Here is a 72,089-nt window from a genome sequence, read left to right on the forward strand (position 1 = left end):
GGAGTCTGATTGTCTTGCGTACCCCCAAGTTCACCTGACTTTAAAACTAGTTGCTTACAAAATCAGACATAAAAATACACAAGTGTCACAGCACACTATTATTGAAAAATTGCTTACTTTCTCATTTTTACTGTATAATTATAAAATAAATCAATTGGAATATAAATATTGTACTTACATTTCAGCGTGTAGTATATAGAGCAGTATAAACAAGTCATTGTCTGCATGAAATTGTAGTTTGTACTGACTTTGCTAGTGCTTTTTCTGTAGCCTGTTGTAAAACTAAGCAAATATCTAGATGAGTTGTACCCCCGGAAGACCTCTGAGTACCCCCAGGGGTACACATACCCCTGATTGAGAACTGCTGCTTTAGTCTAACTGGAGTTATTGGGCTTTATATAGAGGTATCTGGGTGAAATGTAATAGTCTGTGATAAAGAAGAGGTCAGATGAGATGATCCTAATGGCACTATGGCCCTAAACTCTATAAAACTAGTTCAATAATTATTGTGAGCTCTCATATATGTTTCCTTTTGATGTACAAACATAGTAAAGAGTGAGGTGAGTGGCTTGACAGCAGAAACCTCCAAATTCTGTAAACTGGTAATAACGCTTACCTACTTGACCACTGGTGTTGGGAAACTTAAGTCCAATTATCTGATGTTTGTAATTTGCTTTATTGTCCTCAGACGAAAGGTGCTGCAGAAGAGCAAAGTGTTATTATTTAAGCAATATGATGTGAAGATGCAGATGGAGCAGATATGTTGGTGTCATTATCTTGAATTCTATTATCCCCCTAATGTCAAATATATCCTGATTATTCCAATCTATCCTGATTACTCAGAGGGTGCCTTTAATTCTCTATTCACCACCTTGATAATTTATCACAAAGCTATGTTACAATAAAGTGACATTTTCTGTAGGCTCTTTATAAATAGGATTCACACCCTTTACTTCTGCTTTCATTTCAGATGCTAAATTGTCTTCGTTTAATTAGTGTGACCATCGTAAATATCAGAGAGGGTTAATGTGTGGGAATTAATTTGTTGCTGCCTTTAACGAGCGGTGATGGTGACAAAGTGTTCTTCCAACGGAAAACATTAATATTAGTCAATCTGAAGACCTGAGCAACGCTGAGTCAGGAAGAACCTAGGCACAATTAATTCCTGATTTAGCTGCTTCTGCTGGAAACAGCTCAGAATAGACTCTAAAATAATCAATATCATTAGTCACAAAACTTTAAGGCTTTCAGGAGTACACAACTATTATCCTAATTCTTTGGGCTAAATGGTGCCTTTTCTCCTTTCTTGACCACTGGGAAGGGAGGGATGCTGCAAATGCCATGAAGAGATACAGTACTGTAAGGCCATCTGTCTATATATGCCAGTTGCATGAAGACTGCCTCAGGGAGTGCTAAGGAGATGGAACCGGTTAATACTCCTTTCATCTGCTGGTGAAATATGTAATATGTGCTCCCCTCACACCAACTATTGCCCAGAGAGAGGGCCACTCCTTTATCCCAACTGGAGACACCTCCTTGGGAATTATAGAGTGCTACTGAGCACGGTAGCTGGATGCCTCCCCTCTGCCCAGAGAGCACTAGTGTGCACATTCTCCATGAGTCTTACACAGGTGTGCTAAGCTGGCAGTTCTGTGCTCTTCTCCTGGGTACACCTGATTAAATGGTCACAATGCCAGGCACTGCAAGGCAGAATTTAGTCCTAAATACTACCAAGGAGCTCTGTGTTTGGCTCCTGCATTTGGTCTCTCACTTCAAAGCCAGTGTGGGCTGGGCACCTGCAGGCACCTGCAGCTCCTGCACTAGGCTTATGTCATTCTACAACGACTCCTGTTGGGCCTTTTGAAGTGTCATAAGCAGAGCTCCAAAAGCAATACAATACCTCACTAGAGATGGTGCTAGGTTAGAGCCTAGACACCCTCCTGTTTAGGCCATAGTCTGTGTGGCCAGCCCTTTCCTACCAGGATGAGGCAGAGGAGTGATGTTGAATCACAAGGTGAAACCGATGGCAGTTGTGTTAGGCTGGGGAAAACCTGTAAATGGGAATGGTGGGAAATTGAGGTAGAGTAAACATTTACTCAATTCCTATATCAACATTGTCTAAAATACAGATCTAAACGCTTTATAAAACCATGAAAGAGCGACAAGTATGATTTAAAAAAAATAATCTGTCCAGCAGTACGAGTGAGGGCAGCAACCATACAGTCATGCAAAACCCAGCATTGTTAATCATTAGCAGAGATCAAAAGGTTAGAAGGGGGAGAGGGAAGAGCAGAGCTCAACCCAGAAATAGCACCTGCTTCCAAGAAAAACCTAATGACCGTATCTTAGAAACCAGTCACCAGCTGTCCAAATCCATTAAGGCACTTACTATATGTAGGCATAGGAGGCCTGTCATTTTGTGTTAGTGAGAAAAGAGGCGAACAAGAGTCCCAATGCACAGGAAAAACACATACAATTACCGAAGTTTCAGTCATACCATCATAGCTCATGATCTATCAGCACTTCTATGTTAACTCCTGTTTCCAAGTCATTATCAGCCAACCCAAAACTGCTCTGGATTAAATCTTATCATCCAGTCCTGGCCAAGAGCAAGTAATCTTTTCTTTTCTTTCCAAACATTCAAAAACGATTATCACGAGCATTTTAAAGTTTCAGTAGTGCAAGTCCCACAGGAGTTAGGAAGTGCTACCAACTTCACATGGATGTTTTGAGGATTAACAAAATTAAAGTGTGTTCTGCAATTTGAAGATGTAAAGATCTATAGAATCGCTAAGGATAATTATTTTGTGGCAACCCAATTAAAAATAAACAAAAGAGTTAATTTTAACAGCCAAGGTACTCTGTTTAGTCAATGCATTCCCCCATTTGAACAGGGTAATAGTGGAAATAGCAGAAAGGTGGGCAAAGGTAAACTAAAAAGCTTGCAAACAAAAACAACAAGGATGTTGGACTTGATGGTTTTCTCCTGTTCCTAAAAGGACATAGATCAAATCCATCTCTGATATAACTCTACAGAAATCTCTGGAATTTCACCAAGAAAGAGTTTGCCATTGTGCTGTTAGTTTGGTCAGATAAACTGTTGCATTTGCAGGCACCTCATGGGAATTTTGGAAGTACTGGCACTTGAAAAGAGGTCCGTGACGTCTGTTACGTAACTTTGAAACTACTTAGAAGTACAATTTTCAGTTTCATGCACTGGGAATCAATTTTTAAATCAAGATGGGATATTCTTCTAAAAGATGTGTTCTAGGAATTATTTTGGGGAAGTTCTATGGCCAGTGTTATACAGGAGGTCAGACTAGGTGATCACAATGGTCCCTTCTGCCCTTGAAATCTATCAGTAAAACACAACTCCTTTAACATTATCAGAAATGAGTGGTAATTCCTCTCAGTGTTCTACTGATAATGTGACCCTTACAGAGGGACAGGATGGCTCAGGGGATCGCCAGTGAGCCATTTTTCTCAATGTTAAAATCTGGCCCAGGTTGGTAGTGATGGAAAGTTGTTAACACCTGCTCACTGTTTGGCAGCCAAGATGAAAGAAGTTGGTGATCTCAGTCCAGTTCCCAGTGGGCATATGTCCAGATCACAGTCAGCACTGGCTGTCAATCTCAAGAAACAGACCAAGGACTTTTGAATTGGCATGGGAAATGAATTGTCCAGGGAGGTCTGCCTCTGCATATTCCGACCTTTGAGATGTGGATGCCCACAATGAGCTCAATAGAAAATCAACACCATTGAGTTATGAGAGCACCTCCTGGTATCCTCGTATTCATGCCCAAAGCTGTAAAAGGTGTGTACCCCAAGTACACGGTATAAAGAACCAAGGATTGCCAGTGCTGAGTAGCCTTTGGGTCTGAACATTCAGATACACAAAAGGATATTTGCATGTCTCTAATGGAGGGCGCTGCTCCTCTGGGTGTTTCCAAGCTCAGCATAAATGCACAGGCATCCCACAAGAGAGGATATACAGAGGCAGTGTACCTCAAAGAACAACAATGATTGGTAAGTAACCCTTCCTTCCTTATCAGTGATCCTTCCAAAACTGAAGTGAGAAACACTGAGGGGAAGCTTCATTATCACTGCCCAGGCTGTATCAAAAGAAAAGAAAAAGAATTGCAACTTGTATTGTATGATGATGCAAGAAAGGCTCTTAGCTTGACAAATGTTCTGTATAAAATAGGGTTTCAAGAGCATTTTCACTGGAAAACATTTGACAGGAAAGCCATTGATTTGGCATTCTCTATATCTGAAAGTCTAAATTTGTATTTGTAATCTTAATACTTACAACTTCTAACAGAAAAGCATGATTCCCCCCCACACACACATAGCCCTCCTTTCAGTTCCCTTTGTTATTTTTCTTCTCATATTGCTTTTGTTGTCTAAAAAAGTAAACTGTTCCCCATGTCCATGCTCCCAAGTCCCTAGTCAATTTATGTTTTTGAAACTCTCCACACTGTCTCTCACTGAGTCCCCTCTCCTCATCTGCCATGGTTCTTGCCTGCTGCCTTTTCTATACCTCCTTTCCTTTTTGCTAACAAATTACTGCTAGCTCCCAAAAGATACCTAAAGATACAAAAGATACCCGCAACATAATAATATCCTTGAGTCAACTGATCCTTTCCTGTCAGGATGCTGCTGCTCACTCAGAAAACAGTCTTATGTAGGTTCAGACTGATACTGTGTGCCTGACCTGTCTTCCATTGAAATCAGTGGAATTTTGCCTTTGACTTCACTGGGTGCACGACAGGGCTCTATCTGACGTACTGCAGCCTTTTCCCAGTGGCGACACATCACAGAATGCTCTACTACTCAGCTGCAGGAGGATCCAAAGTAGCAGACCCAAGAGGTGGCATTGTAGGGGCATAGTTTACAAATCTGAAGCAATGCCATTAAAGTTCAGGTGCTTGGAAGAATGACAAAAGGGAGGCAGAGCATGTAATTTATTTACCTCTGGCAAAGAGGCTCGCTGACAAGCTTGAGGAATCAGAAATACAGCTAAAGTTGCACTTCATCTTTAACCTGTGATTTGAGGAGCTTTGAACCAATAAAAAGGAAACACAGGCTACAATAACAACAGGAAGGAGTCACACGAAGTGACCCTGACTACAAGTGATCGGGACATTTTTGACTAAATTTCATTAAGTATGGTGTTTCATCACTGCTGAAATGTTTGACAGAGACTTATTAGTTTTGTGAGAGAGAGAGCTAGAATCTGCAATACTCCACAGCCTGCTGGTCACAGCACTGGCCTGGGAGGTGAAAGGCACGTTCAAGACCCTACTGTGCCTGAGCTGGGAGGCAACCAGCAGAATAGGGACTTAAACCTGGGTCACCTATTTTCCATCCTACTGCTGTTACCACCAGGCTACATACACACCACATTGCTTCCAACTTCAAAAATCTCAGGTTTTGATCCAAAATCAGACATTTCAACACTATTCCCTCTTGGCGAACACGTCTGAAAGGTTTTACTTTCATTCCAATGTGAAACAAAACCAAATTTCAAAACCTCAAAAATCGCCATGAAACAGAATTGTTGCCCTCCAGTCAACTCTAACACTGGCACTTCAATCACACAGGCCTCAGAATTGAGACTGCTCACAAAAAGACGTAAGAAAAGAGGCCAGCTATGATTTTTGAGTCTGCTTTGCTCCTTCACAGGTAAAATGGCCTTTCCAAAAGTGCAGCACTGGCCTTTGGTTTGTTCTACAGTTAATCCCAGTGGTGAGATACACATAGTGTATAAACTGCGGGCTTGTCTACACGTACAGCACTGCACTGGTGCAGCTGTGCCGCTGTAGCGCTTAGTGAAGACATTACCATGCCAATGGGAGAGCTTCTCCTGTTGGCATAGTTAATCCACCTCCCCGAGAGGCAGTAGCTGTGTCAACGGGAGTACCCTTCCCATTGACATAGCGCTGTCTACACTGGGGGGTAGGTCGGTGTAACTATGTCACTCCGGGATGTGGATCTTCTCTGTAACTACTCTATAACGTAGTTATACTGACATCAGTTGGTAGTGTAGACCAAACCTTAGATGTATCTCATAAGAATCTTAGCAATACTGCGCCAAATTCATCCCTGGCCTAATGTTTCTGAGAGCTTCAAAACAGTCACTGCTGAATAAAATGTTGAGTTATACTAAGGATGAATTTAAATTACTGTATTAGTGTCTGACCTTGAGATGCTAAGTGGAAGCAGTCTCTGTATCATCTATTGACCGTCTTCATATGTGGCTTTTAACACCATAGTTTCTGAGCTCCTCCCCTGTAAAAGGTAACAATGAAAGTTACAAAAATCATCTCTCTCTCTCTTCTTGTAAAACGGGGATGGGCGGTCGATTTTTTTTAACCAGCTGTGTTTAAACATGGACGAGTTGACTCTGTGTCTTTCCATGAAGCGCTATTGTTGAAAAGTTGAAAGAATCAATGGGTTTTGCGTTTAGTTCTGAACACTGAAGTCCAGGGTCATTCTCAGCTGTTCTAGTTGTCTAACCAGCTCTCCCCAGTGACTTTATATAGACATTTATTAGGGATGGGGACAGGACAGGGTTTGTGGGACGCCCTAGGTGAAGACGCTGGCAGTAGCGGAACAACTGCTCATCAGGACATCTGAAAGGAAGGACCTGAACCATTCAGGGTCCTTCTATTCACTCCTGGGCCTTCTTGGAGGAAGTGTTTGGTGATAAACAGTGTTGAATGCCATAGAGAGGTCCAGCAGGATGAAGGTAGTTGTAGTTCCCTTTCCCATGGACAGAAGGAGTTCATACACCAGATCAACAAGTGCTATTTCTATGCTGTGCTCTAGCCTGAACCTGGTGGAGAGGGATCCAAGATACAGGTAGTTGACAGATGGCACTGGAGATTGTTTTTGGTTTTCTCTAGCTTTTTGATTAGCTTGCTTAGGATCAAATCTCTCTTTTCTAAACAGTAGTTGGTAAGTTCACCAGCATCAAATGATAGTTTCTTTAGTGTGGGTCAGATTACTGTGTGCTTTAGAATGGGAGGCAGGCTTCCCTCATGAAAGGAGGTGATGACAGGCTCTGTTAGTAAGGGTCTGAGTGTTCTCTACTCAATTTTCCTAGCCAGAAAGTGCCATGGTCAGTCACAAATGGTGGTTGTTTGCTGCTAGTGCTTCTGTGACCACACTCATATGATCATGCTGATTTTTTGCATGGAGGGGGTTACATCTTTGGCCTTGAATTTCTCTTGTTCTTCTTGTGCCCTGTGAGGCCCTCCCAGATGTGAGAGGTCTTCTCTATGAAGTAAAATGATAATTCCCTGCAGCAAGAAATGCTAGGTCCTGGGGTTGAGAAATGTCCAGACTTGAGACAGGTGTGAGACAGCTCAGAAATGTTCTGCCAGTTTGATTTTGCTGCCACCATTGGCAGAGGAGAGGTAGGTTCTTTTAGCTTCCTCCATCGCTATGGCTTAGATCTGGAAGAATCCCTTGTGTTGGAGTTTCTCTGAATAAAAGACCGTGGTATAGAGATATAGATAGTGATATAGAGATATAGATAGTGATGCTCAAGTCTTCTTCCTTCCTTTTTGGTCTGTGATGGGCCATCCAAGAACCAGGCTGTGTAGATGGTGAGGGGGCACCAGTACTGTTCTGGGCTTCACCAGTTCTTTCATTCCTAGGCTTCTTGGTTGGGTGTGGTTTGCTACAAGTAACTGTTGTAATTCGTTGGGGTCCATAGTTTCCAAGGGCAGATCATGCGGATAGCTTCTTCCTGCCCGGGAAGAGGGAGAGCTCTGATTTCTGCTTGGGTTTAGCTGTGCTATGCTGCTCAGCTTCTTTGCACTGAAATATTTACAGCAGGTAACAATTACAGGATAAAAGCCCATCATGCAATGGCATATTACTACAGATTGTGACCCCACTTACAGGGAATCAATTTTTTTAACTCCATAAAATCACAACAAGTGTTCCTATAACTGCCATCCTGTGTAAAATTACAGAGCATCATTTTCCTTCCTTTAGTTCCGATTGGTTCCCAGAAAGCGCTGTTATTGATGGTCTCTGCAGGGGAGCTCAGTATATAATTTAACAATTTCACATTTGTGAAGAAGAAAAGGATTGAATCCCCTTTGCACTGAAAAATTTAAATGATTTGTGATATATGCTTACTCAGATTAGAGTAAAAGAAGTTACTTACCTTATAGTAACTGGAAGTTCTTCAAGATGAGTGGTCCCTATATGTATTCCACTGTGGGTATGCATGTGTACCATGCACCTGGAGCCAGAGCATTTTGAAAACAGTGTCCATTGGTCCGCACGTTTGCCTTGACTGACTTCATGCCTCCAACCAAGGAGATAAAGGGCAGGGTGGTCTGACAGTCTCTCCAGTTACTTCTCCACTGCAGCTCAGGGAAGATCTGAAGCAGAGGGGAAGGAGGGAAGGTAGTGGAATACAGATAGGGACCACACTTCTAGAAGAACTTCCAGTTATTATAAGGTAAGTAACTTTCTCGTCTTCTTTGAGTGCTGGTCCCTAGGTGTATTCCACTGTGAGTGATTGACAAGCAGTACTCAAACAGGTGAAGGGTGCGAGGTTATAGGCTGCAGAGATAAACAAAGGACGGCTATTCCCAAAGATGCATCAGCAGAGGAGTCCTGTACCAAGGCATAGTGTCTGGCAAATATGTAGACTGAGCTCCACATAGCTGCCTTACAAATATTAAGTAGAGGCACCTTTTGAAGTGACGCCATAGATGTTGCTTGCACTCTTGCAGAATGAGCAATTACTCCATAAGGATGGAGAAGATTAGACTGGAAATAGCAGAGCAAAATACAGTCTGAGATCCATTTTGAGATTTATTTTTTTTTGAGGGGATATTCCTTGCCCCTGACCCTTTCTGCTGTGGCAACAAATAGCTCATTGTTGTTGTTCTCTGCAGGTAAAAGGCTAAGACTCACCAAATGCCGAAGGAATGGAGCTTCCTTTCTTCGGAGGATGTGTGAGGTTTTGGGAACAACCCAGGTAAGGGATCAGACAGACTGGTTCAAATGAAACTCTGAGACAAAAAATTTGGGGGTGAATTAGGGTGTAAACTTAAAGAAGCCTTGTCCTTACGGAATATAGTGTAAAGAGGATCCTCATCAGCACTCAAGCCCACCAACCCTCCTGGCTGAGGTGATGGTTACCGGGAATGTGACCTTCATAGATACAAGATACATGGAGTAAGAAGCTAATGGTTCAAAATGAGGCTTAGTGAGTACTGAGAGAACAATGATTGCTCTATGGATGATGCCTAAGGCTCTGTGTTTGTCACGGAGGTCATGCAAAGTCATGGATTCCATGACTTTCTGTGACCTCCTTGACTTCTGCAAGGGCCCATGTGGCTGGCCCGGGAGTCACCTGAGCAGCTCAGGCAGCCGCTGGGCCACTCACACCAGCTGCTGCTGGGGCAGTCTTGCCCCCTCCCCCCGCCCACCAGCAGCAGGAGTTTGGGTGTGGCGGGGGCTCAGGGCTGGGGATTGGGATGTGGGGTGGTGCTTACCTGGGGGGGGGTCCCCAGAAGGGCGACAAGAACTCCTCTCCCTCAGCTCCTAGCTCCACGTGCTGCCTCTGCCCGCAGTCACTGCCCCCCCAGCTACCATTGGCCGCGGTTCCCAGTCAATGGGAGCTGCAGAACCGGGTCTTGGGGCAGAGCAAAGGCAGCATGTGGAGCTAGGAGCTGGAGGTCACTGCTTCCCAAGAGCCACATAGGGAATCTGCCCCAGCCCTGCCAACTCCCCCCACCGAGCACCCGCAGTGCCCCCCCGGTCACACCCCCGAGTGCCCACTGTGCCTCCCCAGCATGAGCGGCGCCCTCCCGGGCCACACCCCCAACACCCGCAGTGCCCCCCAGGGCCGTTTCCCTGAGCTGCCCCGCCAAGTCTTAGTTAGGGGTATATAGTAGAAGTCATGGACAGGACACGGGCCATTAATTTTTGTTTACTGCCCGTGACCTGTCCATGACTTTTACTAAAAATACCCATGACTAAAATGTAGCCTTAACGATGCCCATCCCAAATCCAGGTTCGGAGATGAAGCAGCCATGGGTTTGGATGTCTGATATTGCTGTTTCCCTTGAGTCAGGAGATCGGGAAACGTAGGAATGATGATCGGTGCCTGAGATTACCTGCATAGGAGGTTCAGGAACCAAAATGGTCTGGGCCAATTGTGGAGCAATGACCTGTCCTGCCAAATCTTGCGTAAAACTTGAGGCATGAGTGGTGGTGAAGGGAAGGCACTGTTCAGATGATCTGACCATGGAAGGAGTAGAGGCTTGCCTTTCAAGTGGCAACCCAGGGCTCCTGTGGAACAGCAGATGTTGCACTTTCTGTTTGTTTGGCAGGCAAACAGGTCCCCGGTAGGGGTCCCCCAAAGAGCAAAAATATTGTTTACCACAAAATCATGTAGCTCCCATTCATGATCAACCATAAAGTATCTACTGCGAGAGTCCACTCGCACATTCTGGTTTCCTGGGAGGTAGCCTGCCAACAGGGTAGTCTGACTACTGATGCACCAGTTCCACAAACTGACCGCTTCTGCACACAGGGGAGAGGATCTCACTCCTCCCTGTTAGTTGATGTAAAAGACAGTTGTGATAGTGTCTGACATTATCAGGCATGGTAACCTTGAATGAACAGGAGAAAAGTTTTGCAAGCCCTTCAAACAACACACAGCTTGAGAACATTGATGTGTATCCTGGACTCTCGAGATATCCAGGTGCCTTGAGCTGTATGGTTGTCCATATGAGCTCCCCCAGCCCAGCAGAGATGCATCAGTAATGATGTCCTGTCTGATGCAGAGGTGAGTAACGAAATGCTGATGCTTACCTGATGGGGATTCTTTCACCATGACAGGGACGATATCATTTTGGTGGGAACAGACATTATGGTGCTCATGGACTGTCAGTTTGCAAGTAGAATTTGAAACCATGCTTGTATGCAACGAAAGTGGAGTCTTGCAAAAAGTGTGATAGAAGTGCATGAGGACATAAGGCTTAGTATAGAGATAGAGGTCTTGGCACTCTGGGGTTGGTTATGATCTGGTCTATGATAACATTTATATCCTGAAACCTTTCTCTCAACAAATAAGCTCTGGCCATGATGGAATTTAAGGATACTTGGATGAAGTCCAAAGTCTATGTACAGGTGAGAGTGAATTTTTCAGCATTTACTCTGATCTCCAGATAGGGGAGGAGTTGTAGCATTATTGAAGTTGTCGCCAGGGCTTCTTGGTGTGACCTAGCAACAAGGAGCCAATCATCGAGGGTAGGGGAAGACGGTGAAACCATGGCATCAGATGTAGGCTGCTATGACAGAGAAAAGTTTGGTAAAGACCCTAGGGACAGCAGTAATGCCAAAAGGCAGTATTCTGTACTGAAAGGGCTCAGAGCAGACTATGAATCTGAGAAGGCATCAGTAAGCAGGGTGGATGTCCAAGTGAAAGTAGGCATCCTTCATGTCAAGAATTGTAAACCACAGTCCTTTTCCAAGGATGAAATTGTAGAACCCAACGTGACCATGCAAAACTTGAGTTTGAACAGACGTGGGTCTCCAACTGCCTTTCTTTTTGGGGACTAGGAAATATGTCAAGTAAAACCCCCTCCCTTGGTATTGTAGAGGAACCCGCTTTTTAGCTCTTCACTGTAAGAGAGATTCCACTTCTTGTTTGAGAACGTTCTCGTGAAAGTGGCACCCGAGAAGGGGTGGGGATGCAAACTCTATAGTATAGCTGGAATGGATGATTCTGAACACTCATTTGTCCATTGTTATTGCATTCCAGGTGTTGAAATAGAGTGCTAGATGACCCCCAAAGAGTGAGGGAGAGTATTGGGAGGTACTGGACGCAGCTCTCCAGCAGTAGTCATTGCCCCGGAAGATGTATCAGCCTCATCTACTGCTGATTGAAGAGCTGATGTCCATTATGCCTTCTTCTGTGAGAGCTGGGATATGAGTTCTGTCCTGCTGTGTGAGACTGTCAGTAAAGTCTGTGAATTTCAAATAGTTCAGAAAGCTGTACTTAGCTATTAGTGCTCAGTAATTGGCTATCCTGAACTGGAGACTAGAAGAAAAATAGATCTTCCTTCCCAAAAAGTTGAGACACTTTCCCTCCTTATCAGTCAGGGTGGATCAGGGATGTTGCTGTCTAGATCTCTCTGCGGCGACTTGGACCACTAAAGAATTAGGAGCAGGATAAGAGAACAGAAATTCCACCCCTTTGGCTGGGACATAGTACCCTTTCTCTGAAGCTGGGAATGGGCGACAGGGGATGGATCACTTGATGATTACCTGTTCTGTTCATTCCCTCTGGGGCACCTGGCATTGGCCACTGTCAGAAGACAGCATACTGGGCAAGGTGGCCCTATGGTCTGACACAGTATGGCCGTTCTTATGCCATCTTTGGGGTAGGGGCACAGATAGCTGGGATATGCCAAACCACTCTAGCTGGCTCCAGGGTGGCTTCGGTACGCATTCTACTGGAGTCAGGGGACTGAAGGATGTCCAGGAGCTTGTGTTGAAGATCCTGAACTTCCTCAAGAGGAATCTGCAGCTCCTCTGAAATTCTGCAAAGGAGTTCCTATGTCATTTCCTCTTGAATCAGGAGGAACTTGCCACTGTGGGCTCTGTTCTTCTGGTTAGATTACTGCAACTTGCTGACCTATGGCTAAATGTGAACACTACATATTGAAACTCCAAATTGTATAATATGTATCAGCCTGTTTGTTAAGCAGACAAGGACACATCACACCAATACTCCACTGACTTTCCATCTAAATTCAGATTCTGTTCAAGCTCCAGGTGATAATCTTTAAGACCCTTTGTAAGTTGGGGTATCCACTGAATGGAAATGTTGTTGCTGACTAAACCCAGGGTGAAAATCTTATGAGCAAGGGACATCTCAATAGAGGTCTATTGACTGTGAAAGGCCTTAATGGAAGAGATGAGACATAGCCTGACATATTCAGAGCACAACAAAAAACAGCCTTTTGGCAACAACCCAGTCAATTTCTCTTGGATGGATTATGATGGAAGAAGGGAGGGGGTGTGTGTGTAGGGGGAAATCTCTGAAGAAATAGTAACTGAGTCATCCATAGAGTGGGGGAGTGTAGAGTTCTTTACAGGCAAATCTAATGTAAATAAATCCATCTTATATGGGGGTTTGCATTACCATTGCTCATGTAGTCTCTAGAACTGTAAACCCAGCACCTTTCATGAGCAATAAATTCACTTTAAGAAGTAGCCTCATGGACTGTGTGCCCTGACTCATCTAGTGGATCTGAGTCCAATCTAGTGTATTTCCAGTATGGGGAAATCTGAATTTAACCTACTCTATAAACCTTCCTCATTCACTGTAGAGGAAAAAGCACCTAAGGTAGTGCCAAGGACGTGAGCTTTTCCAGTTGAGATTTGAGGTAAATTGTGGAAGGTTGTTTTTCATGTATCACCTTGTTGCAGAGCGGATTTAGGTAATATAAAAAATGACAAAAGAAAAGAGAGCCCTAACAAGACAGCTGAAGTAACAGTAAATTATTTAGAAAAAAATTGCTTTTGTGCACTAGAAACAGTTTCCCATAGCAACCTATTTCCACAGCAAGCAGTGTGTTCCTGGCAGAAGGATGCCATTTTATCTCATTTCCGTGCTATACCATAAATGTTCCCATTCTGCATAATTATATAAAACCAGCAACAAATTGTGAGTGAAGTAACACAAAACATTCTTTTCATGAATTCGTATAGACAGCATACAGGATGGCCATTGTCAATACATATTATGACATAATATGAGTTTTTCTTTAATTTTTTCTGTAATTTTAATATTTTTATTCTGACAAACTAAACAGATTGAATTTCCTTTGAGGCTGGTAATGGAAAGGTCAGTTATTTTCATTAACTTCCCCAGAGAAGAATTTCACATGAGCGGAGAGAAGTGCCTCTAACAGTACTTTAGAGAGCACCATGTTCTCAAGCTGCAAACCAAGAGTGAAAAACTCCCTTAACAATTTGTCACTGCCATGAAATTGGGCTGAATGAAATTTCACGACATGTTATATTAGTAATACTCCATGACTCAATCTTGTTTAAAGGTACATCCTCTTGGACCATCTTTCGAAGACATTGTGCCTGGAAGAGAATCTTCGCATTCAAGGTAGAGCCATCCAGACAGAAGTGCATTTGAAAGGTAGACTTGGCTCATGGTGAAAGCCTTGTCTCGTTTCAAGACAAGACAAGGGCATCATACTGGGGGACTGCACCAAAGTGCAGCTTTGGAGGGTCCCTTAGAGCTTGAAGCTGCATCATGTGGACAAATGTTGAATGGACATATTACCATGGTATCTGGGAGAGAATCCAATGACACCTACTGGATGGATTTGTTTGTACATATAGAGTTTAATGTTGTACTCTTTAATATTCAAATTGTGATTCCAGCTTGCCTAAAACTGAGAACTTCCATGCTCAGTTCATGTCTTATACCATTCTGGGGCACATGCAGATCTGGACAGTATCAGTTACCATCAGATGGTATCAGTTACCATCTTGACTGAATTTATTTCCTGAAACTAATTTGATTCCCACCCCCTAAAACATTAATGGTTTAAGTTATGGTTGACTAAGTGCAACACCAAATCTACACAATCCTGAAAAACAAGGAAACATCCAGTTAAGGAATCCATATTCAACCTATACATTAACCAGTTGTGCTACTTGCAGGGGCTCTGGTTAAAATTTTCAAAAGTGCCTAAGTCCAATGCTTAGGCTCCTAAAGGTTTAGGAGTTTTTGAAAATGGGATTTAGGTTCCTAAGTCCCGTACATATTTTTTGAAAATTTTACCGTCTGTGTCTTCATCGCAAAATCCCTTTCACTTCCAGCTCTGCCTGGGGGAGGCTCAGGACATGCCCAAGAGGAAGGAGGCAGATATGGAGGTGCAAAGGGACATTTCAAGGAGTGGACAATAATGGAAGAGTACGATTGGGGGCATGGATAATGTACATAATTGATGCCATTGCCTCCCCATATCCATTTTCTTCCTTGTTCCCGCTATCTGTAACCCCTCACAGACACACACACTTGGTTGGTCACCCCAATGGCCTTCTTACACCTGGCTGCCCACCCCCCTGCTCACTCCTCAACTGAAGTCCCTTCCTGAAGCTCCTGCCGTCACCTCTTGGTCACCTCTTGTTTGTCACATTGCTGTAGCTGCTATGCAGGTGGGCAAACACAGCAGCACTGAAGCCAGTTTCTTGCCTTGGCACCGAAATAGACCTTCTTCCCTGCTGGCCAGCCTGCTTCTCTGACTCTAGCATGTTCTCTGTATTGAGCACAGCTGTAGTTAGGAAGGTGGGCAGCCAGCGTCAGAGAAGTAGTCAATGGAGCTGAGGGCTTCCAGTGGCAAATTGTGGTGGAACTTATCTATGCGTTTAGTGAAAAATCTTAGAAATTCTCTGAATGGCAGCATAATTTTTTTAAGGGATTTGTAGTACCCAAAATGGGGCTAGGCTACTTTCTTGGCAAGTATAAGATTTATGTCTGTGGTAGTTTTCTCTAGATAGTATGCCATACAAAGATGACAGTCCTTGCAAAATTTCTGAAAAGCATGATTATCTGAAAACTGTTATACATTTTTCTAAGTACTCATCTCCATGGTCAAAATACTCTTGTATCTTCACAGATCCTTTATAGAGCAGTTTCCACAGTTGTAGCTACCCCCTGCCTTTAAGGTCATCCAAGGCAAAAGCCTGGCCCAATCGTAGTTGGTGCCCCTGATTTGCCTATGTGAAAAGTGCTAGAAATCCTGGAGACCAATTGTCTCCATGTGCTGGGGGAAAAAAAGAAAGAGCAGAGTTATCCACACAATGTTCACAAAAACAGGGTTGCAAACCACACTATCCTCTTCCTCTTTCCCCAGAAAACACTCAAAACTAGAGCTGGTCATTATTCCTTTGAAAATTTTCTGTAAACTGTTTTGATCAAAAAGCAACTCATTTTGGCTGAAATTTTCTTGTTTTTCTATTTGAAAAAACAGGGTTTTGTTTGTTTTCTGATTTCAATAAAACTTTTTTGACTTTCAGTATTACATTTTTTTTTTCAGAAACCAAACATTTTCACTGAAAATGGTTTTTGAAAACTGAAAAGTTTTCTCTTTCAGGTTTAAAAAAAAATCACAGGAAATTTAGAGAAAAATTGAGATTTTCTTTTTCTCGACCAGCTGGATTTGGAAATGAGCTTGCACAGTCAGGGCAGAGCAGACTCTCTATGAGTAACATTACAGAAGAAAATTGTGTTCTTTCCTCACCAGGGTAGTACCCAGCATGCTTTATGTCCCAAAAGAACATGAGAACCAACTCTTATTTTAGATACAAACTTATATCTGGTCCACATCAAGACTGACTGGTACATTGTTGACAATAGAAATGCTGAATATTGAAGCTGAGGTAATAGAAAACCCTAATGCATATAAAGAAATTAAACCCCATCTACTGCTAGATTTGTAGCCCGCATTTTGAGATTCTGTCACACATTTAACTTGCCTATGTTTCACATTTGAGATTGAGCAGCCTAAGAATTATATTCACCAATTTTACATCTGTTTTATGGAGTAGAATGAAAAAGAATCAGTTAGTTTCCACCAGTAAATTTGTCAATTTATCAGTTCACGTTTATCAGCATTAATTCATAATATTCTACTTTCTTTGTGCAGAAGAAATGAATAAAGGAATCCATCCACCCACAGTGTAGAGTGGGTTGTGATTTTTAAATAATCCCTGGGACCTGGCTTGGCATTGATTCATGAATCCATTTATCACATTTCATCCTTTGGAGAAAAATCTCCTGCAGTTGGCAGGCAATAATACAAAGATCATATTTTAGTTTATTCCAGTCAAGTTAGTACTTTTCTTAAAATGCAACCCAGTCCATCACGCTACTGCCCATACATCCTTAACAGCTGCCTGGCTGGTACATACAGTTCAAGGGACTAGATTATAACTTGGGTTACATGCCTAGAGAGGGGAGTTAGAACCCCACTTAAAGCCCTGCATGGTCTACCTGGATGCTGGGCCTGGGCTGGTACCCAGATCCAAATGGAGACTGCACATCCACTACTTTTCCTCCACTCCCCACCTACTTGCTTCTGGGGAAGAGGAGATCTTGGCTCCACCTCTCCAATAAGCCAGCCAGTACAGCTGAGCAGGCACAGGGCCCATCTTATTTTGATTGATATAGGCCAACAGCTAATTACTACCCCACTGGAGCATGGGAAAAGCAGAAAGGAATTTTGCCTCAAAGAGGAGGAAGGGAATTGTGCCTCAGAGTGACAGTGCTTCCTGGAGCAATGCTGACAACCTGCTGCTCCTTGCTCAAAGAAATTGGCTATACTATAACAGTATGTGCATGGTTTCAGCTGCATAGGTTATGGTTTTTTTAGCCATCCTGTATAGTTGTATTCATAAAATGGTTACCAAGCACTGTTCAGTTTTCAACATGATTATAGCTAGCGAAGGTCAAGCCATTGTGGAGATTAGATAGGCTATTACTGACAATGCTCACAAAACCAGACAGGTGGATTCATCTGTATGTACAGCAGGGATACATGTCATTTTAGAGGTTACTCTTTCCTTCCTTCCATGGCAGAGGAGGGCTCTACTTGTCCTGGTACCAGTGAAATTCTGCTGCACAAAGCGGATGGCAGAATTTGTATGCACCTGCTGCTCCACTCCTTAAGGGCTTCCTACATGCTGTTGCCCAGCACATTTGGCTGCTAGTGGACCTACTGCTGTATGGATCCACTGTCTATTGCTCCTCCACTTATGAGGTGTTGAGAGTTTAGGAGCTGTGGGAGCTACAAGAGCCCCAGGATAGCAGTAGTGGCAGCAGAGATCTGCTGTTGTTCCTCAGCCTCGGTGGGGAGGATGCATCCCAGCACACCCAGCCCAACCACTCAATTCTGTGAGCAGAATGCAGACCTTAGTATATAAATGTACACAAAAAAAGAGCTATTCTGAATATATGTTAGTGATTCTTTGTCTTCTGAAGTTCAGTGATACTTCTAGGTCCAGAGCTCTAGCTGCTAATTTTCATTGCTACCTGTGTATTATCCATTCGCTGACAAACTGCCGGCCTTATGGGCCAATGAAAAGGTGACTTCCGAAGTGAATTATCCTCAAAGTAAGCTGTCAATTAATTGCAGTTAATTCATGTGATTAACTCAAAAAAATTAATCACGATTAAAAAAATTGCAATTAGTCGCAGTTTTAATCTCACTGTTAAACAATAGAATACCAATTGAAATTTATTTAATATTTTAGATGTTTTTCTACATTTTCATATATATTGTATTCTGTGTTGTCATTTAAATTGTGTATATTCTTTTTGATTATAAATATTTGCAAAATGTAAAAATGATAAAAGAAATATTTTTCAATTCACCTCATACAAGTACTGCTGTGCAATCTCTTTGTCGTGAAAGTACAACTTACAAATGTAGATTTTTTGTTACATAACTGCACTCAAAAACAAAACAATGTAAAACTTCAGAGCCTGCAAGTTCACTCAGTCCTACTTCTTGTTCAGCCAATCGCTAAGATGAACAAGTTTGTTTACATTTACAGGAGATAATGCTGCCCTCCTCTTATTTACAATGTCACCAGAAAGTGAGAACAGGCATTTGCATGGCACTTTTGTAGCCAGCATTGCAAGGTATTTACGTGCCAGATACGCTAAACATTCATATGCCCCTTCACGCTTCAGCCACCATTCCAGAGGACATGCTTTCATGCGGATGACGCTCATTAAAAAAAAAAGCGGTAATTAAATTTGTGACTGAACTCTTTGGGGGAGAATTGTACGTCCCCTGCTCTGTTTTACCTGCATTCTACCATATATTTCATGTTATAATTGTCTCGGATGATGACCCAGCACCTGTTGTTCATTTTAAAAACACTTTCACTGCAGATTTGACAAAACACAAAGAAGGTACCAATGTGAGATTTCTAAAGATAGTTACAGCACTCGACCTAAGGTTTAAGAATCTGAAGTGCCTTCCAAAATCTGAGAGGGATGAGGTGTGGAGCATGCTTTCAGAAATCTTAAAAGAGCAACACTCCAATGCAGAAAGTACAGAACCCGAACTACCAAAAAAGAAAATCAACTTTCTACTGGTGGCATCTGACTCAGATAATGAAAATGAACATGCGTTGGTCCGCACTGCTTTGGATTGTTATCGAGCAGAACCTGTCATCAGCCTGGCTGCATGTCCTCTGGAATGGTGGTTGAAGCATGAAGGGACATATGACTCTTTAACGCATCTGGCATGTAAATATCTTGCAACGCCAGCTACAACAGTGCCATGGGAATGCCTTTTCTCACTTTCAGGTGACATTGTAAACAAGAAGCGGGCAGCATTATATCTTGCAAATGTAAACAAACTTGTTTGTCTGAGCAATTGACTGAACAAGAAGTAGGACTGAGTGGATGTGTAAGGCTCTCAAATTTTACATTGTTTTATTTTTGAATGCAGTTTTTTATACATAATTCTACATTTTAAGTTCAACTTTCATGATAAAGAGATTGCACTACAGTACTTGTATTAGGTGAATTGAAAAATACTATTTATTTTTATTTTTTTACAGTGCTAATACTTGTAATCAAAAATAAATATAAAGTGAGCACTGTGCACTTTGTATTCTGTGTTGTAATTGAAATCAATACATTTGAAAATGTAGAAAACATCCAAAAATATTTAAATAAATGGCATTCTATTATTAACAGCGCGATTAATCGCAATTAATTTTTTGAATCACTTGACAGCCCTACCCCAAAGCTTTACAGAAGCCAGTGTAGATCCTGTACTTTGAATGGTGAGTGTCTGAAAACAAAGTGCTAGTTAGTGAGATGAGTGTTTTCAGAGCTGTTAATCTGTTGAACAGCAGGATTGTTTTTGGAAGCACAGTGCCCGCCTCAGCCAGCCACTCTACATTCCACTCCCATAGACCCCCAAATCCTCAGGCTAGAGGGGGGTAGAGAGAGACCCCCCCCACACACACACACACACCTTTATCCACAGACCAAATGGGACCAGGGCCAGCTCTAGGCACCAGCAAAACAAGCAGGTGCTTGGGGTGGCACATTTCTAAGGGCGGCATTCTGGTGCCAGCCATGCCGCCCCTAAAAATGTGCCCCAGGTCGCCTCCACTCCGCCGCCGCTGCTCTGCTTCTCCCCCCTCCCTCCCAGGGTTGCTGCGCACAAAACAGCTGTTTGGCACGGCAAGCCTGGGAGGGAGGGAGGAGAAGCAGAGCAGTGGAGCGGAGGTGAGCTGAGGCAGGGAGCGGTTCCTCTACCCCCCTGTTACTTCCTGCGCTCCTGCCCCCGCACCCTTGCTCACCTCCACTCCACCTGCTCCCCTGAACGCACTGCCTCTCCCTCGCCTGAGAGGGAGGGGGGAGAAGTGGAGCAGCGGCCTGTTCAGGGGAGCAGGCGGAGCGGCGGTGAGCTAGGGTGGGGCGTTGAGGGAGATGGGAGCTGTAGGAAGCAATGTCAGGTGGAATGTGGCACGCCCGGGGGAGGAGGCGGGGCCAGGGGATTTGGGGAAGGGGAGGGCATGAAAAACAGCGGGGGATGGCCAAAAATTTTTTTCTTGGGGCGGCAAAAATCCTAGAGCTGGCCCTGAATGGGACAACGGAGATTATTTTCTGATTCTTCTCTCTTGGTATTATTGGACCTTCCAAACTTTTTGTGTTATTTTGACAAGAGAGCCTCCCCCAGAGATATGTCTAAGATGACCAATGGGTTTGTCTGCAGCAATGTCATCTTTACCACCAGCCTCATTACTTTGTTAAATTTTTACCATTTAATTTTTTTACATAGTGTCTCATTATGATTGATGCACAGATATTGAATGAGAGGGTGAGAAATATATTCCTTATCACATAAATCTTTAACAATTCCTCTTTCTTAGACCACCCTGGCTACTGCTCCACCAGTTATGCTATCACAAAAGGCCAAATTGTGAAGTCCTTACTTGCTTTTTCACTCAGTTCTTACTCAGACAAAACTCCCAGTAACAGTAATAGGAGATTTGTCTGAGTAAAAATTGAAATGAGGACTTAAGGAATTGGTCCAAGGTTTGTCCATGGAATATTATATTTGAAAAAGTTCCAGATGTTAGCCTAGATATCTTCTATCCCCACTCTCCTCTTTTTATAGCCATGAAAAACAGACAGACATGTTGGGAGAGGGTTTCAAAAAAGAAACCAATCCATATAAACTGTTACCATGGTTGCATACAGAGAATGTGTATTTCCCCATGATCATTTAGGAGGAGAGTTTCAAAAGCTGCTAAGGGATATAGGAACAAACGTACCAATGAAAGTCAATGAGAATGGTGCTCCTAATACCTTTAAGCACTTCTTAAGATCTCCCCCTGAGACTGCTATCCTGCAAATACTTGTGCATCTATTTAACTTTGAATATATGAATAGCCCATGGGACTACTCAGGTAAGTACATGTGTAAGTGTGTGCCAGATATTTATACCCGTAATCATGTTGTTAACTATGCACCTCTCCATACACACACACACGCACGCCTTACACTCATACATTGTCATAGAATATTAGGGTTGGAAGAGACATCAGAAGGTCATCTAGTCCAATCCCCTGCCCAACGCAGGACCAACACCAACTAAATCATCCCAGCCAGGGCTTTGTCAAGCCTAGCCTTAAAAACCTCTAGGGAGGTGGTAGAATCTCCATTCTTAGGTAACCCATTTCAGTGATTCACCACCTTCCTAGTGAAATAATGTTTCCTAATATCCAAACTAGACTTCCTCCACTGCAACTTGAGACCATTGCTTCTTGTTCTGTCATTCTTGTCAATCCTTCTTAGATTAAAATTGCAAAATGGTGAACATAATAAAATGCTTAAACTGTTCGCAAAAATGGTTAACTTAATCCATGAAAAATTCTGAAAATTATTCCCAGCTCTGATTATGCTTTTTTGTTTGAAGTGGCACAGATATCCGCGTGTCTGTTCAGCATATGTTTATGAATACTCAATTTGCACAGCGAATTATTTTTGACAACCAAGTGTCAAAGCAAACTCACTAATGTGATGTTGGATGAACTTTTGAAGCTTGCAGTATCAAATATTCTCCCAGAATGTGTAAAGAGATGACACACAAGTTCCTGTTAGATTTATCAAAAGTTCTGTGTGACTTTCTTTGGGGAATTCCTGGCAAAACTAGTACTTATTTGTGGATATGAGTGCTTAGTCATGTATGCATGTGTAATTATAACAACATGTGGTTATGACTTCGTAAAATGGCATTTGCATTGATATTACCAGTTAAGAAAATCAAGCCCTCAATTAGGATAAAAATAGTTTTTAATTACAAATGAAGGTTATATAAGTGTAAGTGCAGATGGAATAATTAGAACCTTTTTAGTAAAATCTTGAATGCTTATTCATGAAGCCATAAAGAGTTATAGCAACATCTGGTTTGAGACAATAAAATATTCTTTTCATTTATTAAGTACCCTGCTAATATAAACAAAGGACTCATGATTTTGAAGTGAATCAACCATGGATGAATTTCAGTTTCCATGGCTGAAAGTTATACTAAACTCTTGCTTACTCATGTATTAATGTTTAAGTACCATATATACTTGTTCATTAGCCCATTCGTTTATAAGTCGACCCCCACAAAATGGATAGGTAAAAATAGCAAAAACTGTATGACCCTTTCATAAGCCGACCCTATATTTCAGGGGTTGGCAAACTTTGGCTCCTGGCCCATTAGGGTAAGCCACTAGCGGGCCTGGATGTTTTGTTTACCTGGAGCGTTCACAGGCAGGGAGCCCCTCAGCATCCAGTGGCCATGGGAGATGCGGGAAGTGGCACCACTTTTGTTTTCGTTTTGGTGGCTGAAGAAAAATTCAATTGGTTTAAAACCAAAATTGATCCCCCCCCCAAATGAAAAACAAACATTTCTGAAAGTTTTCCTTTTTTCCCCCCCAGGTAAAACTATTCTCTGAATTATACCAGACTTTGTGAATATAGTTTGGATGCACTGAAAAATGCATTTGTCTGGCAAATGTACTATTTACACAAAGCTTGGTAGAGAGGCAGACCCGAAGGTGATCTGATGCATTGGGGATTTGGTTTTTTTCTAGATGTTAGCTTAGGGTTCTAAAAAGAACCCCATGCACACAAACCTCATTGGTGGAGGTTGGCACAAGTTATCCTCTCCAACACAACCAACCACTACATTAAATATCCACAACTGTTTCAGCACGGTACACTCAGGTTTACATTTTCAACCTTTTCTGCACAATTATGAGAACTAGAAACTTAATACTTTAAAAAAAATTAAAGCCAAGTTTCTCACATAATCACTGACCTCAGCAGCTGAGCTTTAAATAAATACCATATATAGCAATACTTGTGATAAAGTCACGAACGTTGGCAACACTGATCACTTTTTTCCAAAGTATTTTTAATTTGACCACTGTTGGTATATTATTATTTCACCCTTTCTCCCCACCTTCTTTTTTCACCTCCTCCTTGATTTTTATTTTTGAGGTTGATCTTTATAAAATATTTTAAACATAACAGTTTTATTCTGATCGATGCCACAGCAGTTTCAGTGGGAGGAGACAATGCTTTATAAATACAGTTATTAGTTTAAAACCAGCTCATGCTCACTGTTTAAACATAGCTTAGGTGGGCAGCATGGATGAGGACACGTGAGGTTAGAACCATTTTCTAACTTATGTTCCTACACAATTTCTAGCATAGTACACAATTTGTAAACTGGTTTTAAACGTAGCAGAGCCCCCTCTGTACTGACTGGTTACACTATTTTTAAATAGCCAGAACCAGTTTTAAATTCAGTGCAGATAAAATGGCTTTAGCCCCAGTGTAGAGAAGGCCATGGAGAAGTGGAGTATGAGAGCTTTCTTAGGATGCTCTAGAGAACGCTATAGTCAGACAGGTCAATGTTTTGTTTGTTTTAGAGTTTGAAAGGGACAAGTGTCATTTCTTTATGTGCAGAGGATTGTTACCCAGTTTGGGCTGCCATTTGAAAAGCTCAAACTAGAACAAAGACTCCAAAAGTTTTTTTCACTCTAGAACTCTGACTGAAAAGGACTCCTGGACTGCCAAGTTTAGAATGAAGGGCTCAATCCCAGGGAAGCCATAAAAGTAGCAGAAGAATGCAGACAGACAGTGAAAGGCTGGAATTTGATGCTTCAAAGCTTTGTCTCTGAGATGAAACAGAGTTTCCTTGAGTTTGAACTTGGGTGCCTTTATGTTCAGCAATTCTCATAGACTAAGGTCAGAAGGGATCATTGTGATGATCTAGTCTGACCTCCTGCACATTGCAGGCCACAGAACCTCACCCACCCACTCCTGTAACCTCTGGCTGAGTTACTGAAATCCTCAAAACATGGTTTAAAAACTTCTAGTTACAGAGAATTCACCATTTACCCTTGTTTAAACCTGCAAGTGACCTGTGCCTAGGGTTGCCAATTTTGGTTGGATGTATTCCTGGAAATTTCATCACATGCCCTAATCTTTAATTCCTGGAGACTCCAGGATAATCCTGGAAGCTTGGCAACCCTACACCATGCCCATGCTGCAGAGGAAGGTGGCATAAACCCTGGTTGTTTTTTTTCCAACCTGACCCAGGGGAAATTCCTTCCTGACATCAAATATGGCGATCAGTTAGACCCTGAGTATGTGGGCAAGACCTACCAGGCAGATACCTGGGAAAGAATTCTCTGTAGTATCTCAGAGCCCTCCCCGTATAGTGTCCCATCTCCAGCCATTGGGGATTTTTGCTACTGGCAATCGCTGATGGGCCACATGCCATCACAGGCAGTCCCATCCTACCATCCCCTCCACAAACTTATCAAGCTCAGTCTTGAAGTCAGCTAGGTTTTTTGCCCCCCCTTTGTATTGACCTAGCTCCCCTTTTTGTATTGACCTAGTTTGACTGAACAAAATCTGAAAAATTTTACGGGAGGAACAAGAAAATTCTGTGATGGCAACTGAAGTGACCACACATTCTGATGTACCTATTCTGAACAATTTAGATTAATGCCTAGTGCCACTTTTTGCATTACCTAAAAACTGACAGTGGAAGGTACCCTTTTTCAGAGTAAAACAGCACTTTAAATGTATATTGTTTTGTAAGATTTGTCTTGCCCCAAATAACAGTAATATATTTTAAAATAAGTATCCATTTTATCTGAGTTTAAAATTTTATTGTGCAAATTACCTAGTCTCCTTACTCAGATGCCCCCATTCCTTGTAATATCTGAGCATCTCCAAAATATTTCAAAATATAAATTACAACAACAACCTCTTTTTCTTCACAGTCTATATGAGAAATAGCTTGATTAGTTCATTATTCTTAACATTTTAGTCTTATTTTATTTGAGTGTGTTAGTTAGTAGGAGGGCAGAGTGTGTGTCTGAAGAACTTTTTGAAGGAAAGAAATCATTTAGTTGTGGTCAGGATCTTGGTCACTTTTGTCTCAGGAGCGAGTTCTATAATCCAGGGTCAGATTTTACATAAATTCTGCCTCCCTCACTCATCAGCCTTCCCTTACTAGTCAGTAGTTTTAGTGAGCTGGTGGCATATAGCCTTTGACAAGGAGTTCCCACAGTAGCTATATCTGAGGTAGCTAGAGCCAATCCTGTGGAGCAACTGGAATCAGCATACTGAACAGAGATTATTTTCAAAAGAGAGTCAATGTATAGTGGAGTATCAAGGTGATGTGTTCACAGTGGCCTGTGCTGTTAAGAAGATAGCTGGTACAAAATGCAACAGCCTAATACTTTATACTTTAAGTGTGTAACTTCATTCTGAGACATAATGGGCCTGATTCTCTTCTCTTGTGTAACTCCATGGATTTTACTTATAGTGGTGTGAGGAGAATCAGGACCAATGAGTTGCCATAACCATCACCTACATGTGACAAACGTGTGGATCCCTGTGGCCAGAGCTGTATGCAAGAGGACAAATCTTCTGGCCAGTTGCAGATGGAAGCAGGCTTTTTTTTCAGGGGGAGAGGGGGTGCTATTGTGGCTACTTACGCACTGAATAATATTGAAGATTCCAAAAGGACCACAAGTCTGTGGATCAACTTCACAAACTGAGGGCAGATGCTTTTAATGGTGAGGGATGTTGTAGAGGAAACAGGTTCTTCAAAACACTTTTCTCTTCCTGCCATCACCACCTCAGTCTTGTCTGAGTTTTGCTTTAGCCAGCTGCTCTTCATCCAGGCACTGATTTCAGTGAGAGATGGTGCTGGTGATCTTTGATGTAAAGAGATGTACAGTTGGGTATGTGTACTGCTGACACTTCACTTTACCAGCTGTCCCAACTGTTTTATAGCACCGTAAAAATGTGGGGAGAGAAGACTAAGTATGATAAGACTCTAGAGTTAAGGGCTTTAGAGGCAGAGGCACAATGTCCCATAATGACCTTCTGCTCTTGACCCAGTTTGAGAGAAAGGACGTAAGCTATTTCAGGACATTTCCATTCACCCCTGCCGCCTCTTGGTGGGAAAGAGGCATGTGGTGATCAGCAGTCTCACAGGACACAGACAGGTCCATCAGGATGAGTATGGCTATAATTCCTTTACCTGTGGAGGGGAGGAAGTCATCTAGAAGAACAGGTGCTGTCTCTATCTTGGTCTTACCTGAACCCTGACTGTCAAGAGTCCTGGATATGGGTTGTTGAAAGATGGTGATGGAGGCTGTTTATTGCTACCTTTTTTGATTAGCTTGCTTAGGAAAGGAAGGCTAGTCACGGAGCAGCATTTTGTGACATCATTATCATCGAGAAATAGTGGTGTCTTAGGTCTTTGTTGCACTATTGCTCATGGTAGGGTAAGTGGTAGATTCCCTCATCAAAGGAGGTGCTAGCACCTTCTGTTAGTAGGTGTCTTGGGTGTTCTTTGCACTGTTTTACCATCCAAAAGGGAAAAGTCAAAGTTTCAGGTGGCATCCTTGAGTGCCAGAGTGCTCCCTGACTGCTTCTGTTTGAATAGGCCAAATTCTTGGAAAAAGGCTATTGTATTACAGGACTTGCTGTTGGCTCGTGGTCTTGCCTCGCCCCGACACAGGTGATATTCTCTTGGACATAAAACAAATTCCTCTTGGAAGAAGTGGTTCTGGTCTGGGATTGAATTGAGATAGTTTGGGTTTACGAAGCAATTTATAATCCAGAAAAGTTTGATGGGATAAGTTTGTTGTGTTCATGGCAGAGAAGATGTATGATCTATTTGTCTCCTTTGGACCAATGACATAAATTGTAGCAATCCCTGGTGTTTGAGGCTGTCTGAATTGGACTACGTTTCTATCATCTACACAGGTTTTCAATTCTCCTGCTCCTTCTGTGAGGGGTCTTTTGAGAACCCAGACAATCCATGTAGATGATGGGGTGGGAGAGGACTTTCCAGCATGTAGTCCTGGATTGTACTTCCTGGGCCTCTTGGCTGGGTACAGTTTTCTATTAAAAAACCACATCATCCCAATTTTTTTTTAATAAAATGCCAAAGATTCTTGGGCCATCATAGCATTATTCCATGGAAATTAATAAAATTAGCACTCAAACTGCTTAATATTTTGCAACTTTGAGTCAATGTAACTGTCAGACTTTTTATAAAAACACTTGTGGATAAAAAGCCTCAATCTAAAATGTCTGTTATAGATCCTATTTTTGAGTTGAAACAAGACAAGTATATTTGTAAATGTGTATATATTTGTATATTTCACAAATTACTGATTTTTAAGAGACAGAAAACTTCATTCTATATTTTTGATTTTGCTAGTTTTGGAAGGTTCCTATAGGTCAAAATGCTGGACTGATCCAAATACCAGTCAAGTGGGATAGATGACATACAGAACTATGCACCACACTTCATCCAGAATAGCTAAAATTGAAAATTTCCAACAGAAACTCCACAAACAAGCACTGCAAAGGTTCTCTTCCAGAACTATGCAGATGAGTGATTTTAAGTTCTTTTCATGACCATAATTTCCACTGCTAGTCATGAGGAACATGAGAAAATGCAAATGACCATTGACTCAGACAGAACCATTTTGTCTGCTTCTTACATGAATACCTTAGGCCTCTTTACCGCACAAGCTCTTTGCTTTGATGTTCCTCTGTCACACAGTCTATGCTTCCCTTGTCAGAATTCTGTGTGGCAGAAGGGGGAAGTATCTGGTTAAAAGAGATCAGAATAAACTATCAGACATTTCTGCTGAGTTAGCATTTTCTGCACCAACCCAAACTTTCACATCAACCTCTAACTAATGGAACTGTTAGCTGAAGTGCCACCACTAATTGTAACGAAGATGGTACCACATGGGAGAGAAGGAGTCTATTAGATATTTTTTGCAACTTGACCATCTGAAATTGTATCAGGATGCTGAACTGGAAACCAGAGCAAACTGACACAATGATGTAATGTGTTTACTGCATGTAGTACCACTTAAGACACATTCTTCACTGGGTTGCATTTCCAAAAAGTCATGCAGTTTACATTGCAGTAGTCTAATCATGAAATGACAAAGGTGTGGGTAACATTAGCAAAGTCTGCTTCCAGACTAAGATGTTGACATTTTTTCAGTCAGACTTAAACAAGCAGTCCTGGCCAGTATCACTAGCTGAGTATCCAGAAGCAGCTGAGGCTGTTGCAGTCTCCCAGTTGCACAGTGGAATAATAAGTGTGCATTCTCTCAGTAAAGGGGTATAATCTGTCATTTTCCTTCCACCAAATCTATGAACGCTACTCCTCTCTGACCCCAAACTGAGCTTCATCTGGCTACCTCTCATCCACATGCAATGTCAGCTGGTCACTAAGTCACTTAACTGCACCAGCAAGTTCAGGTGAGAGGAAGGCAGAGATGGGTACTGAGTACTGCAAATATCACATAAGATCTACACCAAAATTAACCCTCTCAATGGCCTCCTGTACCATAATGTTGAACAGGAGTGGTACAAATAAGGACTCTGTGGTATCCAGCAGGAGAGAGCCCTCTGGGCACATCAGCTATTAACGAATGCTACCTTCTAGAACCTTTCTTTTTAAAAAGAAACAAAAATAAAAAACAGTCATTCTTGAATGGTACTATATCCCTGCTAGGGACTATATCATTCAATTAAAAGCTCATTATAAAGCCCCACAGGCCAGTAAAAGAATGCTTTAAGCAGCCCTGGCTGAGATCCCTTTATTGAATGCTCACCAGGATGATATATTGGACCCAAACCTTTGGATCCCACAAGCTTTTAAGCTTACTGAGTCTGAGTAGCATTCAGATACTCTCTATATGTGGCCTTTCATGCATAGCCCACAATTCAGCTGCCCTAGGCCCCCAAGACCACAACTGACCCACCAGCTCTCCCCAGTAGCTTACACATACCCGCCACAGACTGGGGACTTTTAACAGTTAAAACAAGAGACACAGACTTTGGAATAGTCCTCCTAAACCACACGCACTTTACTCATAGACAGAGCACAAGAGATATATGGAAAATAAACACCTGCATGCAAGCCCCTGCCTCAGTTTCCTCACCCCTTTTGAGAGTCCTCTGGGTCTTAGGCGGGGTCTTTCCAGGGTTCTCCTACACCTTCTCTTGTCCTGTGCTGTCATACCATGACTGAGTGTTAGAAGGTAGCAGTGAGCCAGCACTCTGATCTCTTAGGCATCAGTCAGCTCCCCGGAAAAGGCCGATTAGCTGATGAGGCTGGATGTGCCAATTAGCCCACTGGGTGGGGGTGGAGGGGTGTTATGAGAAGGACACAGGGAGAGGGAGTAACCAGGGCTAGTGAGCCCAGTCTGTGGAGATATCTCAAGGAAGGGTAACCTCCTCCTTCCCTATGTTGACAGAAACGATAGGGAAGCACTGTATATAATAATGCAATACAGGACAGTACTGGTGATGGGAATGTAAATAAATCATGTGATGTTTCCACTCAGTGGCAAGCATCTGAGAGGTTCCTGGGGCATCCGAGGACAGGGACAGAGTGTGCCTTGTTACAGTTGTCTTCTGGTTCTGGACTTTCCCTTGACTGGGGGCGGGGATCTCCTTTTTATAAAGTTCCAATCGCCTCTGTCAGGTCACCCCCCAAGTGGCTTCCAGTCCTTCATCAGATGATTTGTTACTTAGTTTCAGCCCACCTGAAGTCCAGACAAGGAAAACTGGTTCCCCTTGGCTGTAGCCAGCTCATTGTTCCATTTGAATGGAACATCAGACTGATGGAAATTGATTACTCTCCATTATTTACTCTCTGCTATGTGCAAAGACTTCCCCTTGCTCCTTCTGTGTGTTTCAGCTGAAAATGGAGGCTACAATGCCATAGTGCAGGCAGAGCCCAATTTTACAATCAAAATGGCATTCACAAAACAGAATGAGGCTCGCAGATGGTTAACAGACCTGTGATGAATTACTTTTTGTCTGTATAGGTCTTGAACAAAGTACTATTTCCCTTTCGAGCACTCTCCCCTGGACCATGTGTCCTGCACCCAATGGAAGGATATATACTGATCCCAAACTAAAGGAAGCAATGCTTAGTCCATGACAAATGTATACTTTTGCCAAATCTCATATAGAAGTCATCTCCTTTAGGAGCATTTCGCTTATTCTTATTATTTAATACTGTCCTAAGCCTCCAATCAGGCTCAGGGTTGTATTATGCATCTGTACAGCACCAAGCACAGTAGGGAACAGTCCCTGTCCTGAGAAGGCACAGGTCAATGTAGACAAGACACAAGTGGGGAACAGTCAGTAAAGGGAGAATGCGTGTTGAGGATAGGAGCAGGTAGTTGCAGAGACTAGTAGCACGCATTGTTAGGGCTAGAATGTGGCTTTCATTCCACTGCTCTCTGTAGGGGCCAGAGCCTCAGAAGCTACAATATCTCCTGGGGTTTGTGCGCACACAGGGTTGAATAATCTACTTCATTCATTTGGATGCAGCAGATTACTCCTCCTGGTGCACTGTTCCCAGATCATTCCTCAATGCCCACTTTAGTGTCCTGCTCACTGAGGCACAAGCACTGCAAGCGCTCCCCAGAAGACTGGGCCTCCTACGCGGCACAAGAGGGGAGGACAGTTCTTGTTCAGACCTCTACTGCTGCTCCTGCTTTGGCTCTGAGCACATTATAAGTGACTGTTTTATGTATTCATCTACAATCCTGCCAGATTCATTCAGTGAATGACTGTATGGGATACCATTGTAATTGTCATCTAAATAATAGAGGAAAAGAAATGCAAAAAGAGTATATGACCATTTTAATAAGGTTTTAGTTAAATATATTTTTCAACGTTTGCCCTAGTATGTCAGTGATTCTTTACACAACAGCTTTCTTCCATTAAAAATTTACACAATTTCTTATGAGCTTTATTCATCAGTATGGTTTTAAAAGGATTCAAGGTACTCTTTACTGGCTGTATTGTGATTCAAGGATAAAGAGTGTGTACAGCTATTTTTAATGTATTGTTTATATTTGATGCAATCCCAACTAGCTGAATGATAGATTATAATAATTCCTGACACAAACGCTGAAGCATTGCTTATTAAACACACTACATCCTGTAAAAGAGGGAACCTTGTAAAGATTCATTTAAAAGATTCCAAATCTTAGATTATATTCAGAAAGCACAGTAATAAATCTTTCCTTGAGAAATAAATTACTTGGATTGGGGAATACAGTAACCTGTAGCAGCTACTTTATACTTGGACTGGTGATGTAACATTTGTTCATTGAAATGATTATTTTCCTGTCAATCAAAGCATACAAGGTGGTTCAATCTTTAGGATAGTAATCCACTAATGGACTCTTTCAATAATGCCAACTGTACAAAAAAAAAAAGGCAAAAAGCACACACCATGGATAAAATCAGATGACCGATCACTGATCAAAAAATATCAGGCACGTTGCTCTACATCCCACTTCTACTGTTGTAACAGGGGCATCTCTAAACAATAAAGGGTTTCTTTATGGTACAGGAACAGTTGACCTCAGAGTGATCTCAATACTCAAATAGTGATTGCAGAAGACAAATTGTATAGTGGCAGCAAACAGACCAATAAACCGATCACATTGTATAAAGCTTTATGATCAGAATTGTAATGTTCAGACCATCATAAAGTCCAGTATTCCTATTGTTACCTTTGAAATCTCTACTGAAAACTTTCGAAGTACTCAAACATCAACCTTACACAATTGGCTAGAGTCTAGACAAAACATTAGAAATCTCTACACCCTGAATAAGCCTGCGCTGGCAGAGGGATGGACTAGATGACCTAAGCAGTCTCTTCCACCTGAAAGTACTGTGAATCTAAAAGCATTTCAGTTCAGGGACAACAAAATATCAGGAACATATAATTCAACTCCTTTATTTCGAAATATAATTGCACTATAGGATGTGAAATCCTATGGTTGATATTCCATAAACCTAATCATAGGTCCTGGTTCTGTCACCTTTGTTCATGCTGAGTCATACCACTGATAGCCCCGAAAAGAGACAATTTGTCTCTTCTGCAGAAAAAAAAAAATGAAGGAAGATGGGGAAGCAAATGTAGAATTCTGTACCCAACACCACCAACTGTGTGGCTTCTCACTATGGGGGAGGGGTAGCAAAGGGTTAGTGGAGGCATAGAAGGGGCCAGGAAAATTTGGCCTTGACAGCACTTGGAGCCCAAGGATCCACAGGAAATCCTGATCCCAACCCAAGAAGTTGGAATATTCACTCTCAGTGCTGTATCAGAACCCTTATTCTGCAACCCTGGGTCTCCTCCCTCTAGTAGCAGCTCTGCTGGTGCAGAGGCCATGTCATGTTGGTTACCTTCTGGCAATTGTATCACCTCTCCACTTCCAAAGGGGAGGAAGCTGTAGATTGTGACTTAATGATACAAGAAGTAGATTTTAATTTACAATTTAACTGGCCACATAAAAGTTACACTCTTAGGTACTGCTCACCCACGCTCTGCGCAACTGCAGGTATTGTCTGTCAAATGGGCAGAGTAGCCACACAAAAGCTGTCTGTAGCTGCGTTATGATGGGGAAACATACTGCCCAGTGGAAGGGAATATAAGTGGTGTAACTTTCCTAGTTTGGAATAAAGGTGCAAATCCTGGACTTACTGCCATCAAATAGGGTTTTCACATTTGACACTAGTGGAAACCAAAGTAAGGTCATAGCAGGAAACTATAAGAGAATTAATTTAGAGGCTTTTAAGTTTGTCAGTTGATGGATTGCATTTTAACAAAAGTATTTGTTGTAGATACTATTCCACGGCATTTACTAGTTCTTAAAATTGTTCAGGTTTCAAATGCACTAAAGAGACAGATTTCCACTAGTTAACAGAAAGGAAATTCTAATGGACGCCTTACTCATATCCGAAAAGTGATCTTCTCTTATGACTTGGTTCAAAACTGCACCCGAGCACTGTTGGGACCAGCTCTTCGGGCGGTATAAACTGAAATCAGTGGAGCTATATTGATTTATTCCAGCTCAGGACCTGGCCCTTTGGTTTTGCCCAGACTCAGGCACATTTATGTTGCAACAGCAGGTGTTTCTGAAAGCTTGGTTTCTGGGCAGCCCCCCAACCCACTGCATAGATTCTAGCTGCCAAAAGCAGAAACTTATTTGTGAGGGATGGCAGCGCAAAAGGGTGTCGTTCTGTTTTCCTTAACACATGAAGCTGGGTCTTCTGAAAATCTAGCCCTTATTTGTGTACTTAAATTGCAGCAGAGTTCTCTTGAAAAACCTTGCCCCAATTAATTGCATGATGTCACTACAGGGCAGAGTTCAGGTTGTTTGGGTGCCTTAACTGTGCGTGTCCATATTTAACATATTTAGACTTTTTAAGTTGAATGTTAACTTTGAATTTTCTGGGTTTGTAGTATTTTTGTCTTTGAAATAATTACCACCCTCATGCCCCATATTGGTTTTTACTGTCAAGATACTAATATGTACTTTAAACCCTAACTCCAGTTTAATATAGCTTTTCTCTGGGGAATTTTTATAATAAGTGTAAACCCAAATGCTTTATGCTCATATAGAAAAGATAGGAGATTGACTGGGCACTACAGTTCACCCTAATACATGATCCAGTGGATAGTCAATAAAATTGAAAAGCAGCAAATTTACAACTGATAAATAAATACTTTCACATATTGCAGAATTAGGCTGTGGAACGCATTGCTAGAAGGCAACAATGAGTTTAGCATTATTAAAAAATGACAACATTTATGTGGATACATTGTCCAGACTAAGAGTTCTAAAGATGAAAAAAATGTGGGGGGGGGTCTAAGAAGAACTGCTCCCTTTGGACACATTATCCCATAGCTGGCCATTGCAGAGTTTCATGCACCTTTCTCTGAAGCAACTGGTATTGGCCTCTGTCAGAGGCCCTGATGCAGAAAAACACTCCAGCAAGTACACTGAAGCACATACCTAATAGTGATGCTTTCCTGAATCAGGGCCAGAGTTACGATACTGTAAAAGATAGACCATTGGTCTGATCAGATCAGAATTACAGTTCCTGTGCCACTTTAGTGTTATGTTGGTAAGTATTAGTGAAAGCCATCTATCTCAGACTTGGTAAAAGTTGATGAGTGTTCTAAACACTTTCATTCAGACTAAACAAGAAAGTAATTAAATGCCCCTTTTGTTTAGCTATAGCTGAAACAGAACACGTGTCAGCAAGGACATATGCCAGCATATGCTCAGGACATATACCAGCAAGGTCTGAGCTCAGGCTAAGACATGTGGCCAGTGGCGTTTCCCCGGAGACTGATTGCAAATGCATGGGCTGGGGCTTTGGTTACAGCTGTGCATGTTTCTGTGTATGTGAAAGGAACCAGAAAGTCAGGAGTAAGTCAGCTGATGGGATGAGGAAAAAGTGGTGTGTGGCATGGGGAGAAGCCACAAGACAGAGCTTTTTGGGGACAGAGTACTCCCTGAAAAGGCAGACTTGGATTGCTTAACAAGGAACCTGCCTCCTGTTTCTACTGTGTTCAGGGATACAGGACTTTGGATACATCTACACTGCAGGTGGGAGGTGAAGTGTGCTAGACGTACATGCACTGGCTTTGCTTGAACTAGCACACTAAAACTAGTAGCGTGGCTATGGCAGCATGGGCGGTGGCTTGGGCTAGGTGTCTGAGGATGCACCTAGGAGATCAGGCAGTATTGATCTGAGCCACTGCTCCTGTAGCCACAACTACACTGCTACTTTTAGCACACTAGCTCAGGTACATCTACCCTGACTGGACGTGACACTCCCAGCTGCAATATACATGTATCCTTTGTGTACATTCTTTGTAAATAAACAGGATTGTACAAAAGAATATACCTGATTTCTATCATCAATTCCTCCTCTGAAGAGGAGCAGCCCCGCAGACTCCCAAATACTGGCTAAAAGGGGCATCAGTATTCTAGCGTTAGCCAGGGAACTCATCAAAAATCAGCTTACTCCACTTAAACGCTTTCCGTTGCTAACACCACAGTGAGTGTAAGTAAGTCGTATAAAGGTTAATAAATAGAACATTCAGTAGTGGTTGTTCTTGGGTATGCTGACTTTCAGTGTTTTAAAAGGAAAAAACAGAACTATCTGGTCCTAAATACATTTTGCAAGAGAGGGCAAAAACAAAATCCATATGTGCTTTTGGAATTAGTTTTTGTTTCCCTTTAGAAAACAAAAATACTGCTCTCAAAACTTCCAGAATAAACTAAAAACAAGGTCCTAATGTTTATGATTTAATGCCTACAACTGAAAGCAAGAAACTTCATTTTGTGATAGGTATTTAATCAGTTACCCTTTTCATCATCACTATGTGCTAGTACCAGGCAGTGGCATCAGAATGCCCCTCCTCCCCCGCCTTGACCTAGTTGACCTGAGGGGAGTAGAAACTTTGTTGGAAAGCTGAGCACATATTTTATCTGAGCCCACAGAAGATGTGTTAGGCTGGGGGTGGGGGGGGGCTAGATTTGATTATGATAAATGATGATGACGGCAGCCCATTTATAAAGGGAATGTGCTGTGTGCCACTATTAGTGGAGTTTATCTTAAGTAATTTCTATTAATGTGTCCCAAACTTTGGAAAGCTGAGCCCCACTTGAGGGGAAACGAAGTCAGTCACACACCCTCTCTGCAATCCCACTTTGTGCTGTCAAAAGGCCTCCCTATTTTAATGTATGGATCTTCCAGCCTCCACTACCGCTCACCCCCACCCACTCCCCATGCAGCTGACTTAGATTATGAAAAATGAGGAGCATTTTCCCAAACAAAGGATCAACTACCAACACCTAACCTAAGTCAAGAAAGTGGCCTCTTCTGCTAGGGTAATTGTGGTATATATACTTACATTATATATCAAAATAAAAGAAGAGGGAGAGCTCTGCCTTTTAGCACTATTGATAAACCTTTATACTTATACTGCACCCAGACACTAGAGCACTTAACACTATTAATTCTCCTATAAAGAGACTAGCACATATTCCCATAGGTGAGTAACAATTCTCAAAACAATAGGTATCATTCATATAGCGATATATTTCCTTTCTAAAAATATGTAGCCTCAGAGAATCTTTGAAGGCTATCTGTTACCATGGCCGATTAGGGTTTTGTTACTTTATAACAGGAAGGCTACTTACAACTAAGTGCAAAAATCACCTCAGATTTTCTCTCTTCTCCAGTTCCAGCCCATCTGCAGTTGCAAGTTACAAATATACAACGAGACTAAGATCTTGCCAAAAGCACAGAACCGCTGGCAAAAGATTACGACATTGTATTCATCCAAGTATGTACTTCCCCTTGGAGCATGGGTTTTGAAATCACATTATTTACTGTCTGCAAATGTCATTCATGTTCTTAGAAAACTTCAATTTCCTGGAAGGAACAATTAAGAATAAATCATTTATGAAGTGTAGCCCCTCCCCTAAGGTATGATGCAAACCTCCTCCCTGGTGCTTGCTACTTGGAGTGGGTCCGGGCTATTTTTTGTGAAGCCTGGTGCCAACGTGTCCCGGGCACAGTGAGGAGTCACAAGGGGTGCTATCCTTGGAAAATAATGCTACCACCGCTGGCAAGGAGTATAAAATCTAGTACATAAGAATTTATATCAGTAGAAGCCCCAGCAAAGAAATGACTCACCCAAAAACCAACAATAAAACAAAGGGGGACTTTACTGGGAGCAGGAAAATAGGATGGGGAAGGATAGAGTTATGGTTAACTAATAAATACTAAAAATCAACCAATTCCCCACCTCCCAACCCCCAGCTTCCTCCCTGGCACCTTCCCAGGCAAGTGGTAGGCTGAGGATGAGTCTGGAGAAGAGTGCTGTGAACATTTGCTGGCTTAGATGAACAAAAACAAACAAACAAGGTCCCTCTTACAGTGTCTTTGTCCCAGGGTGGGGCAGATCCTCTCCTGGCTCTGTGGAGGTCTTAGCTGGCTCCCAGTAGCTAGCACCAGGTCTGAACTCTGCCACCGTGCAAATTGGCCACTGGTCTCTGCAGGGCTGGAACCTATGCACTAGATCCCACAGCAGTTCAAAGCCTCCTTCTGTGAGGATGGAGAAGGAAGACTCCCTGAGCTGTTCTGCTGCTCCAAAGATCAAGCCTGAAACTAAACATAGTCTCTTTGGGTTCCCAGAGCCTGGGCTCCAGCCCAAGCCTGAACATCTACACCACAATTAAAGAGTCCCTTCACCTGCACCAAGTCAGCTGCCATGGGCCAGCTATGGGTTTTTAAGCAGTGAAGACATATCCTGGGTCTGAGTCAGGCAGGCTGCCCCGCTCACTGAGAGGCTGAGCAGCCCTGGCTCATCACTGGCCCAGCAAATTGCTTTGGATATAACTTAATTAGGACACTGACTTTAAGACACATGGAACCATTAAGTTTCTCCCTTGAGTCTCTCATACAAAGTAACCAGCAGTGCACCAAGTTAAATGTAAATGTCATGTTGTTAGCGAAGCTGTTGCATTTTTTTAACTTTGCCGATTTTGTTTTAAAATGTTACATTTACATAACATACACTTGTGTGTGTGTCTTCATGATTATAATCACACTGTGAGATGATTATTTCTGTTGTCCTGAATAGGTTCAGCAACCTCTAGGAAACTCAAAGTTGCTGCCAGGTTGTGACACATACTCCCTCTGCTAACAAGCGTTTAACGCCCTGGAGTTTAGTGAAGAGTGCTAGGATGTTCTACAGATGCTGTGGTGGATAATGAAGACTCTAAAATGAAATGTAAGGCTAAATTTTCCCCTCTGCTATGCCTGTGCATCACCATTTACCCATCATTTTTGTAGGTTCCACATGACAGACATTTTTTATTTCGGTCAAGAAATATTTTTCTAATACAATCCCATGCTATTCAACAACAAGGAGCTATGCTTTAATTCTCGCTGTTCTCCACAGAACCTGGTGAAAGAATAATTCATACCTAGCTCTTATAGCGCTTTTCGTCAGTAGATCTCACAGTGCTTTACAGAGGAGCTCAGTATCACTAGTTGACAGCAGCTCCGATGCAGAGAAAGCTGTTCTACTTGCTCCCTTTTGGTTATAACAAGAATTATCAATGGAGCAATAACTTCATTGTGAAGGAGTTTCTCTTTCTATAAGAAAACTAAAAATGAACTCTAAAATTTACTTAACAGTATAGGGACATATTGTAAGCTCCCACAGTAGACCCTGCAAGAGGTGGGCAGAGGGCCTAGGACAGTCAGAAGCCAACCCTTTGTTTCTGATACTTTCCTTACAGGGAATGGGTTTGAGGTTTATGAAGCAAGTGAGGGAAGCAGACACAAATTCAGCACCTCCTGGAGGTCTTGACAGAAAGGAAACTCCCACTCTACATAATGCCAGGTGCTCTGTAGTTCTGTGAATCTCCTCCTTCCCAGCAGCTTACTTCCTGTGAGGATACCAGGCAGCACACTATAGGAGAGTGATTCTTCAAACTACTTTATTCCACCCTCTCCTTGGGGTAGCAGTATCGTCTTCCCCTATGATCTGTGGGAATCATGCTGCACAAGGCACCTGCCCCCATTTCTGCCCTGACATGCTCTTGGGACCCCATAATACCCATACAAGATGGAACTGGAGGGGGCATAAAGGCCCATAACAAATGGATGCTAAACCAGGAACCTTCCTACAGTGCAATGTTATCTTAAAATAATAATTGAGCACGTCACTTAAAATAGGTCACTTCACCACTAGAGCTACTGACCTATATTTGCACTACAGAAATGTTCATTAGACATCACTAGACAGTGTTTTGAGATACTCGTTTTAAATATTTATTACTTAAACTGAAGGTACAAAATGATGTACGAGTCTGGAGGTGGTTAGAGTTCTGTTGACCTGCAGCTATGCAGTCAATTTAATAGCAAAACGCTGTGTTGTTTTTTTTTAAATAAAGGAGGAAGATATACAACTGCATTGTGGGAACAATTAGATTAAACCATAAAAAACTGTCAATATTATTCTCAGGAAATGAAGTTACATTTATATTATGTAGAGATGTCTCTAAATAGCCATGGTTCAAGCTAGCTTCCCATTTTAAGCCTGATTTTATTTTTTTTGACACACCTCTCCCTGCCACCATCACCAAATTTCAGTGAAGCAGAAGCTGTACATCTGAAATTTCAAGTACAGCTATGTCTACACTAGAGACCTTAGAGTGGCACAGCTGTACCAGTGCAGCTATGCTAGTGTAAGATCTCTCGTGTAGCCGCTCTATGCAGATGAGAGAGCTCTCCCACCAACATAGTACTGTGCGCACTACCACTAATGCGGGTGAAACTTATGTCACTCGGGGGGTGTTTTTCACACCTCTGAGCAATATAAGTTTGTCCGACATAAGTGGAAGCGTGGACATGGGCAACAAGCAACATGTGTCATGGTTCAAGGCTAATTGCACCTTTGACCCTTCTCCATCTCTTTGAGTGCATCCCCCTCAGGTTTTGGGTCCTGCACCTTTGCCAGTTACCTGCACATAAGGTTGACATCTCCGAGGTACAAAAAAGGACAGCTGGGATGACCCTCAGGCCATAAAAGTAGATAGCTGGCAGTATGTACTGAACCCCCTTACCCATTTCTGAGGGCCACTAACTCAAAAAATGATGATCCTGAGAGAACCTGGACAGGTGGCAATCCTACCTGCACATCTTCTCTTCAGGAGTTAGGACCAGTGGTGAATACATGAGCCAAAACAATCTTTTCAAAATAAAGTATTGTTTAATCTCAACAGTAGAATCATAGCATAACAAGAAAGAAGGGCTTTAAACACAAAATAACACAATCTTTCTTATCTACAGTCTAGGTAGATTTAGTTCATCCCAGTCACCACATCTCTGAGGACTGGGGTTCAGTCTGCTCCCCAAGACTCTCTGCATCTCTCTTCCCTGTTCTTTGGGACCCACAGTCCCACTGCTTTTTGTTCACCAACTGGATTTCCCCTTCCCCTGTGCTGGGTCAGAGTTTTGAACCCACTTGGTCAGAGGTGAAACTTCACAGTGAACAACACTTAATGGGCAATGCAGGAATCAGTGAATGGAGCTGTCTGTAGTGATTGTTCACTTTTCTGCCTACATACAGTCAGCTCCTGCTGAAATTAATCTTTGTAATCATATAGCAAGCAACATAATAGTAATAATCAAAGGTACAGGGGACATAACTTTCATAAAATATTACAGGGAGCCACCCATTTCTTTCACAATGAGATCTTAATCTGGGAGTAGGGTTTTTCTGGAAAGTTTGGTGCAAATTGAATAATGCAGTTGAGAGAGATGATGGGTCACCTGGAATGAGACAATTAAAGTCTAGTAAAGGTAATTGAGTCTGAGCCCAAGCCCACTGTACTCAATGAGAGCCTCAATGGGCTTTAGAACAAGTCCTTTATTTGCTGAGGAGCTAAGAACAAGTATACTCCTGGTAAAGTTACTTCTAGTAAAAGTTCAGTACTGTAAAGGTTAAAATTCTCAGAAAACCTCCAGATACTAGATATTTAAATATAAAGTAATATAAACTGCTTTTAAAAAAAGTCAAATGCTTTATTTCCAAACATTTAAAATATAGAGATTTTTCTGGGATTTAAAAAGTGTTTGTACTTCATGTGCTGTATTTACGAGAGAGAAAAGGTAGGTGAGGTAATATATTTTATTGGACCAACTTCTGTTGGTGGAAGGGACATGCTTCACAGAGTGCTTTCTCAGGTCTGGAGAAGGTAACCACAGCATCTAAACTAAATACAAGGTGAGACAGATTAAGTATAAGGGAGTACTTGTGGCACCTTAGAGACTAACCAATTTATTTGAGCATAAGCTTTCGTGAGCTACAGCTCACTTCATCTGATGCATAAAAGTGGAAAATGCAGTGAGGATGTTTTTATACACACAGACCATGAAAAAATGGGTGTTTATCACTGCAAAAGGTTTTCTCCCCCCACCACACTCTCCTGCTGGTAATAGCTTATCTAAAGGTTTCAGAGTAACAGCCGTGTTAGTCTGTATTCGCAAAAAGAAAAGGAGTACTTGTGGCACCTTAGAGACTAACCAATTTATTTGAGCATAAGCTTTCGTGAGCTACAGCTCACTTCATCAGATGCATACTGTGGAAAGTGTAGAAGATCTTTTTATACACATAAAGCATGAAACAATACCTCCTCCCACCCCACTCTCCTGCTGGTAATAGCTTATCTAAAGTGATCACTCTCCTTACAATGTGTATGATAATCAAGTTGGGCCATTTCCAATCATACACATTGTAAGGAGAGTGATCACTTTAGATAAGCTATTACCAGCAGGAGAGTGGGGTGGGGGGAGAAAACCTTTTGTAGTGATAAACACCCATTTTTTCATGGTCTGTGTGTATAAAAACATCCTCACTGCATTTTCCACTTTTATGCATCAGATGAAGTGAGCTGTAGCTCACGAAAGCTTATGCTCAAATAAATTGGTTAGTCTCTAAGGTGCCACAAGTACTCCTTTTCTTTTTGCGAATACAGACTAACAGGGCTGCTACTCTGAAACCTGTAAGTATAAGGGGTTCACAAATGCTATAGGAGACCACTTAAAATGAAGTGGGCAATTAAGGGTAAGCAGGCAGTAGGGTGTGTTACAAATTGATTTAAAGAGCCATAAAAGCAGTGTCTTTATTAAGTCTATGGTTTTTAGTGTCTAGCAGCATTATAAATTTAAGTTCCTAGCCTCATCTTTTGGTGTTGTGCAGGTTTCCTTTGAGGATGAGGACTGAGAGGTCAGATTGCTTTGTGAAAAGTGTTCACTGACAGGTGATACGGTATTTTTGCCACTTACCACTTTTCTGTGTTCGTTCATTTGAGAGCATAGTGATTGTCTGGTTTCAGCTGTATAGTCGTTGATATACTAGATGAGATATGCTGTGTGTTGTGATAGGTAAGTGTAGGACTCTTGAACAGTGTGTGGGTGAAACCAGACAATCACTACTCTCTCAAATGAACTCGCACAGAAAAATGATAAAAGACAAACTCCCTATGACCTGGGGGAAAATACTTTTCACAGAGTGATCACTCCACATCACAACTCTGTCTTGGCTTCAAAGGAAACCTGCACAGCACCTTCAAAATATGAGCCTGGGAACTTAACTCCTAACTCTTCTGCACACTAACAAATGTGGACTTTACAGACACACTTATTTTATGGCTCATTACACCCATTTTTAACACCTACTGCCTGCTAACACTTAATTGCCCTTTACTTAAAATTAAGGATTAAAATGGTCTCCTGCAGCATGTATGAACCCCTGATATTTAACAATCTGTCCCACCTTGTAATTAGCTTGGACTCTCTGGTTACCTACTCCAGACCTGAAGAAGAGCTCTGTGAAGCTCAAAAGTTTGTCCTTTTCACCAGCAGAAGTTTGTCCAATAAAAGATTTTGCTTCAGACACTGTCCCTCTCATATTCTGGGACCAACATGGATACAACACCACTGCAATTAACTATCAAGTGTTATTTCCAGAGCTGTGTGCACAGCTATACAGCTGCTGCACAAACAGAATTCTTTTGGCATGGACAAGGCATTATGCCTGAGGAAAGTGATGTTATGGAACAGTCATGTCCATTTCACTTTCTTTCAAAACAGAGTGCAGAAAGTTATTTGCCAAAAGGAAAAAGATAAGGTGCATAAGGAAAACATGTTGCTCTCTAAAGCTTAGAGTTATAGATAAAGTAAAAAGTATAAGAAGCAAATTGACAACATGTCCTTTAGAGTAAATAGTATTGAGTCACATTTCTTGGAAAAGCTGGATAGTGACCATATATCTAAGACCAAAAATAGCCCCAACACTGGTAAACATTAGTGTTCTTGGAGGTGCCTGTAGCCAGAGTGCTTTATGCTGGTTCTGCATTTTCCTACCCTGATAATCATGCTAGTCTACCTGCACGAGCCTGTGATTTGAGCTAACATGAATCACTCCTCTGCTCCCTGCTCAGCATACTTTGTGTACATTAATCAAAATTGTCAAAGCATTTTTCTGCTTACCTCTCAGGAGTCTGCCATATAAAAGATTAAACTCCTTTCAATCACGCTGCAGAACAAGTGCTGAACTGGAGCAAGATTTGTTTTGGCATAACTTGTGCTTGGCATGATAGGGAATGCCAGGTAGCAATTCCACCATCAGTTCCCAAAGTGGTGACAAAGTTTATTTAGCAGTCACCTTTAACAATCTGCTAGATATGAAGTAAAATGAAAATGGCTTTACACTCATGAAACAGAACTGGAAGGGGTTGGAAGAGGAGGCTGCAATAAGGAAGTAATCAGACAGCACTGAAAGGGTTGTGTATTTCAGCCAAATATGTGGTGTTTTATTTACGTGGGGGTTATGAGTGAAAATCACAAGGGGAGCCAAATATTAAAGAACACATTGTACATTTTTTTATGCTTATATCCTGCAAATATGCAGTTCTGGATATATTAGTAACAGTGCTTCTGAGCCAAGACACAAAGTGAGAGAAAACCAAAAGGAAAGTGTAAAGAATGTATTCACATACTGCAGAATAGGTGTGGCCCATCTTAAAATATAAATATATTGGATATATCTATGGTTGCATCTGCTTTTCTTATTAGTTCAGATTTCTTTGACTATATCGCCCAAGGAACTGAAAAGAACCTTTAAGATTTTGCAACTATAAGATATTTTGGTTTCAAATGAAACACTGATCAGCCCTTGGTCCACACCATTTTATTATATAAATGACATGGTAAACTATTGCTGTGTGCAAAGCGGGAGACTTCATCAATCACCTCTGCCATTCCGTACTGAGGTGCAAATCCTTCCCCTCCATCTAAAGGCACACAGGGCCCAATAGGCAACCGAACTATGCATGGCTGCACAGGAGGCAGGACGCCTAAGGAGGGGCTCTGACCTCCTGTAGCACTTCAGGAACTGCAGGATTTCTGGGAAGTAGGCTGCAGAAGGGTTGGGGCATGGCTAGCTAATGTGTGGTTAAGCAGATCTATGTAAGGGACTATGGAAGCCAGCAAGGCTACTGGAATGTTCAGGCTACACAGTAAAGGGTGCAGAGTGTGTCTACTACCGCTCCGTACTATGGGAGTTGGTGGGGGAAGAATTCCTTTCTTCCCGACCACCCTGGAACACCCTTGTGCACAACCTGTTACTGAGTGCAGAGTCCAGGATTTAGACCTGAGAGCAAATGTGATATGTTAAAGAAAGGATCAGTGCTAGAATACAGAGTTGATCAAAAATGTCTGACAAACTTCTCCTAGTTCCTTAATTTCAAATGTATAACTCCCTTAACCTTCCACTTGATTCTTGTACTCTTGGCATTATATATTTTTTCCTGTTTCGTTTGAAACAGTAAAAAACTTATTTTTCTGTTTAATTCAGGTGAGATGTTGGTACTCAGCTTCTGTTAGAAAAGAAGTGGTGCAAGTGCTCAGGTTTTGTGAGCTCCGGCTCACTTTGGGTGAAATTCACCCCTTTGCAGAGGGCTTGCCTAAGGCCTAGGTACCACACTTAAGCCCACAAAATAGGTGATTTATCAGTCAAAGGGCGAAAGCCCTATAAGTTCATAACTGAGTGCCTGATCCTGCAATGTAGAGCACACAAGCCAACTGCTGCACCCACCTATCCCCAAATGACTTCAGTGGGGCTCTGCAGAGGTTCAACAGTCCATTCACATACTACATTCCTCATGAAAGAAGTGACTACACCTTACGTATATATAACAATAAATTCAGACTCAAGGTTTTCACATCAGTGGAAAAAAATCAAAATTACTACATTACAGACCCTGCACCAAATTCTGCTCTCCATTACACCCTTCTTAATCCCATTAACATCCCTGGGGCTGTACAGTTGTAACTGGGAGCAGAAGTTGGCACAATTAAGTAAATTATTTATTAATTAATTAATTGAACAACTCAAAAGTGATGATATATCTGGAAATCATTTAACTTTATTATTGCACTGTTGCATTATCCTTTCCTGGAACTAACTTATCTTTGTGCACCAGCATGATATATCCAACTGAGTCATTGATCTCCAATGCTGTAAGGTCTGTCTCCAGCTCGTTGCAACATTGAATGCCTGAAGTAAAAGTGTTTTTCTAGCCTTTGCAGTGCCTTTATAGCATTTTCATATCATCCAATGTATACTAGAGGGTTTACAGGCTTATGAAAGGTAGGTCAGTAGTCTGAGTGATTTTTATATTTAATATCTTTTCAGAATACTTTATTTTCATTCCAAAAACACCTAGAGCATTGTTCCATTACATTCCATGGGCCAAAGATTTTCAAATGTGACTAGTGATTTAGGTGCCCCAACTTGAGATGCCTTAAAAGGACCAGCTCTCTAGAAAATGATGAGCATCCACCATCTGAACATCAGGACTTTTTAAAGTTGCCTGAAGTTGAGCACCCAAAACTTGAGGAGCCAGAAATCACTAATCACTTCTGAGTACCTTATCCACTATCTTTTATGCCCACTTTTGCCATTTTACTAGCAGGCCAATATAATTTAAAGAGGGACTTCTCTTGCATTAATTTCAGAGTGGAAAAATGCCATAGTATTACATAGCCAATTTCATATCTCCATGGTTCACACACCTGAAATCGCTTCTTTCTAGCCCCCAGCTCCAAGGCCATCTGACTGGCCCAAACTCATCTCTGTGGTGATACTCAGACTGAGCTCCTGTTTCTATGCTAATCTCTGGTAGGTTTTTAAGACTTATTCACATTAACATTTTCAACTTCTACAGGTGTCAGACAGGGCTCCCCACAGAAGCCCTCAACTGGTGTTATACTTGATTGTTCCACTGGTGTAGAAAAAGTCAGACAAATTCATCACTGGTTTTAACAGAATACGATTTGACCCATTTTAGAATGAACAGATGATCACACTTCACTAAAATTAGTTTTGAACTCAGCTAATCCTATGTACACCAGCAAGACAACCTAGCTCAATACCAAGTGAGGGTGGCGGAAAAATCTGTTTTGACACCTGTTCTCAAGCATGGTTGAAGAGTCTACCAGTGCAGCCTTAATCCACCCCCCCGAGTAACGCAGTTAAACCGATCTAACCCCTGGTGTAGATAGCAGTAGGGCTATGGGAGAATTCTCCTGCCTACCTAGCTACTGCCTCTCAGGGAGGTGGAGTACCTACACTGATGGGGAAAAACCCTCCAGTCGGCATAGGTACTTCACTGAAGTGCTACAGAAGCACAGCTGCAGCTGTAGGCTGTTGCAGCATTTTAAATGTAGACAAGCCTTAAATCAAATCACGCCAAAGATTTGGAAACATTCAGCTGTAGAACTGACTCCAGACCTGAACTGTAGCACTCTGCACCATCTCTAGTCAGTGCTCTCCAGCAAATCTTTTCATATTTATGCTGAGGATTATTCCATATGTAGGATGATAGGTGTGGAAAAACTTTACAATTGTTGTTGTTTTATTGACGGAAATCAAATAAGTCTCCTCCAACACACTTGTGTTTAATTATGAGCCAGATTTTCCAAAGAACTTAGCTCCCATTTAAGCACCTAAATAAAGGCTAGATTTTTAAGACTTATTAGCTCCCATAATTAAGGCCATGTTTTCAAAAGAGCTCAGCACTTTGGGTGCTGAATTTTTGAAAACCTGGTCATAAGTGTCACCATGGAGACTATACGGTGCTGAACGTTTGTTGAAATCCTATGTCAATCTCAAGTGATCAGTATTGCAATGAAAATTGATTGCACTCAGCACCACACAGGTGATGGGGTGTAACCCATACAGGGTTGCTACACCCCATCACCCAGTCACCAGGACTCCCTGTTAAGCAGGTGATTGCAGCCGAAGGGTTCCAGTCCCTTGACAGGTTCACAAACAAATAGTTCATAGCCTCTGGGCAGGCAAAACAAACAGCATAAAGCCCTGCAGCCTCCAGGCTGGGGCAGGAAGTAACACTTGGGGGATCAGCCCCCTGGGCAGGGCAAAGCAGCAACCAGGCTGTAGCCCCTGGTCAGGGCAAAACAAACAAATGATCTAGCCCTGCTGCCTCCTGGTTGGAACAGACAGTAGCACTTTGGGATGTGGCAGGGGAACTCCCCATCAGGGTTTCAGGTATCCACTTCTACTACCTCCCCTGGGTCACTTCCTACCACTAGTTGTGCCTGGGCATCTCCTCAGCTGGCAGCAGCTCAGCTTTCCAGTCAGTCTCTGCAGGCAGAGAGTTGTCCAGGGTGTCATCTGGGTCTACCACCTGGAGTGTTACAGGTACTTCTGCAGGAACCCACAATACACATCCTGCTCCTTCCACCAACCACATCAACAGGGCTAGGCTGTGCTGCTTCCTTTTATCTGGTTCTTTCACCTGGAGCATGTGCAGCAGGGGAAGGGGGCATGGCCTCCTGGGCCCACAGTGATTGGTCCACCCCTGTTGGCCGTGTGGGGTTGGTACACCCTGTCACATGCCCTACCTCCCTACCCTAATGTGGTTCCTCCATTATGTGGGTAGGATGGTAGCAGGAGATGGACTAACAGCCTGATGGACTTTCAGTGAAGGGGAAGAGTGTCACTCATGAACAAAGACAAGGGGCTGGTTGTCAGTGACTTGAGTTTCTTTGAAGGGGAGGGATGACACTCCCAAACCAAGAGAGGGGGCTTGCTTGGAGGTGACCTGGATGACTTTGGGCCAGTCAGTTGGCCTTGGAGCTGGGGGCTGGAAAGAAGCAATTGCAGCTGTGTGAACTTCTGCTTTCTGCCGCAAAAATGAAATAGGGGTAGCAGCAGCTGTGGGACTATGAGAGAACAGCTTGGAGCCAGCAGGACAGTCTGGGCTAATACAGGAGCTGCAGCAACAGGTACGAGTCTATACAGCAGGACCAAGAACTCATAATTCTGAGCTCATGCCACACCCTGGCTTCAGAGCACACAAAGAATTGGAAGGTAGCTTGGTCCAGGATGGGTATAAAAAGGCAGGGTTCGGCTTTTTGGACTCTGAATTGGGTCAGAGCGTGAATCTATATATCTAGGTGTTGGGGACTGAATACATTGTACTGTTGTTGAGGAAGGTTTATGAGCAACTCCTGTTAGAGTGTCTTCCTGTGATTCCCCCAGCCCTTGCTTGAGAGTTTACCCCCACCTGGATAAAGTATTATCCTATTGCAAAGTGTGGTATCTGCCCAGGGGATTGCCCTGTTCCTCTGACCTCCCCAAAACAGGGGGGTTGTGTTCAGTTAGAGGAATGTGACTTGGACTCCCTTTAACCAACCTCAAAGCGTCCCACCTAACATCTTCCAAAACTTCATAGCTTTCGGAAGTTCTACAGAGTAAAGCGACAAGGGTATTTCTGATCAACCCATTACAAACATTTTATTTTCATATTGTCAATTTATTTCATTTAAGAAAATGCACAGATGCAAATACATTTTAAATTATTCATTGGTTTTAAAATAGCTTCACTTTAAAAGATGTTATTTTTACAGTGTTTTCCCTACGCACTTCCCAGTGATCTCTGCGATAGACCATTCTGGCAAGCATTACTTTCTCAGCTGTCATGGATTTTTTTTTTTTTTTTTACACCAAATAACTTGGCACAGTGGGTATATTTTTGTTAAAAGCACAATTAATTCATGTGATCAGACCAATAGGTTTTGTCCAATGAATTTAGTGCTACTGGTAGCCATAGAGGCTGAAATCCTTTTCTTAGGCCCAGAATGGCAAGAATACCAGAAGTGCAAGTTTTTTCATCTTTCCCCATCAAATACACCTTAGCCTTCAGCTGGAGGAATCATATCTAAGGGAGAAAGATATTTCAGTCTCTATGTCCACATGGGCCCTGTAAACTCTCATTCAGTTATCTGAGTGGGACTACTTGCATAAGTAAAAGTTTTCAGGACCAGGCTTTAATTCTTGACCTCTTTGCTTGATCATTTCTGAGACGGCAGCTGATTAAATACAATTGTTGGGTGTTCTGAGGTTGACACCTGTCCATTAGATATTAGTCTGAAATTGAATTTACTTCACTCAAGTCACCAAACAGCTGTCAGATCCTAATGCCTTTTGATCATTTGAAGCCATAACTTAGATGTGAAAGGTTCCTTTACTAGAGCTGTACAGAATTCACTGGCTTTTCATTCACAAGCATTTGTGCAAAACCTTTCTTTGACTTTGATATATGTGAGTGAGGTTTGGTTTGTTTGAATTTAGTTAAAACAAACCTAGCAGCTCAATGCATAGCTTAGGGGTAGCTTCAGATGCAGTTTCACCTGGTTTTGATGTAAATTTGTACATCAGCCTGGTTTAGTGACTGAATTAATTTGACTTTCTGACAGAACCTGAAACAAGGCAAGTTTTTTGTGTAGTTTGGGGTTCAGTAATGAAAACTGCAAACCTATGTTCCTCCTCACCCCAGTACTCACGTAGTTGTGTGCTCCAATTAGTTCAACCTCCAATGGCCCATTTTCTAGGCAGGGCAAAGTAACAGCAGCACATCACACTAGGACTCTATGTTCCATACTGGCTGCCGATCTAATCCTAGATTCCAGGTCTGTGACAGATGAGGACCCAGCTGTCCCAGAGCCCACGTTTCTCTGCAGCCCATCGTAGTGATCAGCCAGAGCTGGAGATTAAAGGGATTCCAAGTCATGGTTGATTTTTCTAGGAGCTGGGGCAGAGCATTCTTAGTGTATCCTTGGTAGTGGAATTTGCTGCCACTATAGTTCAGAATGAGCCCAAATCTAAACACCTCAAAACTGTGATGAAAACCATACTGGTACATAAGCTTGATTACTGGGGAAAGACCTGAGAGCAGTCCAGCATTGATCCTCAACAAAGTCACAAAGACTGATCTAATTTGGGTGTAAATCAACAGAAAGTAGAGTTTGATCCTTTTATGACAGAAATGAAATTTCCTAATATGTTTGTAGAATGCCTACATATTACAACAATACGTGCACTAGAAATGAGTATGATAGGTTAGATAAATAAACAGAGGCACAAAGGCAGGAATTTGGACTTAGAAATGGAAAAACATTCTCTTCCATCAGTTACATTTGGATAACAGGGACTTTGTCATATCTGTAAAGCACCATGCACATTTATAGTAATGTATAAATAATAGTTTTAAGGAATGACCAACAGTAAACCAAAAGTTATATAAGACTCATTTGGCTGGGGGGAGGGGGGTTCGTGTGGGGAAAAAAATGAAAAATTGCCTGGGAAATAGGCCATGCTCTATAATTGTGGAAATGATGCCTTTATATACACTTTTCCTGTTGTAAATGATTCTATTGTAGTGTGCAGATTAAAATCCTGAATAATAAATGGATTCAGTCTGATCACATTCACTTGAAAGGTTCCTGTAAAAACTTGCCTCCATGTGAAATGGAAAGCTATGCTATTAATAATTTAAATACCATCTACTAATACTGCAGTATCCCAGTGAATAATTCAAAAGTATATTAACCTGATGTTATGAGATTTCCAAACTAATATTTGCATTTTCCAGCCACTCTTTCTAATCAAGTTTCCATAAACATCTTGATGAAAGTAAATTAATTACTAATTTGATGTTTTCCGGTTATAAATGAGCAAGATTAGTTCTCGCACGTAAGCACAAATTGAATTTAACATAAGTAAGTATTGCTGAAAGTAACAGCTGAATATTCTCTTGAATCAAGAGTTCAATATAGATATTTGTCAGACTGCTATTAGAAAACAATTGACTTCAAGGACCAGATACTTGTCCCATCAAGCAGTGCTAAATAGCAAGAAAATTGTCCCTAGCTGGGGATTTCCCTTGTGTAGGAGAATCCCCAGGAGACACAAAGCTGGCATAGCCAGTTATCTGTGGCCAGCACCTGGCTCCCCACTCCCAACAAAAGGGGGTCTGTTAGGGGAGGAGGAAGCCAGGATGAATAAAGAGTACTGTGGTCCTGTGACAGCAGAGTGGCCACTAGGGAGCCATTACTGCCAGCATAATTTAGAACATCATGCCAGGGGCTTAACCCGCCCCTAGCTAGGGTGCCCAGATGTCCCAGTTTTATAGGGACAGTCCCGCTATTTGTGGCTTTTTCTTATATAGAAGCCAATTACCCCCACCCCTTGTCCCGATTTTTCCCACTTGCTCTCTGGTCACCCTATCCCCAGCTGATCCTGATATTAAAGAAGAAGTAGCTCAGCCACCTCCTTTCCCTGGGTCCTGTGCTGAGTGCAGCTGAGCCAGGATTCTGGCCCACATCGTACTGGTTCTTGCCACCTGTAGCAAGACTGTGGCTGAATGGTCACACAAAGGGTAAGCACTGACCAGAACCACCCTTAAAGGGGAGCAGAGCATTTTGGGATCAGAGTGGCCATCACAGCCTTACATCATTGAGGACATCACCACTCTTTAGCACTTGCTGCACTTCTCTGCTTATGTCTGTTGCATCTGCCAATTGACGGCCAGATTTGAGAATGAATTTAGTCAGCTGTCAGTCCCTCCCCACCCCGCCCCCCCAGAAGGCTGGTCTCTGTAAATATGCATCCTGCAGGTGAACTTGAACCAGAACTCACAGCCCCTGTCACAGTGTCTCAGGTTGGGCATGCACCATAACTGAGGCATCCAAAATTATCAATGACTTTTGAAAATTTGTCCTTGATGATCAGAAGTTGGAAGCCTCTCTCTCATTAAGCCAGCAGGAGCTTTGCTGAGGTCCCCATAACTGGAATATGCTTTTTGCATATCGCACCATGCCCTGAGGATGAGGGAAAACAAATGGAGAAAGCTAAAACGTAAGAGCATTCCTGATTAAACCAACCACAGGAGACCTGTACAAAATTTATTTTCTTTCATCCCATAAGGTGTAAACTAATCTACTTAGAAAAAAATCTCTTTGTTGTTTTCCTGAATAAATTTCCCTTGAGGATGGGAGTAAGCAATGTATTTGAAAAATGCTCCAAACTGTTTAAGAAAACTAGAACTTTTCTTTGAGGAAAATAACTTAAATCTGGACTTTGAGGAAATCTCACACCTACTACTGGACCACAATGAACAACACCCCAACCACACTGACCTCAGCCTGATTCACAATTCTTGCCATATAATTAGACTAGAGTATGAGATGATGCATTATGGAGTGCACTTTGTGCTCTCATGTGGTACTGAACATAGTAAACCTACTGCTGTGTGAGACACCTTCATTTGGGAATAACCATACAGCTAGAATGAATCTTGTCCCATGGTGTTCAAATGCATGAGGCTAGATATGGAGACTGAGCAGAGGATGCAGGAAACAAAGAAAGTCCTCTCCATAGCACTTAGTGCAAAGAAGTGGACCAGGCTAGCATTACACTCTCTGTACAATAACCCCAAGCTGGTGTGGACCAATGGCTAGAGAGCAAGGTTAGTACATCTGCCAGCTAGTATATATGCTAGCTTGAGCAACAAGTTGTACCTGAGGATGCATGCTGTTCCATTGTAAAGCAGCAACAAAGTGTGCCTAATAGTGCATTCCTCAGCCCAACTTTGAGAACTCCTGCTCTGATCAACAGGATTCCTGGAACTGTGTGTGCATTTGTCAGCATCCACACTCCCCTTCACAGGACCAAACAGGAACAAGATGTGTCCCTTTGGTCATGTACACTTAACCAGTGGAGTGATTATTACTAAGGTGATACACTCAACCTCAGAGAAAAGGCACTTTCAAAAACTGTTCATAAGTATCTTTGTGGCAGTGGCCATATCCTAGGGTATTCTAATTGAGCTTCTGTTGCAGACACCCTGCAGATCATTTCACCCTCTGAAGTTATTGTGCCTGGGGAAAGGCAGAAGGAGGCACTGATTATGTTTTTGCTTCTGGACCTCTGGAGCAGTAGATTGCCCTGCAGCCCTACTTTAGGAGGATCACAGACATAGCCAGTGGTGAGCTGGAGCCGGTTCGCACCGGTTCATACGAACCAGTTGTTAAATTTTGAAGCCGGTTTAGAACCGGTTGCTAAAGGGGTGGGCAAACTCCTGCTCGTGGGCCACATACAGCCCACGGGACCGTCCTGTCTGTCCCGCCTGAGCTCTCGGCTGGGGAGACCCCTCTGTGAATTTTTACTCACCCAGCGACAATCAGAGCCTTCGGCGGCGGTCCTTCACTTGCTCCGGGCCTTCAGTGGCACTTCGGCGGCGGGTCCTTCAGTGCCGCCAAAGACCCGGAGTGACTGAAGGACGGGCCGCCGAAGTGCCGCCGAAGGCTCAGAGCAACTGAAGGAACCGGTTCTTCAGCTTCTGGCAGCTCATCACTGGACATAGCCTTTTCAAAAGGGCTATATTTTTTTTTATTTCATAAAGAATATCGTGTAACACAATGCTGTGGTTGAGTATTTTTCTCAGATGTTAATTGCTCTTTTAATTTGTGTTTTATGTATGTTGCCCTGTACACCACCTGGTGAAGAGAATTAATATGTATTAGCAGTGAAGGGAAAAAACTGATTTACTGAAACACTGTGCAGCTAAATAGCTGGTCAGGTGTCAGGGATAGGTAGGCATTTCACCTCTGCTGGCAGATGGAAGCAGGTAACATTACAGAAAGAGCAGGGCAGAATGTCTAACATGACCTCATGTAAAGCTACATTATCTGGCTAGAATACAATGTTTATAAACATAGGAAGGCCTAATCCTTTCATTGCCTGTTGTTGAGATGTCTGTCTGACCAGGGGACAAAAAGGCTCCCAACACTAAAAAAGTCGCACATAAGGCATTGTGGCCATAGGTAAATGTGAATTCATGTATCACATTTAAATTACAATTATCCCAGCAATATTAGAGGGAAAACACATGAAGTTAAAAAAAACAACCTGTCTTCTGAAGGCAAGAATGTGTTGCTAATATAGCTTGCCTTCCGAGTCCGCTTCAACATGTGGCATGCAGCCAAGGTGAAGAGAATCCTGCCTGAGCTCACTGTCCTGGGGGAAAGGGAGTGGGTTGGAGGAAGCAAGCCATACTGAACATTAAGTTCTGACCGAGTGAGTGCTCTTTTTATTAGGCTAAGGTAACATGACTTCCAGGGGGTTATGTCCTGCTTCTGCCTCCAGTGGTTTCTACACACAAACAGTCATGACATGGCTCACAACTACAATCAATTTCTGCCATTTCTTTTTTCAAGCTGAGCCTAGGTCTGTAGGTGTTAGGGCATTGGGATCATCTTGCACAAGGAGAGCCCTTCATCCTGGGCACCTGCATTACCTGAGATCTTAGACTCCTTGTTAATCCAAAAATATTTTAGTAAAGGTATTTCTGTGATAACCCTCCCTCCCCGCAATTTATTAGTTGTAGTCCCAAAAGTTTTTCATTTGCCAGCCATCTCAGAGTCCTTCTGTGCTGTCCACAAACAGCATTTCAAGTGTGGACTACTTAATTGTGAGAAATTAGAGAGATTAATTTATCTAGATATGTTAACATGTAAATTAATCTTTGTATGGCTTCTTTTGGAAGAGGGAGGAGAGAAGTCTTCCCATTTGTACGCTTGTCTCCACTTTTCTTGCATCCATTCCAACTCATTTGTCACAAAATATGTGTCCTGCATAACTACTCTCATTCAGCTTGATGTGGCATTTTGTTCCTATTCACTGTAAGGTTCTTTTCTTTCACTTGCTGCAGAATATTAGGCTGTTCCTCATTTTTGCCCCTAATCAGCACATCCTGAAAGGTCTGGCACATGATCTTCTGGTGCACCTTATATGCTGAGGTAATTGTGAAAAGAAGTTGCTTAAGCATGTATCAAAAGGGAGAGTTGAAGGTGTATTAAGTTGCATCTAGTGTATTAAATTGGATGAAGCTTGTACCCAAAGCTGAAAACACTTTTGCATTTTGAAGTCTAGACATAACCTTGTCCACTGTTCCCATATGGTAGTATTTGATAGCTCCAAAAGATTTGATTAAGGCTATACAAATCCTTAATTTGTTATGTTTTATTACAGTGATTATAGTGTTGGTTGGTGCCTGAATTCACTCAATATCTAATTTTACTATCTGGTATAGTTCAACTTTTACTTGATCCCTCAATGCTAATGGGATGGTACGTGGTGTGTGTCTTTTTGTCATCCCATTTCCTCACTCCACATCCCAAAGGAGTGACAGACAGGAGCATCGGTAAGAGAGAGATCTTAATTTCCTGGCCCCACTCACAACATGGGTCAGGCTGACAAAAGTTTATGCTTATTGTTATATGCAAAGGCCCAGTATCAACTGACTCAAGTCGCTACTGTTCTATGTAGATTCTCAGGCCTGGCCAAGTTGTGCTATTCATAGGACTTGGAAGAAGGACAAAGGTGACTCCCTGACCCTGGGGCCAGTTCAGTCCTCACACAAGTTAGAGCAACGTCAGAGTTGTCTTTAACTGGTGCTTAGTTGCAGTTGACTCTAAGGAGGCTGTACTGACAACTGGGAATTGCTAGAGTACAGCAGTACTCCAGCCACAGATCTTCCCCAGCATGCCCTCATTGTTGAGGATGTCAGGAGTGGGGAGTCCAGGGGGAAATCTGATATCACCAGCTAGACTGGCACAAAGCAGCCATGGGGGACAGAAGGGTGTGAAGCGAATCGGGATTTAGGCTGTAGACGATAAACCTACGAAGATTCTAGTTACCCATGTTTGTTAATCCATGACTTTCCCTAAGCTTAACAAACTATGTTGTGGTTTGTTGTTTTTCAACCAGATTGACATGCACAAAATCTAGCTGTGACAAAAATGCAGTGGAGCAAAGTCCAACCTTCTAGAGACAGATGCTGGCTGAACAGGAGTTTTCATGTTGTGGTGCTCAGTGATCACTCAGGGCCAGATTCTCGAAGGTATTTAGACACCCAACATCTCCCAAAAGAGAGAACAGATTTTACACACTATTCATGGTTCAGCCGAATCTGTCCTGAGGTCCCATTTGTTTTTGCAGAGATTTCTTCTAGAGATTTAGTCTAGAAAATTACCTGGACAGGCTATTCTGTATTTCATGGAGGATGAGGATAGAATACGGGAGAGTGCTGGGCTGGTTGTTACAGATTGCACTGTACAGTCACTTGGGTTGTCTTGGTTCTGTTTCACTAATGCCAGTGTGGTTCACTCTTTTGCATTTACATCCTGTACTGTATGCCCTTTGTCCACTCTAGTTCCTCAGGGAATCAGACATCCAAGAGTTCCAAACAGGCTGTGGCTAGTGTCCCGTCCCCCCTACACACATACACACACACACACTTACTTGTGCCTGGCCCTGGATAAACACTGCAGTCAAGACATACTCTTGGTGTTAGCATTTCAAAAGTAAACAGAGCATCCCTCTGCATAGCAACTATACAGACAGTTAGCACTCCAAGAAGTAGGCAGATACTCAAATATAACTGAGCAGCTATTTACATCATAGTTTATTACCAGAATAGGTACTTTATGGCAGCGCTTTGACAGTGGAGGCATTAGTGAGGCACATGGACTTCACTAACTATTGTGGATCCTGGTGCAAGGGATCACCCTTTTAATTGTGTCTGTAATGGTCAGTTCAGTGTGCTGCTTCTCCCTCCCAGCCCTGAAACAATTTGGAGGTTTTAGTACCTGAACCAAGCACCATGAGCTTGATCTTCCGATGTGCTGGGCTCACAATCAGTGCACCTGTGGTGGGGGAAAAGCAAAGGTGGCTCCAAGCAAGACTTCTGCCTTCCCCAAACCTTGGTCTGGCCAGGGGCTGAACCAACCCATAGTGCAAGTTAAAGCAGTGACAAGGTCGCTCTGACTCACACCAGCTGGAACAGTGGCCTTGGGATCCACCACCAAAAACTGTCAGAGTGCCATGCAGTCTAGCCTTGCCTCAGAAGCCCTCCTACACTAGCTAGTGGGCTTTATGTCACCAGACAATTCCTTTACATCAGGGAAATACCCAGATCCCCCTTCAAGGGTCATTTTAAGTCCCCCTTGCTCCACTGAAGTGCAAATGAGCCTAACTTTGTGCAAAAATCTTGCCTTAAGTCTGGTCCTCTCTGTATGTCTACTCTGCAGTCACTGGGTGGGACTGCAGCTTGAGCCAACATACTCGACCTAGCATATCTCTAGCTTAGGTACCAGAGCAGCGAAGCACAACAATGTGAGTTTCAGGCTGTACAGATCTACCCAGAACCCTCAGTAATGACCCATGGGGTAGCCTGCATCAAAGTGCACGCTGCCACAGGTTCACTGTTCCAGGAGCCAAGCTAGCAAGATTAAACAGGGCTGGCCTTACCCTGAGGCGAACTGAGGCGGCCGTCTCAGGTGCCAGACTGTGGAGGGCGCCACTAGGACCCAGAGTGTAAAAAATTGTGTCTGCTGCTGGTACATATGTATTCTCTCTGCTCTAGATGCTCAGAGTGGTGGAGTGCTGTGCTGGAGGAAGGCAGGCACAAGAGACATAACAGGCAGGCAGGAGAAAAGTTGAGAGGGAATAACAGAAAGTAGCAGGAGCTGCAGGGAGAGAGGAGGAGGAGCCTCTTATGTACCTCTCTAGCACCCCCAGGAGCCTGAACTGATTAACACCAGCTTCTCAGGGAGCTTCCTGTTTCCTGATGCTTCCCTGAACCCACTTGAGGAGAACAGGCAGTCAACTGAAGTAGTAAGAGCCAGTTAGGCCCTTAAGACGCTGATATCTTCCCTCACTCAGGCCCTGCTACCAGCCTGCTTATTTGTCCCCTTCAATTGAGTGTTGGGAGCCACTATACCTGGCACAGAACAGCAGTCATGAGTGAAAGAAGAAAACGTCCCTCTGGGGCAGCATTCAGAAAAAGAAAGCAAGCAAAGGAAGCTTTTCTATCTAAGCAGGAAGGAGCTCTCCTGAGATACATAAACACAAATGTTCACGATGAGCCTTCCGGCCACAGTGAGGATGTGAGTGGTGAGGAGATGCCTGATCTTCCAGTCAGAGTGCAGGTGACCTGGCAGCTACCACAGCATCCATATCTCCATCTCAAATGGATGTAACCATGCCCATTCCTGAAGAAAAGTGTAGATCAGAGAAGAGTGTGGTGCAGGTGCAAGAAACAGCTGCTGCTGAGTTTAGTTCCTTAAGTCTAGATGATCTAAGACTGTGGACCCACTTGAGCAGTAGCCTGAGGGACTTCCTTGTACTGCATGGGCCACAGCTAGTGAAAACATTCACATTCCACAAAGACAATGAAAATAGAAGTTTCCATCCAACACATTACTGGCGTGAAATCCCCAATGGTGACAAAGTGGAGAGGCCATGGCTTATGTACTCAAAAACCCAGAATGCTGCGTACTGTTTTTGTTGCAAACTCTTCTAGTCTAATATTCCAGCCACACTGGGTCCTACAGGTACCAAAGGACTGGAAAAATCTGGCTAGAAATCTGGCATGCCATGAGAAGGCAGAAAATCACCAGAGAGCATTCCATAGGTGGAAAGAACTTGAGATGAGACTAAGGTTAAAGGCCATTGTAGAAGATCAGCATCAAGAGAAGATTGCCTCAGAGTCTCTTTACTGGCAAAATGTTCTGAAAAGGCTCATTGCCATTGTGAGAATGCTTGCTACCCAAAACCTAGCACTGTGTGGCACTTCAGATCAGCTGTATGTGCCAAACAATGGAAACTTCCTTAAAATTGTGGAGCTGATGGCTGAGTTTGATGCTGTGCTCCGGGAGCATCTAAGAAGAGTCACCACCCAAGAAATGTACACACACCACTACCTTGGAAAAAGAATTCAAAATGAGATCATACAGTTACTGGCAACAAAAGTCAAACAGAAGATTGTGGCAGATCTGAAGTCAGCAAGATATTACTCTGTTATTCTGGACTGCACACCTGACATCAGCCATACGGAACAAATGACTTTAATGGTGCATTTTGCAACAACAACAGAACCTAGTGAAAATGTCCCTGCAATGGTGACTGTCAGAGAGCATTTTCTAGAATTTATTGACATTGATGATACTACAGGAGCTGGTATGACAAATGTGCTTCTTAAAAAGCTGGAAGATACAGGAATTGCAATAGCTGACATGAGAGGTCAGGGCTACGATAATGGTGCCAACATGAGAGGAAAGAACAGGTGGATCCGAGAGTTAAACTCTCAAGCTTTTTTTGTCCCATGCATTTCTCATTCATTGAACTTGGTGGTCAGTGATGCAGCATCAGCTTCTAGTGAGGCTGCTGAATTTTTTAATGTAATTCAAAGCATCTATGTTTTTTTCTCTGCATCAACTCATTAATGGCAAATTTTGAAGCAACATCTGGGAACATCCTCTCTGACATTGAAACCACTGAGTGCCACACGATGGGAAAGTCGAGTGGAGGCGATAAAGCCTATCAAACACCAAATTGGGAAGATGGATGATGCCATAGTTGACATTATGGAGGATAATGCTATGACAGGAACTGTTCATGGGAGAACAGTGACAGAGGGAAATGGAATCTCCAGAAACATACATAACTTCCAATTTCTCTGTGGCTTAGTGTTGTGGCATAACATACTGTTTGAAATAAATCATAGAATCATAGAATATCAGGGTTGGAAGGGACCTCAGGAGGTCATCTAGTCCAACCCCCTGCTCAAAGCAGGACCAATCCCCAATTAAATCATCCCAGCCAGGGCTTTGTCAAGCCTGACCTTAAAAACTTCTAAGGAAGGAGATTCTACCACCTCCCTAGGTAACGCATTCCAGTGTTTCACCACCCTCCTAGTGAAAAAGTTTTTCCTAATATCCAACCTAAACCTCCCCCACTGCAACTTGAGACCATTACTCCTTGTCCTGTCATCTTATACCACTGAGAATAGTCTAGAATCATCCTCTTTGGAACCACCTCTCAGGTAGTTGAAAGCAGCTATCAAATCCCCCCTCATTCTTCTCTTCTGCAGACTAAACAATCCCAGTTCCCTCAGCCTCTCCTCATAAGTCATGTGTTCCAGACCCCTAATCATTTTTGTTGCCCTTCGCTGGACTCTCTCCAATTTATCCACATCCTTCTTGTAGTGTGGGGCCCAAAACTGGACAGAGTACTCCAGATGAGGCCTCACCAATGTCGAATAGAGGGGAATGATCACGTCCCTCAATCTGCTGGCAATGCCCCTACTTATACATCCCAAAATGCCATTGGCCTTCTTGGCAACAAGGGCACACTGCTGACTCATATCCAGCTTCTCGTCCACTGTAACCCCTAGGTCCTTTTCCGCAGAACGGCTGCCTAGCCATTCGGTCCCTAGTCTGTAGCTGTGCATTGGGTTCTTCCGTCCTAAGTGCAGGACCCTGCACTTATCCTTATTGAACCTCATCAGGTTTCTTTTGGCCCAATCCTCCAATTTGTTTAGGTCCCTCTGTATCCTATCTCTGCCCTCCAACGTATCTACCACTCCTCCCAGTTTAGTATCATCCGCAAATTTGCTGAGAGTGCAATCCACACCATCCTCCAGATCATTTATGAAGATATTGAACAAAACCGGCCCCAGGACCGACCCCTGGGGTACTCCACTTGACACCGGCTGCCAACTAGACATGGAGCCATTGATCACTACCCGTTGAGCCCGACAATCTAGCCAACTTTCTACCCACCTTATAGTACATTCATCCAGCCCATACTTCTTTAACTTGCTGACAAGAATACTGTGGGAGACCGTGTCAAAAGCTTTGCTAAAGTCAAGAAACAATACATCCACTGCTTTCCCTTCATCCACAGAATCAGTAATCTCATCATAGAAGGCGATTAGATTAGTCAGGCATGACCTTCCCTTGGTGAATCCATGCTGACTGTTCCTGATCACTTTACTCTCGTGTAAGTGCTTCAGGATTGATTCCTTGAGGACCTGCTCCATGATTTTTCCGGGGACTGAGGTGAGGCTGACTGGCCTGTAGTTCCCAGGATCCTCCTTCTTCCCTTTTTTAAAGATTGGCACTACATTAGCCTTTTTCCAGTCATCTGGGACTTCCCCCGTTCGCCACGAGTTTTCAAAGATAATGGCCAATGGCTCTGCAATCACATCCGCCAATTCCTTTAGCACTCTCGGATGCAACTCGTCCGGCCCCATGGACTTGTGCACGTCCAGCTTTTTTAAATAGTCCCTAACCACCTCTTTCTCCACAGAGGGCTGGCCATCTACTGCCCATGTTGCGATGCCCAGTGCAGCAGTCTGGGAGCTGTCCTTGTTAGTGAAGACAGAGGCAAAAAAAGCATTGAGCACATTAGCTTTTTCCACATCCTCTGTCACTAGGTTGCCTCCCTCATTCAGTAAGGGCCCCACACTTTCCTTGGCTTTCTTCTTGTTGCCAACATACCTGAAGAAACCCTTCTTGTTACTCTTGACATCTCTTGCTAGCTGCAGCTCCAGGTGCGATTTGGCCCTCCTGATTTCATTCCTACATGCCCAAGCAATATTTTTATACTCTTCCCTGGTCATATGTCCAACCTTCCACTTCTTGTGAGCTTCTTTTTTATGTTTAAGATCTGCTAGGATTTCACCATTAAGCCAAGCTGGTCGCCTGCCATATTTACTATTCTTTCGACTCATCGGGATGGTTTGTCCCTGTAACCTCAACAGGGATTCCTTGAAATACAGCCAGCTCTCCTGGACTCCTTTCCCCTTCATGTTAGTCCCCCAGGGGATCCTACCCATCCGCTCCCTGAGGGAGTCGAAGTCTGCTTTCCTGAAGTCCAGGGTCCGTATCCTGCTGCTTACCTTTCTTCCCTGTGTCAGGATCCTGAACTCGACCATCTCATGCTCACTGCCTCCCAGATTCCCATCCACTTTTGCTTCCCCCACTAATTCTTCCCTGTTTGTGAGCAGCAGGTCAAGAAAAGCTCCCCCCCAGTTGGCTCGTCTAGCACTTGCAGCAGGAAATTGTCCCCTACGCTTTCCAAAAACTTCCTGGATTGTCTATGCATCGCTATATTGCTCTCCCAGCAAATATCAGGAAAATTAAAGTCACCCATGAGAACCAGGCGTGCGATCTAGTAGCTTCTGTGAGTTGCCGGAAGAAAGCCTCATCCACCTCATCCCCCTGGTCCGGTGGTCTATAGCAGACTCCCACCACTACATCACTCTTATTACTCACACTTCTAAACTTAATCCAGAGACACTCAGGTTTTTCTGCAGTTTCGTACCGGAGCTCTGAGCAGTCATACTGCTCCCTTACATACAGTGCTACTCCCCCACCTTTTCTGCCCTGCCTGTCCTTCCTGAACAGTTTATAACCATCCATGACAGTACTCCAGTCATGTGAGTTATCCCACCAAGTCTCTGTTATTCCAATGACATCATAATTCCCTGACATCACCAGGACCTCCAGTTCTCCCTGCTTGTTTCCAAGGCTTTGTGCATTCGTATATAAGCACTTGAGAGAACCTGCTGATCGCCCCTCATTCTCAGTATGAGGCAGGAGCCCTCCCATCACAGACGTTCCTGCCTGTGCTTCCTCCCGGTATCCCGTTTTCCCACTTACCTCAGGGCTTTGGTCTCCTTCCCCTGGTGAACCTAGTTTAAAGCCTTCCTTACTAGGTTAGCCAGCCTGCTCGCAAAGATGCTCTTCCCTCTCTTCGTAAGATGGAGCCCGTCTCTGCCCAGCACTCCTCCTTCATGGAACACCATCCCATGGTCAAAGAATCCAAAGCCTTCTCTCCGACACCACCTGCGTAGCCATTCGTTGACTTCCACGATTCGACAGTCCCTGCCCTGGCCTTTTCCTTCCACGGGGAGGATGGACGAGAACACCACTTGCGCCTCAAACTCCTTTATCCTTCTTCCCAGAGCCACGTAGTCAGCAGTGATCCGCTCAAGGTCATTCTTGGCAGTATCATTGGTGCCCACGTGGAGAAGCAGGAAGGGGTAGCGATCCGAGGGCTTGATGAGTCTCGGCAGTCTCTCCGTCACATCGCAAATCTTAGCCCCTGGCAAGCAGCAGACTTCTCGGTTTTCCCGGTCAGGGCGGCAGATAGATGACTCAGTCCCCCGGAGGAGAGAGTCCCCGACCACCACCACCCACCTCCTTCTCTTGGGAGTGGTGGTCGTGGAACCCCCAACCTCAGGACATCGCATCTCATGCCTTCCAACCAGCGGAGTCTCCTTCTGCTTTCTCCCCCCAGACGTATTGTCTGGTCCACTCTCCGCAATGGTACCTGTGGAGAGAACATGAAAGCGGTTAGTTACCTGTGTCTGCGTTGCTGGAACCCGGACATTCCCCCTTCTTCTTCTGAAGGTCACATGTTGCCAAGCTTCTTCAAATGTTGTAAGCAAGAGACTCCAAGGTGTTGCCCTTGATATATCTGGAGCAATGGAACAACTGGACAAAGCAAAGTCATACCTACAGTCTTACCGGTCAGATGAGGGATTTCAAAACATTCTGAAGAGTGCACTGAAGTTGGCAGAGGAACTTCACACGGAAGCTATTTTCCCACCCATTCAAGAATACAAGAATCACCAAAGAAGACAACATTTTGATTACGAGGCACAGGATAATCCCAAAAGAGATCCCAAACAACAATTCAAAGTTGAATTCTTTAACCAGGTGCTAGATTGTGCAATAAAGTCAGTTGAAGAATGTTTCATGCAGCTCAAGAAACACAGCCGTATATTTGGGATGTTGTATGATATTCCAAAACGCCTCACTATACCTGAAGAAGACCATCACCAGCAATGCAGGGCACTAGAGACAGTGTTGACACATGATGACATGCGCGATATTGATGCGAGTGATTTAGGTGATGAACTGAAATCCCTTTCAAGATACATTTCAGCAGGATCAACTCCAAAGGCTGTTCTGGAATATATGTGCACAGATAAGATGACCACCCTCTTTCCAAATGCTTTTGTCGCTCTGCGCATACTTCTAACACTTCCTGTAACAGTTGCCAGTGGAGAACACAGAAGAGGCTGGTCGGCCTTGCAACCATCTCAGTAGAGCATGAGCTGGCCCAGACCGTGGACCTTCAGGAAGCAGTTCAAATCTTTGCAACCAAAAAGGCACGGAAAGCACCACTTTGATTATTCAAACAGATAAAAATGCCAGTGTTTACTATTCAGACAAGAACAGTTAACTTTCAAACACCTGAACAGCAAATGTAAGTGTTACTTAAAATTTTTGAACAAGGCATTTTAAGTTGTTAGTTCTTCTTTATTGGGGTAGGTAGCAGAGCAGTACCAAGAGAGGAGTAGAACAGGAAGAAGGCAGAATTGAGACCTTTCAAAGTTTTGGCCCAAGCGAGGGGGCATGTGGGCGTCATTTGAGCTCCCCGCCTCAGGTGCCAAAATGTTGTGGGCCAGCCCTGAGATTAAAGCTAGCTCAGGTATGTCCACTTGAACTGCAGTTGCCCCCAGTGACTGCAGTCTAAACGTACCCATAGGCTTAGTCAAGTTGGCAGCCAGGAGATCTAGTCAAGAAATCCCATCCTTGACATGGTTTATCTAGGAGGAAAGGAGATTCCAAGGGGAAATCAGGACACGTGAGTATGTCTAAGTGCTGCTAAGCACTTTGATTACAGTTCAAGTAATGCTTGGCAGCAGCAAAAGTCCTGTGGTAGCATTGTCACAATCTGCTCACTGTTGATAGATGCTGCTGTGGGCTCTGGTACAAGGAGAGGGAGGCTTGAAATACCTGAAAGAAGAAAAAAAGAAAGTGAGTATGAATAATTCAATACTCTTCCACCTTATGCCACTCTAGCAATTATTTTCCAATAGCCACATTCTCATGTGAGAGTCATTAAATTCAAAAACCTTTTTCTCCCTTTTAACATGTTACACTTTGGCAGCTAATAGCCCCTCACTTGGCAGGCCTGAGAACCAAATGTTCATTTCAGTCTTGCAACAGATGGAATACATTACACACAGAATTACAGGCACTAGGTACAGTATCTAGCAGTTGAACTATGGAAGACATCCAGCAAAGCCAACTGACCACAATTGTTTCTTATAAAGGGAGAAGAAGAAACTTCTTGTGTATTTAGTGCCTCTCTCTTGAAAAAAAAATGGCTTACAGCCTACTTTAGCCCAGACTTTTTATTTCAGGTAGGCCATTTCTTCTGAAGCCTGCATTTATATTTTGTATCGCAGTTGCCCCTAAGGAATCCCTCAATCTGCACAGGTTTGTGGTATCATCCTTGTGGTATTATTTTGCTATGTATGATTTTTATTCCTTGATTGTTGTAAAGCCCAAGATAAAATACCACACTGCAAAAATGTGAGGAACAACAAGACTTTTTTTTAAGCTATAGATTAAAAAAAATCAATTCACAGCTTAAATCAAAGGTGTGAATTGGTCGTGGTAACCTGCTTGTCCTGTTTCAAGTAATGAGACCATCTACTGAAGATTTTTATAAATTTGTCCAGTATGGGTATGCTGAATACCTGTGACAGGTTACTCAGGGGCTCCTCTCAACACATGGTGATTGCCAGGCATGCTTCTACTGTCAGCCAGGAACGGATGGTGATAGAAAAAAAAACTAACTAAAAGGTCGGAGTGAAAACGGTTCGATCACGGATGCTTGTAAGAAAAATCCATTTTGTTTTTTGCACAATTTTATTAGCGTTTTAAAAATCTACCATTTTTAAGCAGGAGACATTAAACTGTGGTCGATTTCAGTAGCTGTCTGAGTGCATGTCCATTACTCTTTAAAAGGAGTAAGGAACAACCTTAATATACTAGCTAACATTCCCTTTCTCATTCAAGCAAGCTGTAATTTCCCAGGCTATGGGCAAGGTATTATTTGAGTTAGTAATGGCCATTCTGTTTTTCCACATAGTGCACTACCAGTATTACAGTGGAGTTATTTAAAAGCTGTGATTAGCTTGCAGAGCAAACTATGAGAGTCTGTAGCATTTCTCAGGTCTAGCCATAGAGGACACCAATTTGGATTTTCTTCTCTGGAGAGAACATTCGCTCAGTTTCACTTGAAGTTTAGCTAATACTGTAATTTCAGATCAGGAACTCCTGAGCTCTGCTTCTGACTTGCTGTGTGACCCCTGAACAAGATATTCACTCTCTCTGCTTCGGTTTCGACATCTGAAAAATGGAGATAAAATACTTACCTACATCACTGCGTCAGTGTGAGGGTTAATTAATGTTTGAATAGCCCTATAAATGCGTGAAGTACTATACAATTATCATAGAATCATAGAATATCAGGGTTGGAAGGGACCTCAGGAGGTCATCTAGTCCAACCCCCTGCTCAAAGCAGGACCAATCCCCAACTAAATCATTCCAGCCAGGGCTTTGTCAAACCTGACCTTAAAAACTTCAAAGGAAGGAGATTCCACCACCTCCCTAGGTAATCCATTCCAGTGCTTCACCACCCTTCTAGTGAAAAAGTTTTTCCTAATATCCAACCTAAACCTCCCCCACTGCAACTTGAGACCATTACTCCTTGTTCTGTCATCAGCTACCACTGAGAACAGTCTAGATCCATCCTCTTTGAAACCCCCTTTCAGGTAGTTGAAAACAGCTATCAAATCCCCCCCTCATTCTTCTCTTCTGCAGACTAAACAATCCCAGTTCCCTCAGCACCTCCTCATCAGTCATGGGTTCCAGTCCCCTAATCATTTTTGTTGCCTTCTGCTGGACACTTTCCAATTTTTTCACATCCTTCTTGTGGTGTGGGGCCCAAAACTGGACACAGTACTCCAGATGAGGCCTCACCAATGTTGAATAGAGGGGAACAATCACGTCCCTCGATCTGCTGGCAATGCCCCTACTTATACACCCCAAAATGCCATTAGCCTTCTTGGCAACAAGGGCACACTGTTGACTCATATCCAACTTCTCATCCACTGTAACCCCTAGGTCCTTTTCTGCAGAACTGCTGCCTAGCCATTTGGTCCCTAGTCTGTAGCGGTGCATGGGATTCTTCCGTCCTAAGTGCAGGACTCTGCACTTGTCCTTGTTGAACCTCATCAGATTTCTTTTGGCCCAATCCTCTAATTTGTCTAGGTCCCTCTGTATCCTACCCCTAATCTCCAGCGTATCTACCACTCCTCCCAGTTTAGTGTCATCTGCAAACTTGCTGAGGGTGCAATACACACCATACTGCAGATCATTAATGAAGATATTGAACAAAACCAGCCCCAGGACCAACCCTTGGGGCACTCCACTTGATACCGGCAGCCAACTAGACATGGAGCCATTGATCACTACCCGTTTTTATGGTGATTGGATTTAAAATGTCTCCTTGAACATTGTCTAAGTACCAGTCAAACAGAATTTAAATCACCGTGCAAATACTGCCTTCTCCTCTGTAGATTCCTTTCACAGCCGATAGAGTGGTGGCATTTGTGGGGCACAGACGGTTGGTTCTGCAAGGATCAAGAATGGGGCTCAGAATCCATGGCTATGTGGACCCTTTCTGGCCATTACCTCTAGAAGAGCAGGAGTGCCACAGTGGCAAGGTGATCTGCTGTAGCCTCTGGGCTGCAGCCCTCATTACTGTTGAGCCTGGCTTGTGGGATGAGAAGGGGGGAATTCATTCATTCATTCTCCCTTCCCTACAACACTGCATGGGCTGAGAGTGGAGCGGGTTATTAGTTATTTCAATTTACTCACTGTGTATTTGTAACAAACATCCTTTAATTTGTATCAAAATTGAGTCATTTTTAAACACTACTGCTCCTTGCCCACAACTGTCAGATCCAAATTATCTAGTGGGCAACTAGATATAAAATCATCAAATAATACATATGTGACCAGGTCTGAAAAATGAAACCCATAAAGTAGTGAAAAGTTTAATTTGGTAGTTGACTAAATTCATTTTCTTTGTTGTTGAATATTAGACCTGGCATAGATCCTCTAAATCTAGAAAATCTTATTCAAGAAATACATTTCCTACTGCCATAGAAATGTTAAACTGAGCCAATCGGAGGTACAAAATGGATATTCACTGTATTGTTATAGTCCAACAAATTATACAGGCTGTAGAGACAAGGTAGCAGATAGGGCAAATAGCAACTCACAATTCCTGGAAAGAGAGAGAATCTACAGAGAGGAATACTTCTACTTTCATCTAAGCCCTACCTCATTCCCTTAGTTAGATTTTCCTGAGTGAAAAACAAGTAAATTGAATTGTTTCACTTGATTTGGTAGGATATCTAAAATTATATTGTGATGCTGTATAGAATCTGGGGGACACTTGAGGATATTATGAATATCAATATTGTAAAATTGTAATGAGTTATGCCAGATATGCCATGTAAGGTATCTGCAAAAATGTTATAATATTCCAGATGTGATAATCTCTCGTGTTTGTATCATCTTTGTATTATGAGTTATAGATATGTATGTCTATTTCAAACTTGTGCTATGCTTCTGGGTGACACCCCCAGACAGTTTGGCATCAGCAATGCCTAGCCTGCTTGATGGCCTATTAAGGACCATCAGCTATAGAATTGACCCATTGAGAGAAGGCAGAAACACTTTATGACTCAACAGGGCATGCAGGGGCATGCCTATGGACAGAACTCTAAGGCTTACAGGCCATGTGCTGGGCAGTTTGTGTCTGGAACAAAAGGAAGCACAGGCCCCATGGCTAAAGACTGTAAAAGGCAGCTCCATCTTCTCCATTTTGTCTTTAATCCTGCTTCTTACCTCTGGAGGAACTTTGCTACAAATTGAAGCTCTGAACAAAGGACTGAATGACCCATCCAAGCTGTGGATGTGTTCCAGAGGGACTTTCAAGCCAGCAAACTTACCAATACTGCTAGGAACCTGATATATGGAGTTTGAAGTCTCTGTACATATGTGACTCCTTTACCATTTAACAGCTCTCTTCTTGTTCTTTCTTTTTTCTTGAAAATAACCTTTAGTTTTAGACACTAAAGCATTGGCTGGCAGCATGGTATTTTGGGTAAGATCCAAACCTATACTGACCTGGTAACGTGGCTTACCCTTTGGGGTCAGAAGAACATTTTGTATAATGAGCAGAGTTTTTTAAATAACTTCTCACTGTACTGGACCTAGGTGCTGGCTGGGAGCCGGAGGACTGGAATGCAATAAAGAATGCTGTGTGACTTCTTTTTACTTCTTGATAGCCAGTGTGGGGAATCAGAAGCACAGTTTGTGACTGGTTGAGGAGATTAACTTCAGTGTTACCCACCAGACTTGGGAGTATCTGCTCTCCCTTTTGCAGCCTGCCCTGACCTTGGCATTTCCAGTGAGGACTGCCCCGGGCACCACGGGTCACATATATATACAAAAAGAAAAGGAGTACTTGTGGCACCTTAGAGACTAACAAATTTATTTGAGCATAAGCTTTCATGAGTTACAGCTCACTTCATCGGCTGCATTCAGTGGAAAATACAGTGGGGAGATTTATATACACAGAGAACATGAAACAATGGGTGTTACCATACAAACTGTAAGGAGAGTGATCACTTAAGATGAGCTAATACCAGCAGGAGAGCCGGGGGGGGGGGGGGGGAAGGGACAGACATGAAACTGCAATCCAACAAGTTAATTATGGTACAGTTACAAAACAAGTAAAGATGGAGAAGTACAAATGAGGGCAAAAAGCACATCAAATTGGCTATGATCAGAATGGTGCTGCTAAAAAACAAGTTCATTTATTCTGCTGTACTCTGAGGGTTTCTTCTCTTCCATCTGGAACTCGTAGGTGGTGCTAGATATTAAGCAATCATGGGCAAGCTATTTTTCACAGTGAACACTGTAAACTCTTTGGGGTAGGAACTCTTACTGTGTGTATGTACAGTACCTTGCACAATGGTGCCCTAATCATAGCTGGAGCCTCTAAGTACTGCCACAATATTAATATCATGTGTCTCAGACAGACACCCACACACCTACATATGACAAACAACAGTGCTGCATCTTCAAGGGATGCAATGAACCTGAAATGAAAATTAAGCTATTTGCCTGTGGAAATTTGGGCTGACAGATGGATTATCGAGCTGATATTGCCTGGATGCTTAGCTTTCATTTTCCCACCCTTCTTATTAACTGTTTATATAGAAGTTATTTAGCATGTCTAAGAAAGACCTTGCTATTGTATTTTAGTGTGATTATTTAGGTAAGGGAAACAACTCCAGATATGGAAAAATAAATTTGCATTCAGTATGTATGGTAAATTTAGAATGATTTGTAGAAGAAACAAACGTGTAAGCACATGCTTTTCACATGGCTGCCATCAATTACTCCATATTTAGTACGTTGAGCAAAATACCTACAATGGTATTTTGTTTGGGATGATTGACAATGGATTTGTTACTGCTCAAACACCCAAAGCATGAACTTTGAAATCATTAAGATTCATGTTTTTAAAATGGTGCTTTTGCCTGATTTACACCCACAGTTACCACAGTTGAACACACATGTTAATTACACACACACACACACACACTTTTGCACATGCATGCTAAGGATCTGGACCATTTATCTTAAGATGATAAATCCATTGTCAGATCCTGATATGTACAATATTACAGCTGGAAATCTTTGCCAAAATATAAAGCAGCAGCAAGTTCTAACTGGATAACATCTTGTGCCTACCATCTTCTTCCTTCACTGTATTTAGTTCATTTCCCTTTCTCTTCCATTTAATCTAGGCCACAACAGTGCAGCAGTTTCAAAGAACACTCCTCATGATAAAGAAGGTTTCCATATCAGTGAGGGTAATGAGAAAGAAAGATTTCTCTGGCTTTGGGGCAATGTGCAGAAATCTGCCTAAGGAGTCAGCAGATTTTAAAAACGTATAATTCTGGGTCCTCAAGCCTGTAGGCTTCTCTGCAGGTTTTGTCTTGGCAGGCACCTAGTTTGGCTTTCCAGATAAATATTTGATAGAACTAAACTAGTATGGCTTTCTCACATCTCAGTCCACAACACTTCTGGGCCACCTGCATCTACCAACACTCCATCTGGGATGGGTAAGAATTTGAAGCATAAGCTCACCTGCCTCAGCTGAGACTCAATATCAGGGCTGAAAGCTGGGATGTGGTCTTTTTGATGTGGTCCAGGGAGAGAAATTGCTTTGGAGTTCTAAGTAGCTCCTCAAGGGATATTTTTGCAGATGTGAGCATGTGAAGTGATCCAGTTTTCTGATTCAGTCTCTCCTGCTATTTAATAATGGTAACTTAATTATATGTCCAATCAAGGATTTTAAGGTGCATTCACCTACCTGTGAGGTAGGTCAGTATTAGTTAGTAAGGAGGCAAGAGTTACGGTATTTTCAGTATTTGCGTGGTGCCCTGCTCTGTACCTCTGTCTCCTCAAATTCAGCCTAGGAGGTCAAGAGCTTTCGCCAGTGTGAGGAGGTGATGAGCGCAATCTGTTTGAAGTTCAACCCAGACAAGATTGAGGTGATGATGTGGGAAGCAACCAAAGGAGATGGCAAAAATTGTTCCCTTTGACTTAGGGCGTTCATTTTCCGTTGGTCTCCTGAGTTCACAGCATTGGCCATAATCAGCAAGGTGCTGAAGCACATGCCTAACGTTAAGTATGTGAGTAGTCCCCCTGAAGTCAATTGGACTAGTCTTATAATTAGGCATGTGCTTCAGTGTCTTGCTCCACTGGGATCTTAGGACATTGCCAGATTCCCAGCTGGTTTTAGATCCTATTACAGCAGTGACTAGAATTGCTGTTTTCTATC

This window comes from Natator depressus, chromosome 5 (assembly GCF_965152275.1).
Source record: "Natator depressus isolate rNatDep1 chromosome 5, rNatDep2.hap1, whole genome shotgun sequence".
NCBI lineage: Eukaryota > Metazoa > Chordata > Testudines > Cheloniidae > Natator > Natator depressus.